Here is a 67215-nt window from a genome sequence, read left to right on the forward strand (position 1 = left end):
GTTAAGGACGAGGGAGTTTTTCAGGATAAAAAATAAAAGGAATGGGCCTCCTGAGTGGCTCAGCGGTGTAAGGCACTTCATCACAGTGCTTGAGGCGTCACTACAGACCCAGCTTTGATCCCAGGCTGTGTCACAACCGGCCATGACAGGGAGTCTCATAGGGCGCGCACAATTGGCCCAGTGTCGTCCGGGTTAGGGGAGGGTTTGGCTTTACTTGGGGGGCTTTACTTGGCTCATCGCTCTCTAGTGACTCCTTGTGGCGGGCCGGGCACCTGCAGGCTGACCCCAGTCATCAGTTGAACAGTGTTTCCTACGACACATTGGTGCGGCTGGCTTCTGGGTCAAGCAGGTGGGTGTTAAGAAGCGTGGTTTGGCGGGTCATGTTTTGGAGGACTCATGACTTGACCTTCGCCTCTCCTGAGCCCGTTGGGGAGTTGCAGCTATGAGAGAAAATCGCAATTGGATATTGCAGCGCGTGTGTGTGTGTGTGTGTGTGTGTGTAATCTCTCCCATCCACTGCCTTATCTTTTTAAAAAACAGAGCAACAGAGAAGCCTTGACTGCTTTCAGCGTTCATGAGCTTGGCCATTGTGAGTGTTGTTGAAAGCATCTTGTCCCTGAGTCACCTATCTATTCTGTACTCAGGCTGTCATCAGAGCACCACTCTCCCCAGTCATAACTTATATATCTGGTCAGGTAGTCATCAGAGCACCACTCTCCCCAGTCATAACAGATATATCTGGTCAGGTAGTCATCAGAGCACCACTCTCCCCAGTCATAACATATATATCTGGTCAGGTAGTCATCAGAGCACCACTCTCCCCAGTCATAACAGATATATCTGGTCAGGTAGTCATCAGAGCACCACTCTCCCCAGTCATAACTTATATATCTGGTCAGGTAGTCCTCAGAGCACCACTCTCCCCAGTCATAACAGATATATCTGGTCAGGTAGTCATCAGAGCACCACTCTCCCCAGTCATAACAGATATATCTGGTCAGGTAGTCCTCAGAGCACCACTCTCCCCAGTCTTAACAGATATATCTGGTCAGGTAGTCATCAGAGCACCACTCTCCCCAATCATAACAGATATATCTGGTCAGGTAGTCCTCAGAGCACCACTCTCCACAGTCATAACAGATATATCTGGTCAGGTAGTCATCAGAGCACCACTCTCCCCAGTCATAACAGATATATCTGGTCAGGTAGTCATCAGAGCACCACTCTCCCCAGTCATAACATATACATCTGGTCAGGTAGTCCTCAGAGCACCACTCTCCCCAGTCATAACAGATATATCTGGTCAGGTAGTCATCAGAGCACCACTCTCCCCAGTCATAACAGATATATCTGGACAGGTAGTCCTCAGAGCACCACTCTCCCCAGTCATAACATATATATCTGGTCAGGTAGTCATCAGAGCCCCACTCTCCCCAGTCATAACAGATATATCTGGTCAGGTAGTCATCAGAGCACCACTCTCCCCAGTCATAACTTATATATCTGGTCAGGTAGTCCTTAGAGCACCACTCTCCCCAGTCATAACAGATATATCTGGTCAGGTAGTCCTCAGAGCACCACTCTCCCCAGTCATAACAGATATATCTGGTCAGGTAGTCATCAGAGCACCACTCTCCCCAGTCATAACAGATATATCTGGTCAGGTAGTCATCAGAGCACCACTCTCCCCAGTCATAACAGATATATCTGGTCAGGTAGTCCTCAGAGCACCACTCTCCCCAGTCTTAACAGATATATCTGGTCAGGTAGTCATCAGAGCACCACTCTCCCCAATCATAACAGATATATCTGGTCAGGTAGTCCTCAGAGCACCACTCTCCACAGTCATAACAGATATATCTGGTCAGGTAGTCATCAGAGCACCACTCTCCCCAGTCATAACAGATATATCTGGAGACGAACAAATGCTGTGATAGATCAAATCAGATCACGAGCGCACACACAACACACACACACACACAAAAGGAGGAAACAGCTGAAACTAGTGGTCTACTGTTAGTCAAGGTAAACAAGTCATATCCTCAACCTCAGCTATAATAGTGGTCTACTGTTAGTCAAGGTAAACAAGCCGTATCCTCAGCTATACTAGTGGTCTACTGTTAGTTAAGGTAAACAAGCCGTATCCTCAGCTATAATAGTGGTCTACTGTTAGTCAAGGTAAACAAGTCATATCCTCAGCTATACTAGTGGTCTACTGTTAGTCAAGGTAAACACGCCGTATCCTCAGCTATACTAGTGGTCTACTGTTAGTCAAGGTAAACAAGCCCTCAGCTATACTAGTGGTCTACTGTTAGTCCAGGTAAACAAGTCATATCCTCAGCTATACTAGTGGTGAACTGTTAGTCAAGGTAAACAAGTCATATCCTCAGCTATACTAGTGGTCTACTGTTAGTCAAGGTAAACAAGTCATATCCTCAGCTATACTAGTGGTCTACTGTTAGTCAAGGTAAACAAGTCATATCCTCAGCTATACTAGTGGTCTACTCTTAGTCAAGGTAAACAAGTCATATCCTCAGCTATACTAGTGGTCTACTCTTAGTCAAGGTAAACAAGTCATATCCTCAGCTATACTAGTGGTCTACTGTTAGTCAAGGTAAACAAGCCGTTTCCTCAGCTATACTAGTGGTCTACTGTTAGTCAAAGTAAACAAGCCGTTTCCTCAGCTATACTAGTGGTCTACTGTTAGTCAAGGTAAACACGCCGTATCCTCAGCTATACTAGTGGTCTACTGTTAGTCAAGGTAAAGAAGTCATATCCTCAGCTATACTAGTGGTCTACTGTTAGTCAAGGTAAACAAGTCATATCCTCAGCTATATTAGTGGTCTACTGTTAGTAAAGGTAAACAAGTCATATCCTCAGCTATACTAGTGGTCTACTGTTAGTCAAGGTAAACAAGTCATATCCTCAGCTATACTAGTGGTCTACTGTTAGTCAAGGTAAACAAGCCATATCCTCAGCTATACTAGTGGTCTACTGTTAGTCAAGGTAAACAAGCCGTATCCTCAGCTATACTAGTGGTCTACTGTTAGTCAAGGTAAACAAGTCATATCCTCAGCTATACTAGTGGTCTACTGTTAGTCAAGGTAAACAAGTCATATCCTCAGCTATACTAGTGGTCTACTGTTAGTCAAGGTAAACACGCCGTATCCTCAGCTATACTAGTGGTCTACTGTTAGTCAAGGTAAACAAGCCGTATCCTCAGCTATACTAGTGGTCTACTGTTTGTCAAGGTAAACAAGCCGTATCCTCAGCTATACTAGTGGTCTACTGTTAGTCCAGGTAAACAAGCCATATCCTCAGCTATACTAGTGGTCTACTGTTAGTCAAGGTAAACAAGCCGTATCCTCAGCTGTACTAGTGGTCTACTGTTAGTCAAGGTAAACAAGTCATATCCTCAGCTATACTAGTGGTCTACTGTTAGTCAAGGTAAACAAGTCGTATCCTCAGCTATACTAGTGGTCTACTGTTAGTCAAGGTAAACAAGTCATATCCTCAGCTATACTAGTGGTCTACTGTTAGTCAAGGTAAACAAGCCATATCCTCAACCTCAGCTATACTAGTGGTCTACTGTTAGTCAAGGTAAACAAGTCATATCCTCAGCTATACTAGTGGTCTACTGTTAGTCAAGGTAAACACGCCGTATCCTCAGCTATACTAGTGGTCTATGTTAGTCAAGGTAAACAAGTCGTATCCTCAGCTATACTAGTGGTCTACTGTTAGTCAAGGTAAACAAGCCGTATCCTCAGCTATACTAGTGGTCTACTGTTAGTCAAGGTAAACAAGTCATATCCTCAGGCTATACTAGTGGTCTACTGTTAGTCAAGGTAACAAGTCATATCCTCAGCTATACTAGTGGGTCTACTGTTAGTCAGGTAAACACGCCGTATCCTCAAGCTAATACTAGTGGTCTACTGTTAGTCAAGGTAAACACGCCGTATCCTCAGCTATACTAGTGGTCTACTGTTAGTCAAGGTAAACAAGTCATATCCTCAGCTATACTAGTGGTCTACTGTTAGTCAAGGTAAACAAGTCATATCCTCAGCTATACTAGTGGTCTACTGTTAGTCAAGGTAAACAAGTCATATCCTCAGCTATACTAGTGGTCTACTGTTAGTCAAGGTAAACAAGTCATATCCTCAGCTATACTAGTGGTCTACTGTTAGTCAATGGTAAACAAGTCATATCCTCAGCTATACTAGTGGTCTACTGTTAGTCAAGGTAAACAAGCCGTATCCTCAGCTATACTAGTGGTCTACTGTTAGTCAAGGTAAACAAGCCGTATCCTCAGCTATACTAGTGGTCTACTGTTAGTCAAGGTAAACAAGTCCTATCCTCAGCTATACTAGTGGTCTACTGTTAGTCAAGGTAAACAAGCCGTATCCTCAGCTATACTAGTGGTCTACTGTTAGTCAAGGTAAACAAGTCATATCCTCAGCTATACTAGTGGTCTACTGTTAGTTAAGGTAAACAAGCCGTATCCTCAGCTATACTAGTGGTCTACTGTTAGTCAAGGTAAACAAGTCATATCCTCAGCTATACTAGTGGTCTACTGTTAGTCAAGGTAACAAGTCATATCCTCAGCTATACTAGTGGTCTACTGTTAGTCAAGGTAAACAAGTCATATCCTCAGCTATACTAGTGGTCTACTGTTAGTCAAGGTAAACAAGTCATATCCTCAGCTATACTAGTGGTCTACTGTTAGTCAAGGTAAACAAGCCGTTTCCTCAGCTATACTAGTGGTCTACTGTTAGTCAAGGTAAACAAGTCATATCCTCAGCTATACTAGTGGTCTACTGTTAGTCAAGGTAAACAAGTCATATCCTCAGCTATACTAGTGGTCTACTGTTAGTCAAGGTAAACAAGCCGTATCCTCAGCTATACTAGTGGTCTACTGTTAGTCAAGGTAAACAAGCCGTATCCTCAGCTATACTAGTGGTCTACTGTTAGTCAAGGTAAACAAGTCATATCCTCAGCTATACTAGTGGTCTACTGTTAGTCAAGGTAAACAAGCCGTATCCTCAGCTATACTAGTGGTCTACTGTTAGTCAAGGTAAACATGTCATATCCTCAGCTATTCTAGTGGTGAACTGTTAGTCAAGGTAAACAAGTCATATCCTCAGCTATACTAGTGGTCTACTGTTAGTCAAGGTAAACAAGTCATATCCTCAGCTATACTAGTGGTCTACTGTTAGTCAAGGTAAACAAGTCATATCCTCAGCTATACTCGCGGCTACGGAACCCTGACCTGTTCACCGGACGTGCGTGTTGCACCCTCGACAACTACAATGATTATTATTATTTGACCATGCTGGTCATTTATGAACATTTTAACATCTTGACCATGTTCTGTTATAATATCCACCCGGCACAGCCAGAAGAGGACTGGCCACCCCTCATAGCCTGGTTCCTCTCTAGGTTTCTTCCTAGGTTTTTGGCCTTTCTAGGGAGTTTTTCCTAGGGAGTTTTTCCTAGCCACCGTGCTTCTTTCACATGCATTGCTTGCTGTTTGGGGTTTTAGGCTGGGTTTCTGTACAGCACTTTGAGATTTCAGCTGATGTACGAAGGGCTATATAAATAAATTTGATTTGATTTGATTTACTGTTAGTCAAGGTAAACAAGCCGTATCCTCAGCTATACTAGTGGTCTACTGTTAGTCAAGGTAAACAGGCTGTATGATGGTGTTGTTCATGTGACAGTTGATAATATGTTAACTGTAGTAGATGTTAACCAGTACATCAGTAGGACATGGTGTCTGTCTACGTACTCTCGTTACCTGTTGATTTTCACTAGTATCCATTTTCCATACACAACATTACATGTTGAAAATGCCTTCTATTGAACATCAAACCCAAGGCACATCGGCCAAACATATTGAATATGACTGACTAACATAGAACATCTCCTTTCATTCCTCCCAGGGTTTCTCTTTTCATAATGATCATGTCAGGGGAAAGCATTTCAAGGGTAATGTCTATTGGCTTTGATTTCTGAAACTCTCTCTATCTCCTCCCTCCCCCCCATCCCCCGTCCCTCCGTCCCCCCCTCCCTCCGTCCCCCCCCCTCCCTCCCTCCCTCCCCCCTCCCTTCCTTCCCTCCCTCCCCCCCCTCCCTGCCTCCCTCCCTCCCTCCCTCAGAGTGTTGACGTATCAATGACATCAAGACTGCAGCTTTGATTCAAACTGACAGTGTGTCTGATTCAACTAGTTTAGCTTCAGATCAACACACAAACACTCACACACGCCAGGCAAGCAGGCACACACACCGTTGCACTTGAATGAGAGAGCGAGCGAGCGCACACTCTCTATTGTAAAGCCCTGTTTCAAAAACTCTATTGTAAACCCCTGTTTCCACATCTCTATTGAAATTCTCTGTTTCCATAACTTTCTATTGTAAATCCCTGTTTCCACAACTCTCTATTGTAAAGCCCTGTTTCCACAACTTTCTAATGTAAAGCCCTATTTCCATAACTTTCTATTGTAAAGCCCTGTTTCCATAACTTTCTATTGTAAAGCCCTATTTCCATAACTTTCTATTGTAAAGCCCTGTTTCCATAACTTTCTATTGTAAAGCCCACTCATTCATTGTTGCTGTGACAGTTAGCTCAGTATGAGAGGCTAGAATGAGAGTTTGGCAGAAAAACTAAATATAATTCCTTATGCCCTCAGAAAGACAAATACATCAACATAAATAACTCACATGTAAAGAATACACACATACACAAATACACATGCAAACACACATATACACTCACACTAGAATACACACTGTTCACATACACATATAGACACACTGTACACACACATACACGTTCACCACCCTTTAGCAGCGCTAGGTCGATGGCACACTCACCTCCTCCAGCCATGCTGGTCGTCGAGGAATATCCACAACCCATCTCACATCCACACTGACCTGACAAGGTGAACAAGGGAGACACAGAGAGAGAAGGTGGAGAGAAGAGGTGGAGAGGAGGACAGTAGTAGTGGAGAGAAGAGGTGGAGAGGAGGACAGTAGTAGTGGAGAGAAGAGGTGGAGAGGAGGACAGTAGTAGTGGAGAGAAGAGGTGGAGAGGGGGACAGTAGTAGTGGAGAGAAGAGGTGGAGAGGGGGACAGTAGTAGTGGAGAGAAGAGGTGGAGAGGGGGACAGTAGTAGTGGAGAGAAGAGGTGGAGAGGAGGACAGTAGTAGTGGAGAGAAGAGGTGGAGAGGTAGACAGTAGTAGTGGAGAGAAGAGGTGGAGAGGTAGACAGTAGTAGTGGAGAGAAGAGGTGGAGAGGAGGACAGTAGTGCTGTCTGTGGTTTGCTGCTGCCGTCTCTCTCTGTGGTGCTCTCTGAGTGTCTCCACTGTGAGACTGAAGCAGCATGTTAAGTCAAGGAATGGGGGAGGAAACTTAAAGAGAGGGGAGGAGGAGAGAGCGAGAGAGGGAGGAAGAGAGAGGGTGACTGTTGTAACACTGTGTGTGTGTGTGTGTGTGTGTGTGTGTGTGTGTGTGTGTGTGTGTGTGAGAGAGAGAGAGGTGGCGATGGAGAAAAGGGGAGAGTGGGTATATTCCTCCCCTGGTGGGGTTGCCCAGGTAACAAGGAGTGGGCATGTCAGGGAGGGGGCTCAGCCAATGAGAGGGCTGTCTGTGTATGTATGTGTGTGTGTGTGTGTGTGTGTGTGTGTGTGTGTGTGTGTGTGTGTGTGTGTGTGTGTGTGTGTGTGTGTGTGCGTACGTGTTTCCTTGTTCTCTACTTCCGTCTTGAGACAACCAGCCCGTTGAAGCAACTTAATCAATCTATTTCAACCAAAAAGCTCAACACACCAAAAGCTCCGTTGCACAGAATAACTCTCTTCAAAGGACTACATCCCCATCTGTACAGGTCTGATGGCCATATAATCTTACTGAACCGTGCTACGTCGTCAATATAATCTTACTGAATCTTACTGAACAGTGCTACGTCGTCAATATAATCTTACTGAACCGTGCTACGTCGTCAATATAATCTTACTGAACCGTGCTACGTCGTCAATATAATCTTACTGAATCTTACTGAACCATGCTATATCATCAATATAATCTTACTGAACCATGCTACGTCGTCAGCATAATCTTACTGAACCGTGCTACATCATCAATATAATCTTACTGAACCATGCTACGTCGTCAATATAATCTTACTGAACCATGCTACGTCGTCAATATAATCTCAAATCAAATCAAATCTTATTTGTCACATGCACTGAATACAACAGGTGTAGACCTTACTGTGAAATGCTTACTTACAAGTCCTTTACAAACAATGCAGTTAAGAAAAATACCACAAAAAAATAAATAAAAGTAATAAATAATTAAAGAGCAGCAGTAAAATAACAATAGCGAGGCTATATACAGGGGTACCGGTACAGAGTCAATGTGCGGGGGCACCGGTTAGTCGAGGTAATTGAGGTAATATGTACATGTGGGTAGAGTTATTAAAGTGACTATGCATAGATAATATCAGAGAGTAGCAGCAGTGTAAAAGAGGGGGGGAGGGCAATGCAAATAGTCTGGGTAGACATTTGATTAGATGTTCTGGAGTCTTATGGCTGTAGAAGCTGTTTAGAAGCCTCTTGGACCTAGACTTGGCGCTCCGGTACTGCTTGCCCTGCAGTAGCACAGAAAACAGTCTACTAGGGTGGCTGGAGTCTGACAATTTTTACATCCTTCCTCTGGCCTGGTATAGAGGTCCTGGATGGCAGGAAGCTTGGCCCCAATGATGTATTGGGCCGTACGCATTACACTCTGTAGTGCCTTGCGGTCGGAGGCCGAGCAGTTGCCATACCAGGCAGTGATGCAACCCGTCAGGATGCTCTCGATGGTGCAGCTGTAGAACCTTTTGAGGATCTGAGGGCCCATGCTAAATCTTTTTAGTCTCCTGAGGGGGAATAGGTTTTGTCGTGCCCTCTCATGATGGTCTTGGTGTGCTTGGACCATGTTAGTTTGTTGGTGATGTGGACACCAAGGAACTTGAAGCTCTCAACCTGCTCCACTACAGCCCTGTCCATGAGAATGGGGGCGAACTCGGTCCTCCTTTTCTTGTAGTCCACAATCATCTCCTTTGTCTTGATCATGTTGAGGGAGAGGTTGTTGTCCTTACACCACACGGCCAGGTCTCTGACCTCCTCCCTATCGGCTGTCTCATTGTTGTCGGTGATCAGGCCTACCACTGTTGTGTTATTGGCAAACTTAATGATGGTATTGGAGTCATGCCTGGCCGTGCAGTCATGAGTGAACAGGGAGTACACGAGGGGACTGAGCACGCACCCCTGAGGGTCCCCAGTGTTGAGGATTAGCGTGGCAGACGTGTTGTTGCCTACCCTTATCACCTGGGGGCAGCCCGTCAGGAAGTCCAGGATCCAGTTGCAGAGGGAGGTGTTCAGTCCCAGGGTCCTTAGCTTACTGATGAGCTTTGAGGGCACTATGGTGTTGAACGCTGAGCTGTAGTCAACGAATAGCATTCTCACATTGGTGTTCTTTTTGTCCAGGTGGGAAAGGGCAGTGTGGAATGCAATAGAGATTGCATCATCAGCGGCCTCCCGAGTAGCGCAGTGGTCTAAGGCAATGCATCGCAGTGCTAGCTGTGCCACTAGAGATTCTGGGTTCGAGTCCAGGCTCTGTCGCATCTGGCCGCGACCGGGAGACCCATGGGGCGGCGCACAATTGGCCCAGCGTTGTCCAGGTTAGGGAGGGTTTGGGCAGGCAGGGATGTCCTTGTCCCATCGCACACTGGTGACTCCTGTGGCTGACAGGGCACAGTGCACGCTGACACGGTCGCCAGGTGCATGGTGTTTCCTCCGACACATTGGCGTCCGTACGGGACTTGCAGCGATGAGACAAGACTGTAACTACCAACTGGATACCAAAAAATAAAAAAATTGGGGTAAAAAAATGTTTTATAAGAAAAGATTGCATCATCTGTGGGGCGGTATGCAAATTGCGTGGGTCTGTGGTTTCTGGGATAATGGTGTTGATGTGAGCCATGACCAGCCTTTCAAGGCACTTCATGGCTACAGACATGAGTGCTACTTGTCAGTAGTCATTTAGGCAGGTTACCTTTGTGTTCTTGGGCACAGGGACTAATCTTAAACATAATGTGCTTTAAATGTTTGGGTCTCCAGCCCTCCCTGAGCATACCTTTCTGACACAGTTCACTGTTTATGAAGCACGTGCTGCTGATTGCGTCAGGGGAAGGTTGCGGGAAAGTTGAAGGAGGGTTGAGGGAAGGTTACTAGGGCATTAGCTACTGGATGCAGCCGTGGATGGGCCCTGAGTGTCGTCAAGATCGAAAGTTTAAAATGAAGTCCAGACATAATTGGAGAAAACATGTCAAGCACGAGCACGCACACACAACTGCTGTATTGTCTTCAATTAAGAGTCTTCCAGAAGATTCAAAGAAAAAAGTTCATTTCTAAGAAATCAGAAAGACGGATCTTCAGAAAACGTCATGCGTGTGACTAGATTCTGCATAACTAGATTCTGAATATACAGCCAAGAGGTGTGCTGTATTTTCACTCCGGTTGTCTATCATTAGTCTATTTCAGGAGCACATGGTAGTCATGCAGTCACGGCTGTTTGGTTGTTCATGTTATCCATTCTAACCAGTAATGGCTGTGACTCAGAGACATCCTGTGTGTGTGCTTTCACAGTACCCTGTTATCGAGGCTTTAGTACTTAATCTGACCAGGATGAAGACATCCCACTGGCACTGGAACAACCATGATGATAACAATTGGAGCTATTTGCCTCAGTTCATTAATGGCATATATATTTAACGGACCGGAACTCCATACTTTCAGACAATAACACTGTTATTTTCCACATTTTCTACAAAGGCCAAGACTAGCAGCAGAACAGCGATTATGACTTGTGTGTCCTTGCTTTAGCTCTTATAATGCTATATATATATATATATATATATCTCTGACCGTAACTCTACAATTTCACAAAACAAACAAAAACACTTGGAGGAATGAGTCATTCTTTGCAGTAGGGACAGAGACAGAGACATAAGCCCAATGTCCCCCCCTCACATTGGTCCTGTTAAAAAAAAAAATATATATATATATATATATATATATAAATAATAGTACTATTTTTTATAATAGTACTATTAGCCACTTAGCAATGTTACAAAGTTAGATTTAGCTAGCCCAAACAGGTTACCAATCTCCCAACCTCATAACTAGCTACCAAGAAGCCATTTCAGGCTATTAATCAAGTTAGAGTAGCTAGCTTGTCTAACTATCTTAGCTGCCATGCCTGCTGGCAAGGTTGGTAGACATTAGAAAACACATTTACTGATTAAGACTCAAAACCTTTCAATCTTTTACACAGATTTTAGCAGATGTGCAGAGAAGCATATTTAGTTTCTTTAAAAAAAGAACCAAGATGAATGCTTAGATATGTCGAAAAATACATTTTTTACATAGAATTAAGCATAATGATTATGGCTCCAGATTGCAGTAATAAGTTTTTGAGTTTCAGGTGTTTGAAAAATGCTAAATTATCAAATTTACAACGGGGGGCCTAGCCCCCATATGGACCACCCCCCAACCATCATGTACTTTATGCCCTGTCAGATTTTTAAGGTGTATGACGCCCCTGGTTGGGACTGCTTCCAGTCAAAGCTCGCATCCACTTTAAGACCCTGGGAAACTGCCTTTCTCTACCTACAGGCTATACTCAAACCCTACATCCCAACCCGAGCACTCCATTCTGCCATCTCTGGTCTACTGGCCCTCCCTACCCTACAGGGGTTTAACTACCAGACAGCCCAGTCAAAGCTCTTCTCTGTCCTGGCACCCCAATGGTGGAACAAGGTTCCCCTTACATCAGGACAGCGGAGTCCCTGCCCATCTTCCGTAACCCTACCTCTTTGAAGAGTATCTTAAATAAACTCTGCGTCGTCCCCCTGCAGTTGTACTTAACCACATATCACAGTTGTATTGTCTCAACTAGCTATCTTAAAGCGCCAATCAGCAGTTGAAACAATAAAAGTGAACTCCCTGCCACTGTTTTGCTAAAAAGCTGAGGGATAGGGCTAGAGAAATGTAACCCCTCTCAAATTCATAGACAGAGCCATGTCAAAAATGTATTTAGCTACCGCAGATAGCCCCTTTAAGATGAATGCACTAACTGTAGGGGAGAGTGGGGTACGTTTTTACATACAGCATCACTCCATCAAAGGAAATATACTATTCTTTCTAACAAGGGTATCTACATATATTTCACAATGTTGTGTGTCTCTGGAAATAATCAGAATTCATGTAAACATTACAGTTTAGAAAATTGCCCAAAATAAAGTGGGCTCTTGGCACAACTTACCCCGGGTATGGGGTTGAGCCGTGTTGAGCCGTGAGACAGGGTTAGTTGAGCCCGTGAGACAGGGTAAGTTGAGCCCGTGAGACAGGGTAAGTTGAGCCCGTGAGACAGGGTAAGTTGAGCCGTGAGACAGGGTAAGTTGAGCCCGTGAGACAGGGTTAGTTGAGCCCGTGAGACAGGGTTAGTTGAGCCCGTGAGACAGGGTTAGTTGAGCCCGTGAGACAGAGTAAGTTGAGCCCGTGAGACAGGGTAAGTTGAGCCCGTGAGACAGGGTAAGTTGAGCCCGTGAGACAGGGTAAGTTGAGCCGTGAGACAGGGTAAGTTGAGCCCGTGAGACAGGGTAAGTTGAGCCCGTGAGACAGGGTTAGTTGAGCCCGTGAGACAGGGTAAGTTGAGCCCGTGAGACAGGGTAAGTTGAGCCGTGAGACAGGGTAAGTTGAGCCCGTGAGACAGGGTAAGTTGAGCCCGTGAGACAGGGTAAGTTGAGCCCGTGAGACAGGGTTAGTTGAGCCCGTGAGACAGGGTAAGTTGAGCCGTGAGACAGGGTAAGTTGAGCCGTGAGACAGGGGTAAGTTGAGCCGTGAGACAGGTTAAGTTGCGCCCGTGCGACAGGGTAAGTTGAGCCCGTGAGACAGGGTAAGTTGAGCCCGTGAGACAGGGTAAGTTGAGCCGTGAGACAGGGTAAGTTGAGCCGTGAGACAGGGTAAGTTGAGCCGTGAGACAGGTTAAGTTGCGCCCGTGCGACAGGGTTAGTTGAGCCCGTGAGACAGGGTAAGTTGAGCCGTGAGACAGGGTAAGTTGAGCCCGTGAGACAGGGTAAGTTGAGCCGTGAGACAGGGTAAGTTGAGCCGTGAGACAGGTTAAGTTGCGCCCGTGCGACAGGGTAAGTTGAGCCCGTGCGACAGGGTAAGTTGCGCCCGTGCGACAGGGTAAGTTGAGCCCGTGAGACAGGGTAAGTTGAGCCGTGAGACAGGGTAAGTTGAGCCCTGTGCGACAGGGTTGGTTGAGCCCGTGCGACAGGGTAAGTTGAGCCGTGAGACAGGTTAAGTTGAGCCGTGAGACAGGGTAAGTTGAGCCGTGAGACAGGTTAAGTTGAGCCGTGAGACAGGGTAAGTTGAGCCGTGAGACAGGTTAAGTTGAGCCGTGAGACAGGGTAAGTTGAGCCCGTGAGACAGGGTAAGTTGAGCCCGTGCGACAGGGTTGGTTGAGCCCGTGCGACAGGGTAAGTTGAGCCGTGAGACAGGTTAAGTTGAGCCGTGAGACAGGGTTAGTTGAGCCGTGAGACAGGGTTAGTTGAGCCCGTGAGACAGGGTAAGTTGAGCCCGTGAGACAGGGTAATTTGAGCCCGTGAGACAGGTTAAGTTGAGCCGTGAGACAGGGTTAGTTGAGCCCGTGAGACAGGGTAAGTTGAGCCCGTGAGACAGGGTAAGTTGAGCCCGTGAGACAGGGTAAGTTGAGCCCGTGAGACAGGGTAAGTTGAGCCCGTGAGACAGGGTAAGTTGAGCCGTGAGACAGGGTAAGTTGAGCCGTGAGACAGGGTAAGTTGAGCCCGTGAGACAGGGTAAGTTGAGCCGTGAGACAGGTTAAGTTGAGCCGTGAGACAGGGTAAGTTGAGCCGTGAGACAGGGTAAGTTGAGCCCGTGAGACAGGGTAAGTTGAGCCCGTGAGACAGGGTAAGTTGAGCCGTGAGACAGGGTAAGTTGAGCCCGTGAGACAGGGTAAGTTGAGCCGTGAGACAGGGTAAGTTGAGCCGTGAGACAGGGTAAGTTGAGCCCGTGAGACAGGGTAAGTTGAGCCGTGAGACAGGGTAAGTTGAGCCGTGAGACAGGGTAAGTTGAGCCGTGAGACAGGGTAAGTTGAGCCGTGAGACAGGGTAAGTTGAGCCGTGAGACAGGGTAAGTTGAGCCCGTGAGACAGGGTAAGTTGAGCCGTGAGACAGGGTAAGTTGAGCCCGTGAGACAGGGGAAGTTGAGCCCGTGAGACAGGGTAAGTTGAGCCGTGAGACAGGGTAAGTTTAGCAGTGAGACAGGGTTATTTAAGCTGCCAACACATTTCTGTACTTAAGGAAATAGTACCACTACCTTTTTAAAAACAGGTCTCTATTTCCCAAAGACAATTCAACACAATCGTTTTCTTGTATTTTAATCATTTAAAACACTTAACATAGTCCAGGCTTTGTTGTTACCTCATTTCCCAGAGCCTGGGAAGAAAACCCTTTCATTTGCTCATGTAAAATGTTCTTGGAGTATGTATGTCCATGGCAGTGATTGTTGGTGGAGTTGTTATTCTACTTTTGACCATGTGAGGGCAGCATTGTAAAGCAACTACATCTACACCCACGCCAGACCTACTGAGAGAGACCCACACACAATCAGCTCTATGTCCTCCTGACCACCTGACATAAACCCCTCAGCTAAAATCAAATCACATTTCATTTGTCACGTCTCATAAAAAACAGGTAACTAACAGTGAAATACTTATTTACGAGACCTTTTCAACAATGCAGTTAAATAGATTAAAAATAATAATAGAAATAGCAACACAAGGAAAATATACACAGTAATAACATGGCTATATATACAGGGAGTACCAGGTAATAACATGGCTATATATACAGGGAGTACCAGGTAATAACATGGCTATATATACAGGGAGTACCAGGTAATAACATGGCTATATATACAGGGAGTACCAGGTAATAACATGGCTATATATATATATATATATATAGGGAGTACCAGGTAATAACATGGCTATATATATATATATATATATATATATAGGGAGTACCAGGTAATAGCATGGCTATATATACAGGGAGTACCAGGTAATAACATGGCTATATATACAGGGAGTACCAGGTAATAACATGGCTATATATACAGGGAGTACCAGGTAATAACATGGCTATATGCAGGGAGTACCAGGTAATAACATGGCTATATATACAGGGAGTACAAGGTAATAACATGGCTATATATACAGGGAGTACCAGGTAATAACATGGCTATAAATATATACAGGGAGTACCAGGTAATAACATGGCTATAAATATATACAGGGAGTACCAGGTAATAACATGGCTATATGCAGGGAGTACCAGGTAATAACATGGCTCTATATACAGGGAGTAACAGGTAATAACATGGCTATATATACAGGGAGTACCAGGTAATAACATGGCTATATATATATACAGGGAGTACCAGGTAATAACATGGCTATATGCAGGGAGTACCAGGTAATAACATGGCTATATATACAGGGAGTACCAGGTAATAACATGGCTATATATACAGGGAGTACCAGGTAATAACATGGCTATATATACAGGGAGTACCAGGTAATAACATGGCTATATGCAGGGAGTACCAGGTAATAACATGGCTATATATACAGGGAGTACCAGGTAATAACATGGCTATATATACAGGGAGTACCAGGTACTAACATGGCTATATGCAGGGAGTACCAGGTAATAACATGGCTATATATACAGGGAGTACAAGGTAATAACATGGCTATATATACAGGGAGTACCAGGTAATAACATGGCTATAAATATATACAGGGAGTACCAGGTAATAACATGGCTATAAATATATACAGGGAGTACCAGGTAATAACATGGCTATATGCAGGGAGTACCAGGTAATAACATGGCTCTATATACAGGGAGTAACAGGTAATAACATGGCTATATATACAGGGAGTACCAGGTAATAACATGGCTATATATATATACAGGGAGTACCAGGTAATAACATGGCTATATGCAGGGAGTACCAGGTAATAACATGGCTATATATACAGGGAGTACCAGGTAATAACATGGCTATATATACAGGGAGTACCAGGTAATAACATGGCTATATATACAGGGAGTACCAGGTAATAACATGGCTATATGCAGGGAGTACCAGGTAATAACATGGCTATATATACAGGGAGTACCAGGTAATAACATGGCTACATACAGGGAGTACCAGGTAATAACTTGGCTATATATATATATATATATATAAGGAGTACCAGGTAATAACATGGCTATATATACAGGGAGTACCAGGTAATAACATGGCTATATACAGGTAGTACCAGGTAATAACATGGCTATATATACAGGGAGTACCAGGTAATAACATGGCTATATATATAGGGAGTACCAGGTAATAACATGGCTATATGCAGGGAGTACCAGGTAATAACATGGCTATATATACAGGGAGTACCAGGTAATAACATGGTGTCATGACGTTGGCCTCTTTGGGTACAGGAAGGACAGTTGACCCCCTCCCCTTTGTACCATCACCCAACCTACCTTCCCCCCCAACCCAGGGTTGTAAAAATTCCAAGAGGAGAATCTACTACAACATGTTTCATAGAGAGACAAAGGAAATTCTTCCAACTCATAGAATTGGAGAACCTAGCGACATGTGTGTTCTGGAGAAGATATGGAAGATTGATGAAGACTCCAGCTACGAACTGATCCGCTTGGTACAATTTTGTGATACTCAGAAGAGACAATATAGCCATATTACCCTAAAACGGTCTACATGATAGCCTCAGCGATGAGACTGAATCCACATGGGTGTATACAATGTATTATTAAGGATAAAGCTATTTGTAATACATTGAGATGCTATGTACTGATGTTAATGTGATAGAATTATATTTCTGTAACCAAGTCTAGCTCAGTCATAGGCACGCCCCCAGGGACACATACAGGACCAGGCGTCATTTGACAAGCCTGTTCTCTGGGTACTATAAAAGACCCCCTGATTTACATTTATACAGACCAGGCCTACACTCCATTGCGAGTTGGCTCATAGGTTTGACCATCCAAGTACTCTACTGAAAGTGAACTATACCACGTGGTTAACTTTTACTATCGAGACCGACAGAATAAGAACAAGTCTTTGATATTAATTATTAGTCTGCAGCTAAGTAAATTATATCATCGAACGCGAAGACCAACCACATCCATTCTATGACGACATTCATGAATGTCGCTCTGACAGATCCATTCTAACCGAGAGAGAGAGAGAACGCTGACAATCTCTCCATCAGAACAAAACTGTCCAACAAGAATCCCGACGACACATAAGCGTAAATATATATTGATTGCAAAGGTTCCCGAATGAGTGAGCCTTCAATTGGCAATTGTTAATATTAATGAACTCTGTGTAACTTCTCAGCTTACCGTTTCATGACCCATAGTCTAACAGACCAGCCATGCTTGTTAGCCAGTAGGGCACATTCCTATACCCATCATTGGTGACGATAATTACTGTTTGTATGTTTTCTGTTAATTACTTAGTGTAGTAAATAAATGATTTTAAGACAATTGATGTATGGATGATTTTAGTAAAGACTGGGTTCGTGCAGATAACCAAGAATTACAACTTTCATGATGAGACTGAAACAACATACGGGTTAAGATTGACTGCTATCGATGTAAAATATTACTAAGTATTTTAAGAGTTTATTCAGAGGATAACAGCTCTATAAACGTTCTTCTGTGGTGCCCCGACTTTCTAGTTAATTACATTTACATGATTAGCTTAATCAGGTAATATTAATTACAGAGAAATAATTTTATAAGTTAGCATGTCATATCACTTAATCAGGCATAGCCAAAGACACGACAATGGCTATATATACAGGGAGTACCAGGTAATAACATGGCTATATGCAGGGAGTACCAGGTAATAACATGGCTATATATACAGGGAGTACCAGGTAATAACATGGCTATATATATATATATATATATATATATATATATATATATATATATATATATATATATAGGGAGTACCAGGTAATAACATGACTATATACAGGTAGTACCAGGTAATAACATGGCTATATATACAGGGAGTACAAGGTAATAACATGGCTATATATATATATATATATATATATATATATATATATATATATAGGGAGTACCAGGTAATAACATGGCTATATATAAATATATATAGGGAGTACCAGGTAATAACATGGCTATATGCAGGGAGTACCAGGTAATAACATGGCTATATATACAGGGAGTACCAGGTAATAACATGGCTATATATACAGGGAGTACCAGGTAATAACATGGCTATATATACAGGGAGTACCAGGTAATAACATGGCTATATGCAGGGAGTACCAGGTAATAACATGGCTATATATAAAGGGAGTACCATGTAATAACATGGCTATATATATAGGGAGTACCAGGTAATAACATGGCTATATACAGGGAGTACCAGGTAATAACATGGCTATATATACAGGGAGTACCAGGTAATAACATGGCTATATATACAGGGAGTATCAGGTAATTACATGGCTATATATACAGGGAGTACCAGGTAATAACATGGCTATATATACAAGGAGTACCAGGTAATAACATGGCTATATATACAGGGAGTACCAGGTAATAACATGGCTATATATATATAGGGAGTACCAGGTAATAACATGGCTATATTTTTATTTTTTTTATTTCACCTTTATTTAACCAGGTAGGCAAGTTGAGAACAAGTTCTCATTTACAATTGCGACCTGGCCAAGATAAAGCAAAGCAGTTCGACAACATACAAAAACACAGAGTTACACATGGAGTAAAATAACATACAATCAATGATGCAGTAGAAACAAAATAAGACTATATACAATGTGAACAAATGATGTGAGATAAGGGAGGTAAAGGTAAAAAAGGCCATGGTGGCAAAGTAAAAAAAGTATAGCAAGTAAAACACTGGAATGGTAGATTTGTAGTTTGAAGAAAGTTCAAAGTTAAAATATAAATAATATGGTGCAAAGGAGCAAAATAAATAAAATAAATAAATACAGTAGGGGAAGAGGTAATAGTTTGGGCTAAATTATAGATGGGCTATGTACAGGTGCAGTGATCTGGGAGCTGCTCTGATAGCTGGTGCTTAAATCTAGTGAGGGAGATAAGTGTTTCCAGTTTCAGAGATTTTTGTAGTTCGTTCCAGTCATTGGCAGCAGAGAACTGGAAGGAGAGACGACCAAAGGAGGAGTTGGCTTTAGGGGTGACCAGAGGGATATACCTGCTGGAGCGCGTGCTACAGGTGGGTGCTGCTATGGTGACCAGTGAGCGGAGATAAGTGGGGACTTTACCTAGCAGGGTCTTGTAGATGACCTGGAGCCAATGTGTTTGGCGACGATTATGAAGCGAAGGCCAGCCAACGAGAGCGTACAGGTCGCAGTGGTGGGTAGTGGTGGGTGACAAAACGGATGGCACTGTGATAGACTGCATCCAGCTTGTTGAGTAGGGTATTGGAGGCTATTTTGTAAATGACATCGCTGAAGTCGAGGATTGGTAGGATGGTCAGTTTTACGAGGGTATGTTTGGCAGCCTGAGTGAAGGATGCTTTGTTGCGAAATAGGAAGCCAATTCTAGATTTAACTTTGGATTGGAGATGATTGATGTGAGTCTGGAAGGAGAGTTTACAGTCTAACCAGACACCTAGGTATTTGTAGTTGTCCACAAATTCTAAGTTAGAACCGTCCAGAGTAGTGATGCTGGACAGGCGGGCAGGTGCAGGCAGCGATCGGTTGAAGAGCATGCATTTAGTTTTACTTGTGTTTAGGAGTAGTTGGAGACCACGGAAGGAGAGTTGAATGGCATTGAAGCTCGTCTGGAGGGTTGTTAACACAGTGTCCAAAGAAGGGCCAGAAGTATACAGAATGGTGTCGTCTGCGTAGAGGTGGATCAGAGATTCACCAGCAGCAAGAGCGACATCATTGATGTATACAGAGAAAAGAGTTGGCCCAAGAATTGAACCCTGTGGTACCCCCATAGAGACTGCCAGAGGTCCGGACAGCAGGCCCTCCGATTTGACACACTGAACTCTGTCAGAGAAGTAGTTGGTGAACCAGGCGACGCAATCGTTTGAGAAACCAAGGCTACTGAGTCTGCCGATGAGGATGTGGTGATTAACAGAGTCAAAAGCTTTGGCCAGGTCAATGAATACGGCAGCACAGTATTGTTTCTTATCGATGGCAGTTACAATGTCGTTTAGGACCTTGAGCGTGGCTGAGGTGCACCCATGACCAGCTCTGAAACCAGATTGCATAGCGGAGAGGGTACGGTGGGATTCGAAATGGTCGGTAATCTGTTTGTTGACTTGGCTTTCGAAGACCTTAGAAAGGCAGTGTAGGATGGATATAGGTCTGTAGCAATTTGGGTCAAGAGTGTCACCTCCTTTGAAGAGGGGGATGACAGCAGCTGCTTTCCAATCTATGGGAATCTCAGACGACACGAAAGTGAGATTGAACAGGCTAGTAATAGGGGTTGCAATAATTTCGGCAGATAATTTTAGAAAGAAAGGGTCCAGATTGTCAAGCCCAGCTGATTTGTAGGGGTCCAGATTTTGCAGCTCTTTCAGAACATCAGCTGAATGGATTTGGGAGAACGAGAAATGGGGGAGGCTTGGGTGAGTAGCTGTGGGGGGTGCATTGCTGTTGAATGCAGTAGGGGTAGTTAGGTGGAAAGCATGGCCAGCCGTAGAAAAATGCTTATTGAAATTCTCAATTATAGTGGGCTTATCGGTGGTGACAGAGTTTCCTATCCTCAGTGCAGTGGGCAGTTGGGAGGTGTTCTTATTCTCCATGGACTTTACAATGTCCCAGAACTTTTTAGAGTTTGAGTTGCAGGAAGCAAATTTCTGTTTGAAAAAGCTAGCCTTGGCGTTTCTAACTGCCTGTGTGTATTGGTTTCTAACTTCCCTGAAAAGTTGCATATCGCGGGGGCAGTTCGATGCTAATGCAGAACGCCACAGGATATTTTTGTGTTGGTTAAGGGCAGTCAGGTCTGGGGAGAACCAAGGGCTATATCTGTTCCTGGTTCTACATTTCTTGAAAGGGGCATGCTTATTTAAGATGGTGAGGAAGGCATTTAAAAAAAATAACCAGGCATCTTCTACTGACGGGATGAGGTCAATATCCTTCCAGCATACCAGGGCCAGGTCGATTAGAAAGGCTTGCTCGTTGAAATGTTTCAGGGAGCGTTTGACAGTGATGAGTGGAGGTCGTTTGACCGCTGACCCATTACGGGTGCAGGCAATGAGGCAGTGATCGCTGAGATCTTGGTTGAAAACAGCAGAGGTGTATTTAGAGGGCACGTTGGTTAGGATGATATCTATGAGGGTGCCAGTGTTTGCGGCTTTGGGGTTGTACCTGGTGGGTTCATTAATAATTTGTGTGAGATTGAGGGCATCAAGCTTGGATTGTAGGATGGCTGGGGTGTTAAGCATGTCCCAGTTTAGGTCACCTAGTAGCACGAGCTCTGAAGATAGATGGGGGGCAATCAGTTCACATATGGTGTCCAGAGCACAGCTGGGGGCCGAGGGTGGTCTATAGCAGGCGGCAACGGTGAGAGACTTGTTTTTGGAGAGGTGGAATTTTTAAAAGTAGAAGTTCAAATTGTTTGGGTACAGACCTGGATAGCAGGACAGAACTCTGCAGGCTATCTCTGCAGTAGATTGCAACACCGCCCCCTTTGGTCGTTCTATCTTGTCTGAAAACGTTGTAGATAAGGATGAAGATTTCAGAGTTTTTGGTGGACTTCCTAAGCCAAGATTCAGACACAGCTAGGACATCCGGGTTGGCAGAGTGTGCTAAAGCGGTGAATAAAACAAACTTAGGGAGGAGGCTTCTAATGTTAACATGCATGAAACCAAGGTTATTACGGTTACAGAAGTCATCAAAAGAGAGCGCCTGGGGAGTAGGAGTGGAGCCAGGCACTGCAGGGCCTGGATTCACCTCTACATCCCCAGAGGAGCAGAGAAGAATAAGTATGAGGGTACGGCTAAAAGCTATAAGAATTGGTCGTCTGTGACGTCCAGAATAGAGAGAAAAAGGAGCAGGTTTCTGGGGGCGATAAAATAGCTTCAAGGTATAATGTACAGACAAAGATATGGTGGGATGTGAGTACAGAGGAGGTAAACCTAGGCATTTAGTGATTATGAGAGAGATATTGTCTCTAGAAACATCATTGAAACCAGAAGATGTCATAGCATGTGAGGGTGGAGGAACTGAGAGGTTGGATAAGGTATAATGAGCAGGGCTAGACATGGCTATATATACAGGGAGTACCAGGTAATAACATGGCTATATGCAGGGAGTACCAGGTAATAACATGGCTATATATACAGGGAGTACCAGGTAATAACATGGCTATATATACAGGGAGTACCAGGTAATAACATGGCTATATATACAGGGAGTACCAGGTAATAACATGGCTATATACAGGTAGTACCAGGTAATAACATGGCTATATATACAGGGAGTACCAGGTAATAACATGGCTATATACAGGTAGTACCAGGTAATAACATGGCTATATATACAGGGAGTACCAGGTAATAACATGGCTATATATACAGGGAGTACCAGGTAATAACATGGCTATATACAGGTAGTACCAGGTAATAACATGGCTATATACAGGTAGTACCAGGTAATAACATGGCTATATATACAGGGAGTACCAGGTAATAACATGGCTATATATACAGGGAGTACTAGGTAATAACATGGCTATATATATATATATATATATATATATATATATATATATATATACAGGGAGTACCAGGTAATAACATGGCTATATATACAGGGAATACCAGGTAATAACATGGCTATATATACAGGGAGTACCAGGTAATAACATGGCTATATATACAGGGAATACCAGGTAATAACATGGCTATATATATATACTGCTCAAAAAAATAAAGGGAACACTTAAACAACACATCCTAGATCTGAATGAAAGAAATAATGTTATTAAATACTTTTTTCTTTACATAGTTGAATGTGCTGACAACAAAATCACACAAAAATAATCAATGGAAATCCAATTTATCAACCCATGGAGGTCTGGCAGATCCAACTTTGATGCAATGTCCTTAAAACAAGTCAAAATTAGGCTCAGTAATGTGTGTGGCCTCCACGTGCCTGTATGACCTCCCTACAATGCCTGGGCATGCTCCTGATGAGGTGGCGGATGGTCTCCTGAGGGATCTCCTCCCAGGCCAGGACTAAAGCATCCGCCAACTCCTGGACAGTCTGTGGTGCAACGTGGCGTTGGTGGATGGAGCGAGACATGATGTCACAGATGTGCTCAATTGGATTCAGGTCTGGGGAACGGGCGGGCCAGTCCATAGCATCAATGCCTTCCTCTTGCAGGAACTGCTGACACACTCCAGTCACATGAGGTCTAGCATTGTCTTGCATTAGGAGGAACCCAGGGCCAACCGCACCAGCATATGGTCTCACAAGGGGTCTGAGGATCTCATCTCGGTACCTAATGGCAGTCAGGCTACCTCTGACGAGCACATGGAGGGCTGTGCGGCCCCCCAAAGAAATGCCACCCCACACCATGACTGACCCACCGCCAAACCGGTCATGCTGGAGGATGTTGCAGGCAGCAGAACGTTCTCCACGGCATCTCCAGACTCTGTCACGTCTGTCACGTGCTCAGTGTGAACCTGCTTTCATCTGTGAAGAGTACAGGGCGCCAGTGGCGAATTTGCCAATTTTGGTGTTCTCTGGCAAATGCCAAACGTCCTACACGGTGTTGGGCTGTAAGCACAACCCCCACCTGTGGACGACAGGCCCTCATACCACCCTCATGGAGTCTGTTTCTGACCGTTTGAGCAGACACATGCACATTTGTGGCCTGCTGGAGGTCATTTTGCAGGGCTCTGGCAGTGCTTCTCCTGATCCTCCTTGCACAAAGGCGGAGGTAGCGGTCCTGCTGCTGGGTTGTTGCCCTCCTACGGCCTCCTCCACGTCTCCTGATGTACTGGCCTGTCTCCTGGTAGCGCCTCCATGCTCTGGACACTACGCTGATAGACACAGCAAACCTTCTTGCCACAGCTCGCATTGATGTGCCATCCTGGATGAGCTGCACTACCTGAGCCACTTGTGTGGGTTGTAGACTCCCTCTCATGCTACCACTAGAGTGAAAGCACCGCCAGCATTCAAAAGTGACCAAAACATCAGCCAGGAAGCATAGGAACTGAGAAGTGGTCTGTGGTCCCCACCTGCAGAACCACTCCTTTATTGGGGGTGTCTTGCTAATTGCCTATAATTCCCACCTGCTGTCTATTCCATTTGCACAACAGCATGTGAAATCTATTGTCAATCAGTGTTGCTTCCTAAGTGGACAGTTTGATTTCACAGAAGTGTGATTGACTTGGAGTTACATTGTGTTGTTTAAGTGTTCCCTTTATTTTTTTGAGCAGTGTATATAGGGAGTACCAGGTAATAACATGGCTATATATATATATATATATATATATATATATATAGGGAGTACCAGGTAATAACATGGCTATATATATATACAGGTAGTACCAGGTAATAACATGGCTATATATATAGGGAGTACCAGGTAATAACATGGCTATATATATAGGGAGTACCAGGTAATAACATGGCTATATATATAGGGAGTACCATGCGGCTTGGCTTCATCATAACAGCAGCACTGTGTGCATGGACACCTAGAGTCACGTGGACAGGACAAGTCATAAGACTGATAAGTATCTAATCAAATGGCTACCCACTGCTGTTTATTATCTCTCCTGTTACCTATTCACTTTACCCCTACCTATATGTCCATACTGTAGCTACCTTAATTACCTCGTACCCCTGCACATCATCTCGCTACTGGTACTCCCTATATATATAGCCATGTTATTACCTGGTACTCTCTCTGGCCATCTCCCATCAGATCAGTGTCCACCCCTCCCTCTGGCCATCTCCCATCAGATCAGTGTCCACGCCTCCCTCTGGCCATCTCCCATCAGATCAGTGTCCACCCCTCCCTCTGGCCATCTCCCATTAGATCAGTGTCCACCCCTCCCTCTGGCCATCTCCCATTAGATCAGTGTCCACCCCTCCCTCTGGCCATCTCCCATCAGATCAGTGTCCACCCCTCCCTCTGGCCATCTCCCATTAGATCAGTGTCCACCCCTCCCTCTGGCCATCTCCCATCAGATCAGTGTCCACCCCTCCCTCTGGCCATCTCCCATTAGATCAGTGTCCACCCCTCCCTCTGGCCATCTCCCATCAGATCAGTGTCCACCCCTCCCTCTGGCCATCTCCCATTAGATCAGTGTCCACCCCTCCCTCTGGCCATCTCCCATTAGATCAGTGTCCACCCCTCCCTCTGGCCATCTCCCATCAGATCAGTGTCCACCCCTCCCTCTGGCCATCTCCCATTAGATCAGTGTCCACACGTCTCTGGCAGGATAGAGTTTGGGAAACCTACTATAGTGTACTCTACTATACAGCAGGGGTCACCAACCTTTTTGAAACACAGCTACTTCATGGGTACTGAGTCATTCGAAGGGATACCAGTTTGATACGCTCTTCTGAAATAACACATTTGCTCAGTTTGCCTTTAGTTATGTTATTAATAATTATTAATGATACTCATCTATGTGAAGACACTGATCACGTTAATCATTTCTCACAATAATAATCAACAATGACAATAAGGTGGGAAACAGATATCAATATTCAGCACTTTAGTCTCAGTAATTGTTACATTTTCAGATGACATCACTACATTTCATAGGAAAAATGTCCCATTTTCACTAGCCACTGACAAACTCTTAACAAATCATGAACTATGCTGCACTGTTTCAAAAAGTTATCAATTATGTAATGTTAGAAAAATCAACTTATTTTTAAATAAATCTTGTCACATTTTGAACTAATGACCAAATCTGCTGCATTTTTTAACACACTTTTAAATTGAACACAAAACTTCAATATTTTAATTCAACTTTGCCATGGCACTGCCATGTTGCCACTGACAACATCTGGTATCTGTTTCTTTGTTGGTGGGAAGACTGGCATTGCATGCTGTTCACCAGTGTATTGTAATCTGGTGTGTAACTTGACACTGCAATTGTGAGTGAGTCTTTCAGATGTGCATCAGTGAGGTGTGTTCTGTGTTTGTTCTTGATGAAGTTCATGTCAGAAAACGCTGATTCACAGAGATAGGTTCAACCTAACAGGCTAGCAACCTTCATAGCTGCTGTGCATACTCCACTGTACTTCTCTGTGTCAACAAGGCACCAAAGGTTTGGTGCAGCCTGGTAGGCTTTGAGGTGGAGGTCATTTTGCAATGTTATGATTTCAATCTCCACCTGTCCAGCATCCAAGTTGAACGTTGCACTTAGTTGCTCAGCAAAGAATGTTGTGTCCACATTCATGAAAGGATTGGAAATGAATGACACACATGGCTCAAGCTGATGAAGGTCACAAAACCTACTCTCAAACTCTTGCCCAAGTCTGTTTATGACTTCACAGTACTTTTCTGCAACTTTGTCAAATGTCTCAAATGCAGAAGCATTGTCTTTCAGCACCAACTGCACAGAGGGAAAGTGCAGTACCTTTTTTTCCCTGTAAATCCACAGAGAAAATGTTCATCTTGGTTTTAAGCACTTATCAGATCAACAACAGTCTTACCTTTGCCTTGCAGCTTGCAGTTCAAGTCGTTTAGTTTCCCAGTAATGTCCGTCAAAAATGCAAGGTCAAGTGTCCACTCTGTCCTCTAGCAGTGAGACATCTTCGCCTTTGGAGTGCTTGAACTCTTTGATTTCACCCAAAAGTGACAAAAAACGAAGTAAAACTCGTCCTCTGCTGAGCCATCAGATTTCTGTGTCTAGCAGCAGGTCACCATATTCAGCTGACATCTCCTCCAATAGCACCTTGAAAATCCTGTGCTGTTTTGCTTTGGAGTGGATGTTGTTTATGATTTTTACAACGGGAGTCATCACGTGCTCAACGCCGATCACTTTTGCACATAACGCCTGCTGGTGAATGATGCAGTGGTAATGCAGAATTTTGGGAAGTCTGGGTCACCTTTACAGTGTCTGGGTCACTTTTACAGTGTCTGGGTTACTTTTAGTGTCTGGGTCACTTTTACAGTGAGCGATGAAACCTGTATGTCGGCCGATCATAGCAGGAGCTCCGTCTGTAGTCACCGCTACCAGCTTTTCCAATGGTACCTTTTTCTGCACGAAAAACTCCTTCACCGTGTTATAAATGTCAACTCCCCTCGTAGTTGTCTTTAAGGGCAGTAGTGCCAGGAGTTCTTCTCTTGTGGAGAAATCTTCAAACACCATCCGGATAAAAACTAACAGCTGCGCTATACTGCTGCTGTCCACGGACTCGTCGCACTGGATGCTAAACCAGCTGCACTTCGCCAGATCCCGGTCCAGCTGATCGGCCAAGTTACCAGACATAGCTGACACTCGTCTAACCATCGTAGATGCACCCAGTTGGACGTCGGAGAGAGTGGAGATTAGATCGGTCTTTAAGTACAGTGTTAGCAATTATCATCATTGCTTCTTTGATAACTTCTCCGTCTGAAAATGCCGCCTTCTTCTTGATCAGAAAATGTGTAGTTCTAAACGAGGCTTCGGTTGCTTTTTGTGACTTTTTCGCCGTCCTCGTGAAAAAAGACTGTTGCTTACCCAAAGCTGTCTTTAGCTCACGGGCTGTTTCTGCCCGTAGTGCACTTCCCGGTGGGTAGTTAGCATGGTAGCTTTTGTGACACGTAGTGAAGTGTCTCTCCACATTGTGCCGTTTTGCCGTCGCCCCGCAAATGAGAAACACGCAGGTTTCTTTCACAGTCGTAAAAAATCATTCCTCCTCCCAATCGTTGTGAAAGTGATACGTTTTCTTCCTTGTTTCTGCCATGTTTTTGGGGCAAGAAACTGCATTCAGCTACCATCTTCGCTGCGCCCGCTAGCTTACTCTCCACGAGCACTCGTTTTTTCACGTGCACAATACTGACCTTTGAACTAGAGTAGGTCAGAGTTCACCTAAACTTATCTAAACTCATGTATAATGAACATATTTTTAAGATAGTCATTTTTAAATATATATAAATGCAAGTGTGATTAAAAAGAATAGTAACAGAATACAATTACATTTCAGAAGCAGCACACTAGTGAGTTGTGCTATTTTTAGACCAGGCCTGAGGGCGACCGCGGGCACCGTGTTGGTGACTCCTGCTGTACAGTAACATTGATGCAGTGTGTGTGGGCTTCGATACACCCTCTGCTACGAGGGGCTTGTTAACGAGACAAGAACCCAAAAGCTTTCATAGTTTTTTATTTAATTTTAGCAGAGCCGTTAGTGCTCTGGGCTAACGAGGATGTCTTTACAGAGCTCTTGCCCAAACTGTTAGGAGGTTCTCTCAACAGAATACCAGTGTTTACACTCAAATATACAGAACAGACTGGAATACATTCAGGACAACGTCTTCTGAACAGACTGTATTGTATAGCAAAGGGTTCTGTATGTGGTGTTGAACAGACTGTATTGTATAGCAAATGGTTCTGTATGTGGTGTTGAACAGACTGTATTGTATAGCAAAGGGTTGTGTATGTGGTGTTGAACAGACTGGATTGTATAGCAAAGGGTTGTGTATGTGGTGTTGAACAGACTGGATTGTATAGCAAAGGGTTGTGTATGTGGTGTTGAACAGACTGGATTGTATAGCAAAGGGTTGTGTATGTGGTGTTGAACAGACTGGATTGTATAGCAAAGGGTTGTGTATGTGGTGTTGAACAGACTGGATTGTATAGCAAAGGGTTGTGTATGTGGTGTTGAACAGACTGGATTGTATAGCAAAGGGTTGTGTATGTGGTGTTGAACAGACTGGATTGTATAGCAAAGGGTTGTGTGTGTGGTGTTGAACAGACTGGATTGTATAGCAAAGGGTTGTGTATGTGGTGTTGAACAGACTGGATTGTATAGCAAAGGGTTGTGTATGTGGTGTTGAACAGACTGGATTGTATAGCAAAGGGTTGTGTATGTGGTGTTGAACAGACTGTATTGTATAGCAAAGGGTTGTGTGTGTGGTGTTGAACAGACTGGATTGTATAGCAAAGGGTTGTGTATGTGGTGTTGAACAGACTGGATTGTATAGCAAAGGGTTGTGTATGTGGTGTTGAACAGACTGGATTGTATAGCAAAGGGTTGTGTATGTGGTGTTGAACAGACTGGATTGTATAGCAAAGGGTTGTGTATGTGGTGTTGAACAGACTGGATTGTATAGCAAAGGGTTGTGTATGTGGTGTTGAACAGACTGGATTGTATAGCAAAGGGTTGTGTATGTGGTGTTGAACAGACTGGATTGTATAGCAAAGGGTTGTGTATGTGGTGTTGAACAGACTGGATTGTATAGCAAAGGGTTGTGTATGTGGTGTTGAAAAGACTGGATTGTATAGCAAAGGGTTGTGTATGTTGGGGCTTTAAGAGATGTAGAGGAATGGAAGAATGGCCTGGCAGTTGGACCAGTGTTGGCCAGAGTTCAGTCAGTCATGGCTGAGATTGCAGAGGAGAGGAGCCCCAGACCAGACCTGGAAGGGGCTGGGGTATCAGGCTGGCATTCTCTAAATGTGTTGCCCACTTCTCCTCTGCTAGGCAGGGCAGGGCAGGGCAGGGCAGGGCTGGGCAGGGCAGGGCAGGGCAGGGCAGGGCTGGGCAGGGCAGGGCAGGGCAGGGCAGGGCAGGGCAGGGCAGGGCTGGGGCATTTGGTTAGAAGTCTAGTTTCCACACAGCCAGCAGATTCACTAACGTGGGCAGTCGGACATGTCGCCACTCTTCATGCCAACCCAGTCCAGGCCAGTCAGGACACCAACAGGCTTAACAGACAGAGGAGGAATCAGATCTGTCTCAGTCAGAAGAGTTCACACAGACCTGCTCAGCAGCATGGTGACAAACATTGCTCGGAACTACACACGGAAGGACGCACGCACGCACGCACGCACACACACACACGCACACACACACACACACACACACACACACAGACTAGCTGATCTGTTGAATAAAATGAGTCTGGATCAACATTCTCTGACTACAAAACACTCATGTTGAGTGTGGGTGGCTTCATAAAGCACTCCACCAACCTCTCCTTTCTGAACCATTAAGAAATGCAGAGTATTGGGTTTGTCCTCATTGGAATTTATTAAACAGTTGTTGCTACAACCCATCTGCAGCCCAACAAAGCTTTCATCTGTAGTCCAAAACACACTGTTAGGATGTAGGGAGGAAAACACTGGTCCGCTGTGTTCAGTCAGTCAACACACACATCACTTACCAATTACAGTGTTGACCGTGTCATGGTTTTACCCATTACAGTGTTGACCGTGTCATGGTTTTACCCATTACAGTGTTGACCGTGTCATGGTTTTACCCATTACAGTGTTGACCGGGTCATGGTTTTACCCATTACAGTGCTGACCGGGTCATGGTTTTACCCATTACAGTGTTGACCGTGTCATGGTTTTACCCATTACAGTGTTGACCGTGTCATGGTTTTACCCATTACAGTGCTGACCGGGTCATGGTTTTACCCATTACAGTGCTGACAGGGTCATGGTTTTGTCCATTACAGTGCTGACCGGGTCATGGTTTTACCCATTACAGTGTTGACCGTGTCATGGTTTTACCCATTACAGTGCTGACAGGGTCATGGTTTTACCCATTACAGTGTTGACCGTGTCATGGTTTTACCCATTACAGTGCTGACAGGGTCATGGTTTTACCCATTACAGTGTTGACCGTGTCATGGTTTTACCCATTACAGTGTTGACCGGGTCATGGTTTTACCCATTACAGTGCTGACCGGGTCATGGTTTTACCCATTACAGTGTTGACCGTGTCATGGTTTTACCCATTACAGTGTTGACCGTGTCATGGTTTTACCCATTACAGTGCTGACCGGGTCATGGTTTTACCCATTACAGTGCTGACAGGGTCATGGTTTTGTCCATTACAGTGCTGACCGGGTCATGGTTTTACCCATTACAGTGTTGACAGGGTCATGGTTTTACCCATTACAGTGTTGACCGTGTCATGGTTTTACCCATTACAGTGCTGACAGGGTCATGGTTTTACCCATTACAGTGTTGACCGTGTCATGGTTTTACCCATTACAGTGCTGACAGGGTCATGGTTTTACCCATTACAGTGTTGACCGGGTCATGGTTTTACCCATTACAGTGTTGACAGGGTCATGGTTTTACCCATTACAGTGTTGACAGGGTCATGGTTTTACCCATTACATTGCTGACAGGGTCATGGTTTTACCCATTACAGTGTTGACAGGGTCATGGTTTTACCCATTACAGTGTTGACAGGGTCATGGTTTTACCCATTACAGTGTTGACGGGGTCATGGTTTTACCCATTACAGTGTTGACGGTGTCATGGTTTTACCCATTACAGTGTTGACGGTGTCATGGTTTTACCCATTACAGTGTTGACAGGGTCATGGTTTTACCCATTACAGTGTTGACAGGGTCATGTAATGGTTTTACCCATTACAGTGTTGACCGTGTCATGGTTTTACCCATTACAGTGCTGACCGGGTCATGGTTTTGTCCATTACAGTGCTGACCGGGTCATGGTTTTACCCATTACAGTGCTGACAGGGTCATGGTTTTACCCATTACCGTGCTGACAGGGTCGTGGTTTTACCCATTACAGTGCTGACAGGGTGGGTCATGATTTTACCCATTACAGTGTTGACCGTGTCATGGTTTTACCCATTACAGTGCTGACAGGGTGGGTCATGATTTTACCCATTACAGTGCTGACCGTGTCATGGTTTTACCCATTACAGTGCTGACAGGGTCATGGTTTTACCCATTACAGTGTTGACAGGGTCATGGTTTTACCCATTACAGTGTTGACAGGGTCATGGTTTTACCCATTACAGTGTTGACAGGGTCATGGTTTTACCCATTACAGTGCTGACAGGGTCAAGGTTTTACCCATTACAGTGTTGACAGGGTCATGGTTTTACCCATTACAGTGCTGACCGTGTCATGGTTTTACCCATTACAGTGTTGACAGGGTCATGGTTTTACCCATTACAGTGTTGACAGGGTCATGGTTTTACCCATTAGTGTTGACCGTGTCATGGTTTTACTATTAGGTTGTGTCCCAAATGACACCCTATTCCCTACATTGTACTCTACTTTTGACCATTTTCACAAATGTAGGGAACAGGGTACCATTTGACGGACACCCTAATTCTCTGATAATAAATCAAATAAGCATATCTTCCCTTTTCTCCTCCCATCATCACTACCTTTTTATTATTACCACCAATTCTCTATTCATTAAGAGAATTAAAGCTCTGCAATAGACTGTCAGCATGAGAGCGAGACAAAATGAGGAGAGAACGAGTGAGGAGAGAGAGAACGAGAGATGAGAGAGAGAACGAGAGAGAACGAGAGAGAGCGAGAACGAGAGGAGAGAGGAGCGAGAGAGAACGAGAGAGGAGCGAGAGAGAACGAGAGAGGAGCGAGAACGAGAGAGGAGCGAGAACGAGAGAGGAGCGAGAACGAGAGAGGAGCGAGAACGAGAGAGGAGCGAGAACGAGAGAGGAGAGAGGAGCGAGAACGAGAGAGGAGCGAGAACGAGAGAGGAGAGAGAACGAGAGAGGAGCGAGAACGAGAGAGGAGAGAGAACGAGAGAGGAGCGAGAACGAGAGAGGAGAGAGAACGAGAGAGGAGAGAGGAGCGAGAACGAGAGAGGAGAGAGAACGAGAGAGGAGCGAGAACGAGAGAGGAGAGAGAACGAGAGAGGAGAGAGAAGCGAGAACGAGAGAGGAGAGAGAACGAGAGGAGAGAGAACGAGAGAGAGAGGAGAGAGAGAGAGAATGAGAGAGGAGAGAGAACGAGAGAGGAGAGAGAACGAGAGAGGAGAGAGGAGCGAGAGAGGAGAGAGAACGAGAGAGGAGAGAGGAAAGAGAACGAGAGAGGAGCGAGAACGAGAGAGGAGAGAGAACGAGAGAGGAGAGAGGAGAGAGAACGAGAGAGGAGAGAGGAGAGAGAACGAGAGGAGAGAGAACGAGAGAGAGAGGAGAGAGAACGAGAGAGGAGAGAGGAGAGAGAATGAGAGAGGAGAGAGAATGAGAGAGGAGAGAGAACGAGAGAGGAGAGAGAACGAGAGAGGAGAGAGAACGAGAGAGGAGAGAGGAGCGAGAGAGGAGAGAGGAGCGAGAACGAGAGAGGAGAGAGAACGAGAGAGGAGAGAGGAAAGAGAACGAGAGAGGAGAGAGGAGCGAGAACGAGAGAGGAGAGAGAACGAGAGAGGAGAGAGGAGAGAGAACGAGAGAGGAGAGAGAACGAGAGAGGAGAGAGAACGAGAGAGGAGAGAGAACGAGAGAGGAGAGAGAACGAGAGAGGAGAGAGGAGCGAGAACGAGAGAGGAGAGAGGAGAGAGAATGAGAGAGACATACATAAGAGAAGAGTGAGAAAGAACCATGGAGAACAAGAGAGAAAGTGACAAAGAAAATGAAAAAGAGAATGCATAAATGAGTCGGTCCGTGATGACTTGTGCAGTCTGGTTGTAATTAGAGATCAAAGGAGTTCCCCTGCTGTGTCCGTCTGTCTGGCTGGTGTGGGTCCTCTAGAGTGGGCAGAGACTGGGTATGTGACTGGCAGCCATAGCAACACCAGACAGTCTGCTGATGCCATCTACCCCCTAGGCACACTATTCCCTATATAGGGCACTACTTTTTTATTTTTTTACCAGGGCCCTATAGGGAATAGGGTGCCGTTTGAGACGTATTCTCAGTCATAGCCACCTGCTATGGTAACCGAGGGGTTCTGAGACTAATCACAACTTGAGGAAATTCTCACAATTCCCTCTCAATTCCTGTTAATATTCATGACAGAGTTGTGCAAGTGTCTGAGTTAGGTGCTAAGTCATATCCCATATTAGGATTGGTCCTCATTCATCCAAGTGTCTGAGTTAGGTGCTAAGTCATATCCCATATTAGGATTGGTCCTCATTCATCCAAGTGTCTGAGTTAGGTGCTAAGTCATATCCCATATTAGGATTAGTCCTCATTCATCCAAGTGTCTGAGTTAGGTGCTAAGTCATATCCCATATTAGGATTGGTCCTCATTCATCCAAGTGTCTGAGTTAGGTGCTAAGTCATATCCCATATTAGGATTGATCCTCATTCATCCAAGTGTCTGAGTTAGGTGCAAAGTCATATCCCATATTAGGATTAGTCCTCATTCACCCATATAGCTGGCAAGCAAGGAGAACCCAGCATCCTCAGATGAAATGAGACTAATCCTGTAGTTGAGGAAATACTTGAATTTCAATTCAAAAGACGCATTAATATTTATCAGAGAGTTGCACAAGTGTCCCCATTTGACCCTATGAGTGGTGAACGCAGTAAGGAGCAACCTAACAATGCTCAGATGAACTCAGACACACTTAGGTAGCGCCCCAAATACCACTATTGCCTTTATAGTGCACTTTTTTGGGGGCTCCGCTGGCCCTGGTCAAAGGTAGCGCACATATAAGGAACATTTTGGATGCACATTAAATACATCACCAGGTCAATATGTGAGGATATATGCAGCATCACATCATGTACCATAGAGAAATTCTATTCATCTACCCTCCTATAGCTTCAGGATGACAACACATCATATACCATAGAGAAATTCTATTCATCTACCCCCCTATAGCTTCAGGATGACAACACATCATGTACCATATAGAAATTCTATTCATCTACCCTCCTATAGCTTCAGGATGACAACACATCATGTACCATAGAGAAATTCTATTCATCTACCCACCTATAGCTTCAGGATGACAACACATCATCTACCATATAGAAATTCTATTAATCTACCCCCCCTTATAGCTTCAGGATGACAACACATCATGTACCATAGAGAAATTCTATTCATCTACCCCCCTATAGCTTCAGGATGACAACACATCATGTACCATAGAGAAATTCTATTCATCTACCCCCTATAGCTTCAGGATGACAACACATCATGTACCATAGAGAAATTCTATTCATCTACCCCCCTATAGCTTCAGGATGACAACACATCATGTACCATAGAGAAATTCTATCCATCTACCCCCCCTTATAGCTTCAGGATGATAACACATCATGTACCATAGAGAAATTCTATCCATCTACCCCCCCCCTTATAGCTTCAGGATGACAACACATCAACACATTGATTTAGTATTAAAATATATTTGAGGAGTGATTCAAAATGATGAAGCAGTTGCATAGCAGATAAAACAAACGAGCTGATGACGACGTGAAAACTATTTGGCAAATGATTTAAGGATGATGTTTGAAATCCATTGAAATGGTTTCAGAAGAATTGACAGTTGTGACAGGGATCACTAGAGAAAGGCAGTACCTGTACTGTAGACCAGCTCCACAAGTCATGGTGGTTCACAGCTCAATGATTTACAAAAGTACCATTCAATTATATACATATGTAATGATCATTTTAGCATTTCTCTTTTCAATATCTAGTCTCATGTTTCACACACAGGCAATGGTCTACAATGACAATAAGAGCCATTTTGAAATAAACTGTTTAAAAAAATTATACAGAAAAACAATGATGGCATAACACATACCAGCAAACATTATATACTATCAGCATTGAGCTAAAGTGGTTACATTTCAGATTAACAGAACCCTGATTCATCTATCCACATATGTACTATTTCTGGACTCACGATGGAAAAATTAAGGCAAATGATTTATTTCTTGTATAAAAATGAGAAGATGTTCAACTTCAGCTCTACTGTGTATTGGCACTTAGTCAAGCCAAAGCCTAACAGGTGACAGCTCTAACTTGGTCCACCAGTTAGTTTCAGTGAGACGTTGATGTCAATGGTACAGTATGCATGTGCTTCATCTTTTAGTCTAATACAAATCATGACAAAAACAAAGTTCGGACATTTTTAGAACAACATGATTAACCAGTCATAACTAGCCAATGGCAATGCAGATTACACAGTAAGCAACCAATCAATCAAACACAGGATATGACATCATGGAACACCCTGCTTCTTCGCTTCTAGAAACTTTTTAAAAACACAAATTAACAAACATATTGTGCCCATCCATCCTTTTAAAAAATAATTTCATCTTGCTATGTAAAGCGTCTTTTGCATAAAGCCTGTGCCATAAAAATATATTTACATACAACACTACTCTCCTAACTCTGGTCTACTCTGGAGCACATTAAACATCTGATTATCTGTACAAGCTGTAAGTCATCAACACCAGGTTGTATATCATGAGACTGACAGGTATAGTTGCTATGGTTGGTCAGTGGTGGTGTACCGTATATCCTCTGTAGGCTGGGTTTACAGTCTGCTAGCTCACTCAGGGACTATACTGTAGGCTGGGTTTACAGTCTGCTAGCTCACTCAGGGACTATACTGAAGGCTGGGTTTACAGTCTGCTAGCTCACTCAGGGACTATACTGTAGGCTGGGTTTACAGTCTGCTAGCTCACTCAGGGACTATACTGTAGGCTGGGTTTACAGTCTGCTAGCTCACTCAGGGACTATACTGTAGGCTGGGTTTACAGTCTGCTAGCTCACTCAGGGACTATACTGTAGGCTGGGTTTACAGTCTGCTAGCTCACTCAGGGACTATACTGTAGGCTGGGTTTACAGTCTGCTAGCTCACTCAGGGACTATACTGTAGGCTGGGTTTACAGTCTGCTAGCTCACTCAGGGACTATACTGTAGGCTGGGTTTACAGTCTGCTAGCTCACTCAGGGACTATACTGTAGGCCCTTGCTCATGCAGTCTATATGATCCATAGAGTCAGAGAGAAAGAGGGAGACAGATAGATTAGGGATCATCCAGTCCCACTTTGGCCCAGTAGCTCTGCTCCTTCACAAGTATTTTCCCCAAAACGCAATAGTTTCCCACAGTTTCTCATGTCTCTAAGGGGAAGAGATATGTGTAACTCTTCATGGTTGATGCTGTAATAGTCTGAAGTCTGCCTCAGTCTCTGGTCCCCCTCATCTTGGTCTACAGAGTGGTCCCATAGCTCCTCCCCCCTCTCTCTTGGGGTCAGAGGTTAAAGGTCGGTGACTTTGTTCTCGAGGGCGGCGGCTATCTGCTGCAGCCGCAGGGTCAGCTGTTTACTCTGGGCGGCTGGGTCCTCATCTAAAGACTGGATGATCTGGAGGGAGGGAGGGGAAAAATGAGAGAGGACACAGAAGAGACAGTGGTAAACAGATTTTCCTGCGACAGCAAGTGACATTAATTTGTCTAATTTCCTACAGGACATAGAGACAATGCAGAGGTAGTCAACCAAGAGGATAAGGCCTTCAAACCACCAAACAAGGAAGTGAGTCCTAAGGTTCTTAACCAAGTGGATAGGGCCTTCAAACCACCAGACAAGGAAGTGAGTCCTAAGGTTCTTAACCAAGTGGATAGGGCCTTCAAACCACCAGACAAGGAAGTGAGTCCTAAGGTTCTTAACCAAGTGGATAGGGCCTTCAAACCACCAGACAAGGAAGTGAGTCCTAAGGTTTTTACCCCGTCATAGTATTTGCTGGCATACTGGTAGAGCTGGTGCAAGGCTGCCTGGGTATTCAGCGTGTCTGTGTGTTCCTGGAGAGCACAAAGAAGGAAGGATGAAGCTTATTGTTGTATTCTGAGGATGCAATAGAAGACTGCCCACACACAAGCAGATGTGAGGTCACTTGGTACGTACCCTGGACACCTCAGCCAGGTGTGTGTTCATGTCCTGATCACTGACTGGGACCATCTGCTTGATTCCCTTGTAGTAACTGAGGAGAGACAGAATGATAGAGAGATGAGATGTCTGATTGGCTGCCAGGTCCTACCAACCTATCCCCTGTGTTGTTTCTGATGCACTAGAAGAGACAGTAGTACTCCTGGTGTGTTCTGACCGCAACCTATTCTCTATATTGGCCAAGAGTACTGCAGTATCGGCTCATTTGATAGGCAGTCAATCATGAAAAGGGATGAATATGAGAGAACTCACTCGTCCACCATCTTCTTATAGGTGGAGATCTCCTTTGCATAGAGCAGCTTGTTGCTGGGAGATTCCCGGCTCAGTTTGTGTTCCGTCTTGGTGCAGGCGTCCATGAAGGTCTGAGCGATGACGGACAGCGACGCGTCCACCACCTCCGTCACGTGCACGTCAAAGATGAAGTGAGGGTTCTTCAGGATGTTCACCCAGAAACGCATGGGCAGGCTGGGGATAGAGAACACACACATTAGTATACACACCAACACACACACACACACACCGCACAGAGCAACCCAGCATGAGAGCAAGGTGAAACAGTTGCAGGTTGTCCAAACTAAAAGCCAACTCCTTCCATTCTAATTTAACAAGATAACAGATCCCTTTTCCTTCTACCTCACAGACAAGCTGAGTCACTCAAACCCAGACATCTTAAGTCAACCCAGGAAAGCACAACTAACCAGGTGTGAGTAAGGCTGAATAAAGCCTTATAAAGCAGCCTCAGTCCTAAAATAAATCCTGGTACAGTGATGTGATCCTAATCCTTTGAGAAGGACTAGAGCTGTGTTATTAAAACGCTGACTGGAGGAGCCTACAGGGGTCATCTGATCTCCATCTACCTCTGAATCAGCCTTGGTCCAGTGAATTCCTAATGACTCTACGGTCTGTCTGTGTGTGTGAGAGAGAGATAGAGTGTCTTATCCTCCAGGTCACATCGAGCTACAGCCTCATTAACAATTTATATTTGTTCGCTGGATGCTCACTCTCCCGCTCAAGGTCTTAGGAGAGAGAGAGAGAGAGAGAGAGAGAGAGAGGTGTGTGAAACAGGAGAGAGACTTCTAGGGAGGGACTGAGAATTGAGAGAGGAGAGAAGAGAAACAGGGGAAGAAAGAGTAAGTGAGTGAAAGGGGAGACGATGGATAGTGAGAGACGTCTCTAGAGTCTAATGAATTCAGTCTTTCATCTCCTCATCCTGACTACAGCTCTTACTCTGCCACTCATCCCCACCTGTCAATCCAATATACATCACAAGCAGTATCTATATTTAATAGTTCCCATCAACAGGAGTTCAACAATTCACTCTGATAACGTCCAGGGGTTTCAGGGGAGTTAGGACAGTCAGACCCTAGGACTAGAACACGGTGAGGAGGAGTCTGACCCTAGGCCTAGAACACGGTAAGAAAGAGTCTGACCCTAGGCCTAGAACACGGTAAGAAAGAGTCAGACCCTAGGACTAGAACACGGTAAGAAGGAGTCAGACCCTAGGCCTAGAACACGGTAACAAGGAGTCAGACCCTAGGACTACAACACGGTGAGGAGTCAGACCCTAGGCCTACAACACGGTGAGGAGGAGTCAGACCCTAGGACTACAACACGGTGAGGAGGAGTCAGACCCTAGGCCTACAACACGGTGAGGAGGAGTCAGACCCTAGGACTACAACACGGTAAGGAGTCAGACCCTAGGACTACAACACGGTGAGGAGTCAGACCATAGGACTACAACACGGTGAGGAGTCAGACCATAGGACTACAACACGGTGAGGAGTCAGACCATAGGACTACAACACGGTGAGGAGGAGTCAGACCCTAGGACTACAACACGGTAAGGAGTCAGACCCTAGGACTACAACATGGTGAGGAGTCAGACCCTAGGACTACAACATGGTGAGGAGTCAGACCCTAGGACTACAACACGGTGAGGAGTCAGACCCTAGGACTACAACACGGTAAGGAGAAGTCAGACCCTAGGACTACAACACGGTAAGAAGGAGTCAGACCCTAGGACTACAACACGGTGAGGAGGAGTCAGACCCTAGGACTACAACACGGTAAGAAGGAGTCAGACCCTAGGCCTAGAACACGGTAAGGAGGAGTCAGACCCTAGGCCTACAACACGGTGAGGAGGAGTCAGACCCTAGGACTACAACACGGTAAGAAGGAGTCAGACCCTAGGCCTACAACACGGTAAGGAGTCAGACCCTAGGACTACAACACGGTGAGGAGTCAGACCCTAGGACTACAACATGGTGAGGAGTCAGACCATAGGACTACAACACGGTGAGGAGTCAGACCCTAGGCCTACAACACGGTGAGGAGGAGTCAGACCCTAGGACTACAACACGGTAAGGAGTCAGACCCTAGGACTACAACACGGTGAGGAGGAGTCAGACCCTAGGACTACAACACGGTAAGGAGAAGTCAGACCCTAGGACTACAACACGGTAAGAAGGAGTCAGACCCTAGGACTACAACATGGTGAGGAGGAGTCAGACCCTAGGACTACAACACGGTAAGGAGGAGTCAGACCCTAGGACTACAACACAGTAAGGAAGAGTCAGACCCTAGGACTACAACACGGTGAGGAGGAGTCAGACCCTAGGACTACAACACGGTAAGAAGGAGTCAGACCCTAGGCCTAGAACACGGTAAGGAGGAGTCAGACCCTAGGCCTACAACACGGTGAGGAGGAGTCAGACCCTAGGCCTACAACACGGTGAGGAGGAGTCAGACCCTAGGCCTACAACACGGTGAGGAGGAGTCAGACCCTAGGCCTACAACACGGTGAGGAGGAGTCAGACCCTAGGACTACAACACGGTAAGGAGTCAGACCCTAGGACTACAACATGGTGAGGAGTCAGACCCTAGGACTACAACACGGTGAGGAGTCAGACCCTAGGCCTACAACACGGTGAGGAGGAGTCAGACCCTAGGACTACAACACGGTGAGGAGGAGTCAGACCCTAGGACTACAACACGGTGAGGAGTCAGACCCTAGGACTACAACACGGTGAGAACAGACAGACCCTAGGACTACAACACGGTGAGGAGGAGTCAGACCCTAGGACTACAACACGGTAAGAAGGAGTCAGACCCTAGGACTACAACACGGTGAGGAGGAGTCAGACCCTAGGACTACAACACGGTGAGGAGTCAGACCCTAGGACTACAACACGGTGAGAAAGAGTCAGACACTAGGACTACAACACGGTAAGGAGTCAGGCCCTAGGACTACAACACGGTGAGGAGGAGTCAGACCCTAGGACTACAACACAATGAGGAGGAGTCAGACCCTAGGACTACAACACAATGAGGAGGAGTCAGACCCTAGGACTACAACACGGTGAGGAGGAGTCAGACCCTAGGACTACAACACGGTAAGGAGTCAGACCCTAGGACTACAACACGGTGAGGAGTCAGACCATAGGACTACAACACGGTGAGGAGGAGACAGACCCTAGGACTACAACACGGTAAGGAGTCAGACCATAGGACTACAACACGGTGAGGAGTCAGACCATAGGACTACAACACGGTGAGGAGGAGACAGACCCTAGGACTACAACACGGTAAGGAGTCAGACCATAGGACTACAACACGGTGAGGAGTCAGACCATAGGACTACAACACGGTGAGGAGGAGACAGACCCTAGGACTACAACACGGTAAGGAGTCAGACCATAGGACTACAACACGGTAAGGAGTCAGACCATAGGACTACAACACGGTGAGAAGCAGTCAAGTGTAGAAGAAGGTTGGAGGTAGTGAACTATTGTGTGTATACAGTGTGCACATCTGTGCGTGTGGTTACGTGCATGCATATGTGTGTGTGTGTAGTGCTCATATGCGTGTGTGTTTTTGTGTCCGTGTGTGTGTGTACCTGTTGGTCTTCCAGATATGGACGGTCTCCTCCTCAACGTTGTCGTGTTTAAGAGCCTGCTCATCCAGGAAGTCAAAGAAGTATTTAACAGCAGGAGGAACCACCGCTCCAGAACACAACACACTGCGGAAGAAATCATCCACAAACTGCTGCAGAGTACCCTGCAACACACCGAGGACACACGGACACACACACATTAGGACACACACAGTATGACATATCCAGAGCGACTTCATCTTAAGATAGCTAGGTGGGACAACCACATATCATATGAGGTAGACAGTATCTGACAGACACGGATAAAACATCAGCTCACATTAAGTACACCCACCCACCCAATCAGTGTGTCTCCTGTCCCCCCACCCAATCAGTGTGTCTCCTGTCCACCCACCCAATCAGTGTGTCTCCTGTCCCCCCACCCAATCAGTGTGTCTCCTGTCCCCCCACCCAATCAGTGTGTCTCCTGTCCATCCACCCAATCAGTGTGTCTCCTGTCCCCCCACCCAATCAGTGTGTCTCCTGTCCCCCCACCCAATCAGTGTGTCTCCTGTCCACCCACCCAATCAGTGTGTCTCCTGTCCACCCACCCAATCAGTGCTACATCTTCTACATGTTCCGGGTCAAATCAGTAATGTAGGAGTAATTCTGCACTGTGCTAAAGGTGTTATAACCCTATTATAACTGCTATATGTAGTACTATAACTGTTAGTAGTGCTATACGTAGTGCTATAACAGCTGTAGGTAGTGTAGTTATCAGACTGACCTTGACAGAGAGCAGTCGTGTCAGGTAGATCTCAGCGATGGCTTTAGTCGTGGCCTTGGCCTTCAAACTTCCTCTCTTAGATTTGACCTCATCCAGCTCGTCTGCTGGCCGCACCAGGTGGAACACCTTGTCATCTTCCAACAGGGCGTTTTCTACAGGGACACCATGGACATGTTCAGTGGGCATCAAACAGAAGATAACAGACTCAAACAGGGTGGGACTACCTCAACTCTTTTTTGTTTCCTCTTGCAAAATGTTTGGCCATAATGAACACGACCCAAAGTTGAGAAGTTTTTCCAAGATGCTGATATCAGGTCAGTAGCGCATTACCCACCCTGATAAATAAGGTTAGGATTGGAGGACAGGTAGGCTGATCCTAGATCTGTGCCTAGGGATAACATACTGAGGATATAATAAAATCGGACTCACTTTCTTCATGGCTGTCCTGGTTCTGGTAGAACTGGCGATGGGTGTAAAGCACTCTGGACAGCACCAGCGTGGCATTGTCTCTCACCTGAAACACACAGTACCACATATAGTTAACACAGTACAGTACCACATATAGTTAACACCGTACCACAGTACCACATATAGTTAACACAGTACCACATATAGTTAACACAGTACCACATATAGTTAACACAGTACCACATATAGTTAACACAGTACCACATATAGTTAACACAGTACCACATATAGTTAACACAGTACCACATATAGTTAACACCGTACCACATATAGTTAACACCGTACCACATATAGTTAACACCGTACCACATATAGTTAACACCGTACCACATATAGTTAACACAGTACCACACATAGTTAACACAGTACAGTACCACATATAGTTAACACAGTACCACATATAGTTAACACAGTACCACATATAGTTAACACAGTACCACACATAGTTAACACAGTACCACATATAGTTAACACAGTACAGTACCACATATAGTTAACACAGTACCACATATAGTTAACACAGTACCACATACAGTTAACACAGTACCGTACCACATATAGTTAACACAGTACCACACATAGTTAACACAGTACAGTACCACATATAGGTAACACAGTACCACATATAGTTAACACAGTACCACATATAGTTAACACAGTACCACATACAGTTAACACAGTACCGTACCACACATAGTTAACACAGTACAGTACCACATACAGTTAACACAGTACAGTACCACATATAGTTAACACCGTACCACATATAGTTAACACAGTACCACATATAGTTAACACAGTACCACATATAGTTAACACAGTACAGTACCACATATAGTTAACACCGTACCACATATAGTTAACATCGTACCACATATAGTTAACACCGTACCACATATAGTTAACACAGTACCACATATAGTTAACACAGTACAGTACCACATATAGTTAACACAGTACCACATATAGTTAACACAGTACCACATATAGTTAACACAGTACAGTACCACATACAGTTAACACAGTACAGTACCACATACAGTTAACACAGTACAGTACCACATATAGTTAACACCGTACCACATATAGTTAACACCGTACCACATATAGTTAACACCGTACCACATATAGTTAACACCGTACCACATATAGTTAACACCGTACCACATATAGTTAACACAGTACCACATACAGTTAACACAGTACAGTACCACATACAGTTAACACAGTACAGTACCACATACAGTTAACACAGTACAGTACCACATATAGTTAACACCGTACCACATATAGTTAACACCGTACCACATATAGTTAACACCGTACCACATATAGTTAACACAGTACCACATATAGTTAACACAGTACCACATATAGTTAACACAGTACCACATATAGTTAACACAGTACAGTACCACATATAGTTAACACCGTACCACATATAGTTAACACAGTACCACATATAGTTAACCTGTTTGGTATAGGGGGCAGTATTGAGAATTTTGGAAAAAATATGTTCCCATTTTTAACTGCCTCCTACACCAACTCAGAAGCTAGAATATGCATATTATTGTTCAGGTTTGGATAGAAAACACTCTGAATTTTCTAAAACTGTTTGAATGGTGTCTGTGAGTATAACAGAACTCCTATGGCAGGCAAAAACCTGACAAGGTTTCAAGCAGGAAGTACCCTGTCTGACAAGGAGTCGTGCGTCTTACCTCTTTTTATTGAAAAGTAAGGATCTTAGCTGTAACGTGACAATTCCCAGGGCTCCAATAGGCTCTCAGAGCCCGCGAAATAACTGAAGGTTTACGAGGGAACCTCAGGTTGAAACATATTATCGCCTTTTGTAAGTGGATGCTCGGAGGACCTTTCAATGATGCGCGTGCATGAGTCGCTTCTGAGGAGAAATTTTATTCGGCTGTTTAGGCTCAATGCATACTCCCGGTCGGAATATTATCACTTCTCTACGACATAAATGGCATAAAAATTGGTTTTAAACAGCGGTTGACATGCTTCGAAGTACGGTAATGGAATATTTAGACATTTTTGACACGCCAATGCGCCATGCGCGACACCGCGAAAAGGCATTCTAGAACTCACGAACAAAACGTCGCTGTTTGGATATAACGATGGATTATTTGGGACCAAACCAACATTTGTTATTGAAGTAGAAGTCCTGGCAGTGTATTCTGATGAAGAACAAGCAAGGTAAGAACATCTTTCTTATAGGAAATGTGATTTTGGTGGATGCTGACCTGGGTGGGTATCTAAATAGCTAGCCCTGTAATGCCGGGCTATGTACTTAGATTATTGCAAAATGTGCTTCATCCGAAAAGCTATTTTAAAATCGGACATATCGAGTGCATAGAGGGGTAATGTATCTATAATTCTTAAAATAATTGTTATGCTTTTTGTGAACGTTTATCGTGAGTAATTTAGCAAACTGTTAGTAAATTCACCGGAAGTTTGCGGTGGTTATGCTTTTTCTGAACGTCACATGCTAATGTAAAAAGCTGGTTTTTGATATAAATATGAACTTGATTGAACAGACATGCATGTATTGTATAACACAATGTCCTAGGTGTGTCATCTGATGAAGATTATAAAAGGTTAGTGCTGCATTTAGCTGTGGTTTGGGTTTATGTGACATGATATGCTAGCTTGAAAAATGGGTGTCTGATTTTTTCTGGCTGGGTACTCTGCTGACATAATCTAATGTTTTGCTTTCGTTGTAAAGCCTTTTTGAAATCGGACAGTGGGGTTAGATTAACGAGATTCTTGTCTTTAAATAGCTGTGAAATAGTCATATGTTTGAGAAATTGAAGTTATAGCATTTCTAACGATTCAAAAATCGCGCCACTGGATTTCAGTGGCTGTTACGTAGGTGGGACGAGTTCGTCCCACATGTACTAGAGAGGTTAACACAGTACAGTACCACATATAGTTAACACCGTACCACATATAGTTAACACAGTACCACATATAGTTAACACAGTACCACATATAGTTAACACAGTACCACATATAGTTAACACAGTACCACATATAGTTAACACAGTACCACATATAGTTAACACAGTACAGTACCACATACAGTTAACACAGTACAGTACCACATATAGTTAACACAGTACCACATATAGTTAACACAGTACCACATATAGTTAACACAGTACCACATATAGTTAGCACAGTACCGTGCCACATATAAACTCAGCAAAAAAATAAACGTCCCTTTTTCAGGACCCTGTTTTTCAAAGATCATTCGTAAAAATCTAAATAACTTCACAGATCTTCATTGTAAAGGGTTTAAACACAGTTTCCCACGCTTGTTCAATGAACCATAAACAATTAATGAACATGCTCCTGTGGAACGGATGCTAAGACATTAACAGCTTAGACGGTAGGCAATTAAGGTCACAGTTCTGAAAACTAAGGACACTGACTACTGTCATGACGTTGGCCTGGGGTAAGGTTTATGACCCCCCCAAAAATACCTTTCTCCCGTCCCCTCTCTTTCTGACCCTACTGAAGGACTTGAATAGCCTGTGTTAAATATAGAGAGGCTGGGAACATCAAACAAATGGGGAAAAGGAACCATATTTTGGTACTAAAACCAGTTGGAAATATGCTTGGGAACGTAATGAGTATGGATGTCAGTTCGGTTGTCATCTGAGACATTATGACTGATGACAGGATGACATAAACTGTACCTGAGAAAGTATACACCCTCTAGTTATCAGAGTAACATGGAATTGTTATGCAATTGAAATGTTTGATATTGAAATTGTTTGTTAGGAGATTAAATGTAATTTTAGCTTCCAAATGAGAGAATTGGGTTTTCATAAGGAAAGTGCCCTGCTTGATCAGTGGCCCACCCCTGTGAAGAGACAGGGGTTATAAACGATGAAACACATCCTTCCCCCTCTCCACTATATAAGCCTTTGACGAAAAGATAACCACGTGTTCCAGTACGTGAGGTCTGCAGCCTCTACGTTAGAAGGACACACGTCAAGTACAGAACTAAGCCAACCTCGGCGTGAGCTTTGGTGGCGAATGGTATGAACTTTGAGCTGAGCTTATTCACTACAGAAGTGATACTTCCTAGCCGTTGAGTTAGCAGCAGCCGCTGTAGACGTGGGCTAGGAAAGGACGGACAACGGATCCAGTCTAACAAACAGACGAAGATACCACCACGTATCCAATTTACCACCAGAGACATTCTTCCGGGGACAGGAAGATCTGTTGGCCAACCCGGGCAACATCTACGACCAACCTACCGAAGCGCAGCTCAGAGTAAATATTTATTGCATTTTCCTTTTCCAAATGGGCGGTAATTTAGAATGCATAAGATAATGTATTTACGATAGCATAGCTGCTGTTTGTGGTTCCTAAGTCTTCCCATCTCTTTCATTCAAGCCCAACCCCCTTTCCTTTGTGTAACCAGCCATCATACAGGTTCCGTCCACCGGGACGTTTTCTGTATGACATCATTTGTATTCTGTGTATTTGTAATTCTGTGTGATTAGTTTAGGTATTTAGTAAATAAATAATTAAACCCAATTTTGTATTGCTGATTCAACTTGTTAGCCAGGGTTTGTGAAGATAGCCAAGAATTTACAACTTTCATTATGAGACTGAAAATAAGATAAGGGTTAATATTGACTGATATCGATGTAAAATATTACTAAGTATTTTAAGAGTTTATTCGGAAGATAACAGCTCTATAAACATTCTTCCGTGGTGCCCCGACTTTCTAGTTAATTACATTTACATGATTAGCTTAATCAGGTAATATTAATTACAGAGAAAGAATTTTATAGGTTAGCATGTCATATCACTTAATCCGGCATAGCCAAAGACACGACATTTGGCGCCCCGTGTGAGGCCTCTAAAACTAAGACGCACGTTGGGTCAATTTGCTAATAACATTTGGAGCCCCCGTGCGAGGAATCTAAAATAGGATGACGCTTTCATTTTGATTCAGCCTATATAAAATTGAAAAGCAGATTACATAATATACCAAGTTTGTTATATACATTATGGGAATTGTAGAACGGAATTATTGGTGCGTGTGTGTTCCGGAGAATCGCCTCCGTGTTGTGCTCTGACGTAGTCAGTGTGTAGCATAAACTATACAGTTCTGTATGAGGGCTGATAAAGCTATCTGAGAAATAGCGTGTTTGGCCAAATGCTGGGCTATTTCTGCCTCGCGCGTTTGAGACGCGTGTTGGCTAGGTCATTATTAATTTCTCGAGCGAGGACAAAGAGCCAGCCAATTGAAATTTAGGAGAGATTAGCTTGACCAGCGAAGTATCTCTCTGTCTCTCTCGCGTTTCGATGCGAGTAGACCACGGTGCATTTCGTTGTTTGCCGCGAGTTCCGCTTAAAACATCGTCAAATATTGCCGAAAAGGATTTGAACATAATATGTTATAAGTAAAACCTTTCCCTTACCAAGGGAATCCTATGTTGTGCATTTTTCAGGCATAAAGTAGCATTAGCTTGCTCGAGATGCTAAGCTAACAAAAGGGAAAACAGCCATTTTGTTATGTGCCACATTGTAAATCCTCCGCCTTGCTGAACGGAAGTCCCGCCCTGGGTACTTCCGCTTGATTTCAGCGTGTGCCAGCAGGGACCTCTGAAGAGTCACCAGTACTTTCCTTCAAGAAGAATTAGTCAGGTGACACTCAAGTCGTTACTCATGATATCCAGACGGATATCGATGTCTTATTCAATTGAACTAATAAGTGAAATTGCCAGATTTACATTCTCAAGTGGATCTTTTAAATAATATCCAAATTGATGAGTTTTCTAAATGAGACATTGTAATCTTTTTCCCACATTAACCTAGATGAATAAACCTCAGGTTAATTAAAGTTTAAATCCCAAATAGCCTATACAGGTTTGATTTATCATTAAAATTGATCAATCAGTAAAATTTGGTTTTTGCAAAACCCATTCAGTAATCCAGTACTGACAGAAGTCCAGCCCCCGCGGGAATCCCATGTGGCTTCGGCCCAAGGAAGAAGTGTACCATAGTGGGGAGTGTTCCCAACATTTGATCGACTGTTTACACTTATGAAATCCAATCAATGGAGATTGTATGGATTATCGTGTCATTCAATTTAATAAGTTAAATTGTTGAACATACCTTAATGTTCTTCCAATCAAATGAGACACTTTTAAAACTTCTCATACTAACCTGGATGAAGCAACCTCTCAGGTTAATTCAAGTTTAATACCCAGATAGCCTACCCAGGTAGGATTAATCATTGGCATTGATTAATTAATTCAATTTGCTTTTGCAAATTCATTCACGTCCAACTTCCACATTACTGGTACAGTACTGATGGTTCGTCAACATCTATAAATAGATTAAACTTGTCTTTGCAGCTTCCAATGAATTCCAAACCCAAACATTGAAAAAAAAATAGGAACATTTTTCCTCTAAATTTTTCTAATAATGTGCAAGCTACCAAAGGAGGTGGTCACCACTCCTCCGCTAATTAGTGAACCTCCACCCATAAAAGGATTGATCTCTGACCTCAGCAGGGATACCAACCCTAATTATGACATTAGCGAAAACACAGCCGAAATTGCGAACGCTCTCCAAAATCAACCATCAAACACAGGCTTTGTGACGGTTCTCTCCACTTTAGCACTTATGTATCGCCATCAAAGGTTGGCATCGATCCAATACCACAGTGCACAGCTGAAGCACGTGCAAGACATGGCTAACATGAGGGCAAAGGTGGAGAGAACTGAGCAACTATTGACAAAAGCAGGAAATGAAAACATTCTGCTAGCCGAGGAACTGCGTTTGAAATTGGAAGAATTAAAAGTAATTGCAAATACTTATGACGATGAACGAGCACAAACTCTCGAACAAAATCGTCATCTGCAGGAACAACTCGATTTAGCCAAAACTAAATACGATGTAGTCCACTCCAAACTCGAGTTATCTATAAACAGGAGCGCACAATTTGATAACATGCAGGCAGTTTTGTTGAACGTTACTCAAGGTAACAATGTTCTACTCCAAATTCTGCAGACCAAAGACGATCAGTTGATGACCACAATGACAAAGTTGGATGACAAATCAGCAGAACTTATTGAAGTCGCTGACCAAATGAATGATGAGAGAACTCAGGTGATGAGGATGGAAATATTGATTTCTAAGCAAGCAGAGGAAATCTCATCACTGAATCTCTCGCTCCGTACTCGAGACCTCTATCTGCAAACCATGACAGATAAGTTTGAGCCCGAAAGGAGCAGATGTGACACTCACGTGTCCAAAATTGGTACTCTAAGCGCTCAAGTGGACTCTGCAATGCAACAGAAGACCACCCTTAGGTACCATCTGGAGGAAGTCCAGAATGGTCACGCTCTACAGCATGACTACCCATCCAAGCAACCGGAGTCCGGTACTCAAAGGAGTGAAGACGATAGGTTTCAGACATTGCATCCATCATGTGTCCCTCAGTCTTCTCCTCTTGGCCATTCGGCACTGAGTAATATGGAGCCTCTTGGCCAACAAAGCCAAAGCACGGCTTCTCCTCTTGGCCTGTCGGTCCCAATTTCTCCACAGGATGAAGCCAACCCTCTCCGGCCGCTTGACGCGGAATACCTTGACAAACTCGTCAAGAATTTCCCCACCTTTGACCCCGTTCCAGGTCAGCCAAACGATACTGAGACGTTCCTAGCTGACATAGAGGACGCGTTGGGTGGCTACCCGAATGCTACGGGTTCTGACAGGGTTTACCTGTTGAAGCAAACGTCGAATAGACACGTGACGAGGTTCATTCGCCTACAACAGCAACACGTGCTAAATGACTACGCTAAACTTGCCACAGCTTTGAAATTAGAATTCAGTGGTTCTGCGACTCGCAAACACGATAGCTCACTGGCTAACACGGTCAAACAAGCTCGGAACGAACACCCACAAGCTTTCTATCATAGGCTTCGTTCAGCTTACTTTGGCCTACTCACGGAAACAGGAATGGAAGAGCTGTTACCATTCAAACAAATGTTTCTGTCGAACATGTATCCCACCTTCATTACCTACTTGGGCCCTGCAGCCCACGTTGGCTTGCCTATCTTACAACTCAGAGAGCTTGCAAGCACAGCTTTTGAGGCATCAAAACGTAGACCAATGTTCTCCAGAAGTCCCACTACGGGAAGAACTTAAGCGAGAACAATTTGAGAAAAGGGTACAAGATAAGTCACAAGGACTAGACGGGGAATTACCGGACACCAGGTCCGCAGGAATTAACACCCATAGCATGGACGTTAAAGTTCAAATTTCTCCCGCTCTCATTCAAGACCCTATCCAGGGCCGGCTTGATCAAGAAACAAGCCCCCGGGCTTTGTCTATAGACTCCGATACAAAAGTTGCGAAGATAAAGGTCAAACGCTTAGTTAACCTGTTTGGGCTAGGGGGCAGTATTGAGAATTTTGGAAAAAATATGTGCCCATTTTTAACTGCCTCCTACACCAACTCAGAAGCTAGAATATGCACATTATTGTTCAGGTTTGGATAGAAAACACCCTAAAGTTTCTAAAACTGTTTGAATGGTGTCTGTGAGTATAACAGAACTCCTATGGCAGGCAAAAACCTGACAAGGTTTCATGCAGGAAGTGGCCTGTCTGACAAGGAGTCGTGCGTCTTGCATCTGTTTATTGAAAAGTAAGGATCTTAGCTGTAACGTGACAATTCCTAGGGCTCCAATAGGCTCTCAGAACCCGGGAAAACCCTGAAGGATGACGAGGCGGCCTCTGGCTGAAACAGATTATCGCCTTTGGTAAGTGGCCGATCAGAGGACCATTGAATGAGGCGCGTGCACGATTCGCCCCCGTGGAGAAATTTCATTCGGCTGTTTAGGCTCATTGCAGATTCCCGGTCGGAATATTATCACTTTTCTACGAGATAAATGGCATAAAAATTGGTTTTAAACAGCGGTTGACATGCTTCGAAGTACGGTAATGGAATATTTAGACATTTTTTGTCACGCCATGCGCCATGCTAGTGACCGTGATGTAGCATTCTGATAGTGTCTAGAACTCACGAACAAAACGTCGCTGTTTGGATATAACGATGGATTATTTGGGACCAAACCTACATTTGTTATTGAAGAAGAAGTCCTGGGACTGCATTCTGAGGAAGAACAAGAAAGGTAAGAACATTTTTCTTATAGGAAATGTGATTTTGGTGAAGGCTGAACTGGGTGGGTGTCTAAATAGCTAACCCGTGATGCCGGGCTATGTACTTAGAATATTGCAAAATGTGCTTCATCCGAAAAGCTATTTTAAAATCGGACATATCGAGTGCATAGAGGAGTTCTGTATCTATAATTCTTAAAATAATTGTTATGCTTTTTGTGAACGTTTATCGTGAGTAATTTAGCAAACTGTTAGTAAATTCCCCGGAAGTTTGCGGGGGTATGCTTTTTCTGAACGTCACATGCTAATGTAAAAAGCTGGTTTTTGATATAAATATGAACTTGATTGAACAGACATGCATGTATTGTATAACATAATGTCCTAGGTGTGTCATCTGATGAAGATCATAAAAGGTTAGTGCTGCATTTAGCTGTGGTTTGGGTTTATGTGACATGATATGCTAGCTTGAAAAATGGGTGTCTGATTATTTCTGGCTGGGCACTCTCCTGACATAATCTAATGTTTTGCTTTCGTTGTAAAGCCTTTTTGAAATCGGACAGTGTGGTTAGATTAACGAGATTCTTGTCTTTAAATAGCTGTAAAATAGTCATATGTTTGAGAAATTGAAGTAATAGTATTTCAAACGATTCAAAAATCGCGCCACTGGATTGAAGTGGCTGTTACGTAGGTGGGACGAAATCGTCCCACATGCACCAGAGAGGTTAAAGCCAAGCCCACTCAAAATCGGAAAAGTCAATCTGCTTCCATCTTGAACAGACATGGCACATCACGTCGTTGCGAACGACCACTCCACTTTGTGGGGAATATGTCCACTAACCACGAATCTAAACGGCCATACCTGGAAACAGTCCTGGAGGACTGCTTAACTTGTCATGCGCTAATTGATTCGGGTGCGACAATATCACTCATCTCTCAAACATTGTTTGATGATCTCAAAAGGGCTTTGAAGCCAACTAAACGTTGGTTAAAAGTGGAACGATGCGAAACTACACTTCGAGGGGTCACTCAGACTACCTCGCCTCTCACATTGAGAGTCATGCTGAAACTACACTTCCAGGACGTATCGCTCGTTCACCCTGTGTATGTTACCAGCCTCGAAACTGTACCCCTGCTACTTGGAGCAGACTTGATGGATCGATTACTCCCATTGATGGATTGGAAAACCAACCAGGTATGGTCACAGGCCACAGTGCCTTCTCCACTGACCACACTGTCTTCCCCTAACGCTAGCTGCAACGCAGTCATTCACGAGGGGTATCTGTCGAAAGCACCCCTTGGGAAAAAGACGTTTAGAAACCTCTTGGTGCAGAATCCGATCCAAGGAGATATTACGATATCTCGACACATTCCATCAGCCAATCTGATTGACCATTCTTTTCATGATTTCGAGCCAGCTGTCTCTGTGAATGAGCAACTTCCCTCCTCCTTGCAGTCGTGCAATACGGTAGTTGAGATGAACTTCTCTTGCCCTTCAGACACTTCCGCAAGCACTGCGGCCGTCTCAGCAAGAAAAATATTGATGCGCAGAGTACACTCTGCTTCCGATGATACACCTTCTGCTTTGTTGGGGACTGCCACCCCTTACAATGACACTAATGGCGTCAGTCCAGCAACTGACCCGATGACTCCCACTGGTGAAACACTTTGCGATATCACAGACCGATATCCTCGTCTCAGTTTGCAGGTACTGAAGAGGTTGCCACACGCGGACGCGGTGGTGACTGACAGACCGACAGCCACTGAGGGTGTTGACGCACAAACACCAGGAGATTTGGTTGAAAGGTTACAGCCATTCTCATAATAACGCGGCCACTGACAACTCGTACATAGGGTCCGAGCTTTTCGTTTGCGCCTCGGACACCAACACCACCCGCTGGTGGGGGGGTCCCGAGACACAAAGGGGGGGAATAGTAGCCCAGACCCATGATGAGCCTCATCGAGGCCGGTGGGGGGGGGGGGGGGGGGGTCGAGGCTACGGACAACACCATACGAGGCCGCCAGAGCATAAATCAAATCTAGTTGTAAACTCCCCTATGAGAACAGTGAGGAGCAGACAGGCCCCTAGACGGGGATTATCTTAGAACACATCTAAGATAGTACTGAGGTGTACCACACTGGTCGTAAAGGAAGTCCAATGGACTTGTCCACCTCCAAAACAAATGGCAACAATAATCATTCCTTGCCATGTGTAGGTTCAACTACAATACAACTAGTAATATGCTCCAATCATGTGTTCCGGTAGATAATATTTCAGAATAAATCGGTAGGACAACTGGACCCCTTGAATACCAGTACCAATACCACAGTCAGTCCAGCAACACTCAGTAAGAGGATTAGTAACCTCACAAGTTAAATTGCTATTGATAATAGCGACATAGGAGTCACTCAGAGTGCAACACGGGGGAAGGGAATCTCCATTGCACTCTTCCAATGGTTAACACATGCCACTAATAAATAGAACCCTCCGTTCAGGAGAAAAGTTATTAGAAGTCATGAACCATGATCACACCACGTATGACTGGTCCAATACTTAAAGAGTACTTCCGTCGTGAGGTTAGCTCCTCCGTGGATAACATAGCTATGAAATAGACTTCATACCTACCTTCATACCTACCTTAGTAAAGTTGAACATTTACTTCTAGGCCTTTGACTCTACAGCACTCACCAGTTTTCTAACCAGAAGTCCATAGGTCATCCCTGTAGACTGCCCAAAACTAGTGCCTTACACTAGTTTTGGCGAGTTGGCCAGTAGGTTTGACCATCCAATTCCTATACTGAAAGTGAACTACACCACGTGGTTAACTTTTAGACTATCGAGACCGACAGAATAAGAACAAGTCTTTGATATTAATTAATAGTCTGCAGCTAGAAATTATATAATTGAACGCAAAGACCGACGAAACATCCATTCTATGACGACATTAATGAATGTCGCTCTGAAAGATCCATTCTAACCGAGAGAGAGAGAGAGAGAGAGAGAGAGAACGCGGACAAAACTCTCCAACAGAACGGAACTCTCCAACAAGGATCCCGATGACACACAGAGCGTAAATATATATTGATTGCAATTGTTCCCGAATGAGTGAGCGTTCATGTGCAAAGGATTAGCATATCAATTGCTAATATTAATGAACTCTGTGGGCCACAGCTGACCTTTTATGATCCATTGTTCAACAGGCCGACCTGCCTGTTTAGCCCACAAGGGCACATTCCTCTACCAATCCTTTGTGATGATAATTACTGTTTGTATGTTTTCTGTTAATTACTTAGTGTAGTAAATAAATGATTTTAAGACAATTGATGTATGGATGATTTTAGTAAAGACTGGGTTCGTGCAGATACAACAATTTACGACGTTTGGAATGAGACTGGACGCGAGGTAAAATACACCATTTAAACCAGAAGGTAATCGGCCTATACTATAATAATATAGGAAAGTTATATTAGGAAAATTATAACTTTGTAATCTGAATATTTTCCTTGGTGCCCCGATCTCCTAGTTAATTACAATTAAACGATTAATCAGTTTAATCGCATGATAATAATTACAGGGAGTTAATTGATAAACATGTCTTCAGTTTAATGGTACCCCAAAGACACGACACATTCATGCCAAAGTGTTCAATCTTGGTTTCATCAGACCAGAGAATCTTGTTTCTCATGATCTGAGAGTCCTTTAGGTGTCTTTTGGCAAACTCCAAGTGGGCTGTCATGTGCCTTTTACTGAGGAGTGGGTCTGTCTGGCCAATCTACCATAAAGGCCTGATTGTCCTTCTGGAAGGTTCTCCCATCTCCACAGAGGAACTACGTAGCTCTGTCAGGCCCTTCTCCCCGATCGCTCAGTTTGGCCAATGTGTTCTTGGGGACCTTCAATGCTGCATATTTTTTTTTCCTGGTACCCTTCCTAAGATCTGTGCCTCGACACAATCCTGTCTCGGAGCTCTATAGACAATTTCTTAGACCTCATGGCTTATTTTTTGCTCTGACATGCACTATCAACTGTGGGACCTTATATAAACAAGAGTGTGCCTTTCCAAATCGTGTCTAATCAATTGGACTTACCACAGGTGGACTCCAATCAAGTTGTAGAAACATCTCAAGGATGATCAATGGAAACAGGATGCACCAGAGCTCAATTTCGAGACTCATAGCAAAGGGTCTGAATACTTATGTAAATAAGGTATTCAAATAAATATAAACTTTACACACACACACACACACACACACACACACACACACACACACACAGACACAGACACAGACACAGAGATATATATATATATATATATATATATATATATATATATATATATATATATATATATATATATATAAATACAAATGTGCAAAAATGTTTTTTAAAAACTGTTTACGCTTTGTCATTACGGGATATTGTGTGTAGATTGCTTGGGGTATTTTTGCATTTTTTTTATTATTTAAACAATTTTAGAATAAGTCAAGGGGTCTGAATACGTTCTGTATAGTTAACACAGTACATAAACATATAGTTGGAGTTTCACATAGTTTCATTAAAACTGTGAAATAGCAAAAAGCCAACATTTCAATGGAATATCTGGCATGCTCAACTTTACACATCTGAAGCCCAGGAACAATTCAGCGTTAATGAATAAAGCCAGCCAGCCCTGATATATATTCACATTAACTACACAGTATGCTGAGAAGCTATTCAGAGAGAACACAAATACAAGGCTGAAGTCCTCAGACAACCACTCACGTTGTAATGTGCCAGGGTGTTGAGTCTCTTCCACCTGCCCTCCTTCTGTGACGTCAGGTCCATGTCTGACAGGATCTGCCCTGTAGAGCCAGGACGCCATTCTGTGGACGGGGTGGGAAGTGCACCTTAACATTACAATATTACTGAAACCTACAGTTCACGTCAGAAGTTTACATACACCTTAGCTAAATACATTTAAACTCAGTTTTTCACAATTCCTGACATATAATCCTAGTAAAAATTCCCTGTCTTAGGTCAGTTAGGATCACCACTTTATTTTAAGAATGTGAAATGTCCTTGCTGAGCAGCCTTTCAGGTTATGTCGATATAGGACTTGTTTTACTGTGGATATAGATACTTTTGTACCTGTTTCCTCCAGCATCTTCACAAGGTCTTGCTGTTGTTCTGGGATTGATTTGCACTTTTCACACTAAAGTACGTTCATCTCTAGGAGACAGAACGCGTCTCCTTCCTGAGCGGTATGATGGCTGTGTGGTCCCATGGTGTTTATACTTGCGTAATATTGTTTGTACAGATGAACGTGGTACCTTGCATTTGGAAATTGCTGCCAAGGATGAACCAGACTTGTGGAGGGCCACCATTTTTTTCTAAGGTCTTGGCTGATTTCTTTTGATTTTCCCATGATGTCAAGCAAAAAGGCACTGCAAAAAGGCAATTGACTCAAATGATGTCAATTAGCCTATCAGAAGCTTCTAAACCCATGACATAATTTTCTGGAATTTCCAAGCTGTTTAAAGGCACAGTCAACTTAGTGTATGTAAACTTCTGACCCACTGGAATTGTGATACAGTGAATTATAAGTGAAATAATCTGTCTGTAAACAATTGTTTGAAAAATTACTTGTGTCATGCACAAAGTAGATGTCCTAACCGACTTGCCAAAACTATAGTTTGTTAACAAGAGATCTGTGGAGTGGTTGAAAAAAGAGTTTTAATGACGCCAACCTAAGTGTATGTAAACTTCCGACTTCAACTGTGTGTAGACTAACGTACATGCAAAAACATGAAACTCATGGTTGTTCCCCCAACTCTTAGCACAGGATAACAGTAGTAGAACCGTGTGTTCTCACCCAGAGCAACACTGTCCACCTTGGGTCTCTGTGAGTAGGGCAGGTTGCGGTACACCTGTTCAATGATCTTCTCCTTCACCTGAGAGATGGTGTCACAGTTTAGCACCTTCACCGGCGTCACGTCTGGTCCCTCCCCGTGCACCAGCACCTGCAGGGTCTGGTTGGACACACACAGCTGTCAATCATCTATCATCCAGAGTCACACTGACCTCATGATTAGGCCACACCCATTTGTTTTGGTACGCTAGCAACATGTTGGGTACAGCTGTCTAAAACAGCATTCTGTAGATGAATTTGCCTTGTGTGTATTGATTATTGGACTAAAATAGGGTTTATTGCCTAAATGAATGAAAAACAGCATGGGGAGAGAAGACATGAAACATGATGTCTCTATCAGTTTTCCCATAAATCACTGAGCTGATTTCTCATCCAGATGATGATGCGCTGTTTTCACAGAAGTCAATTACGAGAGCCAATCATATTACAGGGTCCGTTACGAAACCCAATCATATTAGAGGGTCCATTATGAGAGCCAATCATATTAGAGGGTCCGTTACACCAACCTTTTCAGTGGAGTCTGATGGAAACATTTAACTCTAGCCTGTCTCTACTCCTTATTGAGCTCTCTCTCTCTCCGTCTCTCTCTCTCTCTCAACCTTATCAGTGGAGTCTGATGGAAACATTTACCTCTAGCCTGTCTCTGCTCCTTATTGAGCTCTCTCTCTCCGTCTCTCTCTCTCTCTCAACCTTATCAGTGGAGTCTGATGGAAACATCTAGCCTGTCTCTGCTCCTTATTGAACTCGCTCTCTCCCTCAACGCTCACTCTCGCTCATCGCTCTCGCTCATCTCTCACGCTCAACGCTCGCTCTCTCTCATCGCTCGCTCTCGCTCAACGCTCGCTCTCTCTCATCGCTCGCTCTCGCTCAACGCTCGCTCTCTCTCATCGCTCGCTCTCGCTCAACGCTCGCTCTCTCTCATCGCTCGCTCTCGCTCAACGCTCGCTCTCGCTCAACGCTCGCTCTCTCTCAACGCTCGCTCTCTCTCATCGCTCGCTCTCTCTCATCGCTCGCTCTCTCTCAACGCTCGCTCTCGCTCAACGCTCGCTCTCTCTCAACGCTCGCTCTCGCTCAACGCTCGCTCTCTCTCAACGCTCGCTCTCTCTCTCATCGCTCTCTCTCTCATCGCTCGCTCTCTCAACGCTCGCTCTCTCAACGCTCGCTCTCTCTCAACGCTCGCTCTCTCTCAACGCTCGCTCTCTCTCAACGCTCGCTCTCGCTCAACGCTCGCTCTCGCTCAACGCTCGCTCTCGCTCAACGCTCGCTCTCGCTCAACGCTCGCTCTCTCTCATCGCTCGCTCTCTCTCATCGCTCAACGCTCGCTCTCTCTCTCGCTCAACGCTCGCTCTCTCTCATCGCTCGCTCTCTCTCATCGCTCGCTCTCTCTCATCGCTCGCTCTCGCTCAACGCTCGCTCTCTCTCATCGCTCTCGCTCAACGCTCGCTCTCTCTCATCGCTCTCGCTCAACGCTCGCTCTCTCTCTCGCTCAACGCTCGCTCTCTCTCTCGCTCAACGCTCGCTCTCTCTCTCGCTCAACGCTCGCTCTCTCTCTCGCTCTCTCGCTCTCTCTCTCGCTCTCGCGCTCTCTCGCTCAACGCTCGCTCTCTCTCGCTCTCTCGCTCTCTCGCTCAACGCTCGCTCGCTCAACGCTCGCTCGCTCAACGCTCGCTCTCGCTCAACGCTCGCTCTCTCTCATCGCTCTCGCTCAACGCTCGCTCTCTCTCATCGCTCTCTCTCATCGCTCGCTCTCGCTCTCCGCTCGCTCTCGCTCTCCGCTCGCTCTCGCTCTCCGCTCGCTCATCGCTCATCGCTCGCTCTCGCTCATCGCTCGCTCATCGCTCTCCGCTCGCTCATCGCTCATCGCTCGCTCTCGCTCATCGCTCGCTCATCGCTCGCTCTCGCTCATCGCTCGCTCATCGCTCGCTCTCGCTCATCGCTCGCTCATCGCTCGCTCTCGCTCATCGCTCGCTCATCGCTCGCTCTCGCTCATCGCTCGCTCATCGCTCGCTCTCGCTCATCGCTCGCTCAGTCGCTCGCCTTCGCCTCACGCTTCGCTCTCCTCGCTCTCGCTCATCGCTCGCTCATCGCTCGCTCATCGCTCATCGCCGCTCATCGCTCGCTCTCGCTCATCGCTCGCTCATCGCTCGCTCATCGTCGCTCATCGCCGCCTACGCTCATACGCTCGCTCATCGCTCGCTCATCGCTCGCTCATCGCTCGCTCTCGCTATCGCTGCTCTCGCTCATCGCTCGCTCATCGCTCGTCTCGATCTCGCTCGCATCGCTCGCTCTCGCTCGCTCTCGCTCATCGCTCGCTCATCGCTCGTCTCGCTCCTCGATCGCTCATCGCTCGCTCGCTCGCTCATCGCTCGCTCTCGCTCATCGTCGCTCCGCTCATCGCTCGCTCATCGCTCGCTCATCGCTCGCTCTCGCTCATCGCTCGCTCTCGCTCATCGCTCGCTCGCTCGCTTCGCTCGCATCGCTCTCGCTCGCTCTCGCTCATCGCTCGCTCCGCTCATCGCTCGCTCATCGCTCGCTCTCGCTCGCTCATCGCTCGCGCTCGATCGCCGCCGCTCGATCATCGCTCGCTCTCGCTCATCGCTCGCTCTCGCGCTCTCGCTCGCTCTCGCTCATCGCTCGCTCATCGCTGCTCGCTCATCGCTCGCTCATCGCTGCTCGCTCTCGCTCATCGATCATCGCTCGCGCTCATCGCTCGCTCATCGCTCGCTCTCGTCATCGCTGCTCGCTCTCGCTCATCGCTCATCGCTCGCTCATCGCTCGCTCATCGCTCGCTCAATCGCTCGCTCATCGCTCGCTCATCGCTCGCTCATCGCTCGCTTCATCGCATCGCTCGCTCATCGCTCGCTCGTCGCTCGCCTCATCGCTCGCTCATCGCTCGCCTCATCGCTCGCTCTCGCATCGCTCGCCTCATCGCTCGCTCCGCTCATCGCTCGCTCTTCGCTCGCTGCTCGCTCTTCGCTCGCTCATCGCTCGCTCTCGCTCGCTCATCGCTCGCTCTCGCTCATCGCTCATCGCTCGCTCATCGCTCGCTCTCGCTCGCTCATCGCTCGCTCATCGCTCTCGCTCATCGCTCATCGCTCGCTCATCGCTCGCTCTCGCTCATCGCTCGCTCATCGCTCGCTCATCGCTCGCTCATCGCTCATCGCTCGCTCATCGCTCATCGCTCGCTCATCGCTCGCTCATCGCATCGCTTCGCTCATCGCTCGCTCATCGCTCGCTCATCGCTCGCTCATCGCTCGCTCTCGCTCATCCGCTCGATCTCGCTCATCGCTCGTAATCGCTCGCTATAGCTCATCGCTCGTCCATCGCTCATCGGCTCACCTAGCTATCGCTCGCTCATCGATAATCGCTCATCGCTCATCGACTCATCGCTCGCTCCGCTCACGCTCATCAGCCGCTTCGCTCATCGCTCGACTCTCGCTCATCGCTCGCTCGCGCTCTCGTCATCGCTCATCGCTCGCTCTCGCTCTCGCTCATCGCTCTCATCGCTCGCTCATTCGCCGATCATCGATCATCGCTCGCTCTCGCTCATCGCTCGATCTCGCTTCATCGCTCGCTCTCGACCATGCTCGCTCTCGTCATACGCTCGCTCTCGCTCATCAGCGCCGCTCTCGCTCTCGCTCATTCGCTCTAGCTCACGTATCGTCGCCTCGCTCATCGCTCTCGCTCATCGCTCATAGCTCGTCTCATCGCTCGCTCCGACTCATCGCTCTCGACGCTCTCGCTCATCGATCGGCTAGCGTCATCGCTCGCGCTCGGCTCACGCTCGCGCTCGCTTCGCTCTCGCTCATCGCTCGCGCTCGCTCTCGCTCTCGCTCATCGCTCGCTCTCTCTCTCGCTCATCGCTCGCGCTCGCTCTCGCTCTCGATCATCGCTCGCTCTCGCTCTCGCTCATCGCTCGCTCTCGCTCATCGCTCGCTCATCGCTCGCTCTCGCTCTCGCTCCGCTCATCGCTCGCTCATCGCTCGCTCATCGCTCGCTCTTCGCATCATCGCTCGCTCTCGCTCGCTCATCGCTCGCTCCGCTCATCGCTCGCTCTCGCTCATCGCTCGCTCTCGCTCATCGCTCGCTCTCGCTCATCGCTCGCTCTCGCTCATCGCTCGCTCTCGCTCTCGCTCGCTCTCGCTCTCGCTCATCGCTCATCGCTCGCTCTCGCTCATCGCTCATCGCTCGCTCTCGCTCATCGCTCGCTCTCGCTCATCGCTCGCTCTCGCTCTCGCTCATCGCTCATCGCTCATCGCTCGCTCTCGCTCATCGCTCATCGCTCATCGCTCGCTCTCGCTCGCTCTCGCTCTCGCTCATCGCTCATCGCTCGCTCGCTCATCGCTCGCTCTCGCTCATCGCTCATCGCTCATCGCTCGCTCTCGCTCATCGCTCGCTCTCGCTCATCGCTCGCTCATCGCTCGCTCAACGCTCGCTCAACGCTCGCTCTCTCTCTCTCGCTCAACGCTCGCTCTCTCTCTCTCGCTCAACGCTCGCTCTCTCTCTCGCTCGACGCTCGCTCTCTCTCTCTCTCGCTCGACGCTCTCTCTCTCTCTCTCGCTCGACGCTCTCTCTCTCGCTCGACGCTCTCTCTCTCTCTCTCTCTCGCTCGACACTCTCTCTCTCTCTCGCTCGACGCTCACTCTCTCTCTCTCTCGCTCGACGCTCACTCTCTCTCTCTCTCGCTCGACGCTCTCTCTCTCTCTCTCGCTCGACGCTCGCTCGCTCTCTCGCTCGACGCTCGCTCTCTCTCGCTCAACGCTCGCTCTCTCTCTCTCGCTCAACGCTCGCTCTCTCTCTCGCTCAACGCTCGCTCTCTCTCTCGCTCAACGCTCGCTCTCCTCTCTCGCTCAACGCTCGCTCTCTCTCTCGCTCAACGCGTCGTCTCTCTCTCTCGCTCAACGCTCGCTCTCTCTCTCTCGCTCAACGCTCGCTCTCTCTCTCTCGCTCCAACGCTCGCTCTCTCTCTCTCTCTCTCTCTCGCTCAACGCTCGCTCTCTCTCTCTCTCTCTCGCTCAACGCTCGCTCTCTCTCTCTCTCTCTCAACGCTCGCTCTCTCTCTCTCTCTCTCGCTCAACGCTCGCTCTCTCTCTCTCGCTCAACGCTCGCTCTCTCTCTCTCTCGCTCGACGCTCTCTCTCTCTCTCTCTCGCTCGCGCTCGACCTCTCTCTCTCTCGCTCGACCTCTCTCTCTCTCGCTCGACGCTCACTCTCTCTCTCTCTCGCTCGACGCTCACTCTCTCTCTCTCTCTCTCTCGCTCGCTCTCTCTCTCTCTCTCAACGCTCGCTCTCTCTCTCTCGCTCAACGCTCGCTCTCTCTCTGCTCGCTTCAACGCTCGCTCTCTCTCTCCGCTCAACGCTCTCTCTCTCTCTCGCTCAACGCTCGCTCTCTCTCGCTCAACGCTCGCTCTCTCTCTCTCTCTCTCTCTCGCTCGCTCTCTCTCTCTCTCGCTCAACGCTCGCTCTCTCTCTCTCTCGCTCATCTCCGGCCTCTCTCTCTCTCTCGCTCAACGCTCGCTCTCTCTCTCTCTCTCTCGCTCAACGCTCGCTCTCTCTCTCTCTCTCGCCTCAACGCTCGCTCTCTCTCTCTCTCTCTCTCGCTCAACGCTCGCTCAACGCTCGCTCGTTAGAAGCCGATTTGGACATATTTGTATAAAAGACAGAACATTCAGGAGCTCCATGTATATTTGTGTAAATATGAATGTATATGATGAAATATTAGGTACGTACCTTTATGATTTATATTTACCTGATTGAGATGTATTCACTTGTTGTTAGTGTAACTTAGTTTTTGTTCCCCCTCTTGCCCATTCATTGTACTGCAGTAAGTGTATTAGGATAAAAGCAGGAAGTTGGGCCTTTGGGGGGAGGAGTCCTTGCTAGACGCGGGAGCGGTATAGTTTTTTGACCAGACATACAGACAGACAGACAGACATACAGACATACAGACATACAGACATACAGACAGGTCATATTGTGTATTTTCCATATCAAGTAACCTATGTTTTAAGTTGATTGGATATTCATTTTCCTGTTAGATATAAGAAGAATAAACATTTTTGTTGCACCATATCCCTGGATCACATTGAATGTTTGGCTTTTTGGAAACCTTGAGTGTGGACTGTATGCGTACCAAACAACCCCGCTTCAGGCTTGGGCAGTGGCTATGGTAAAGAGGAAAGGAAGCCACTACAATCAAGTCAAAAAAACTCCGTGAAGGATTGCTATCGGAAGGAAATCTCCGGTTTCGGACACATACTGGATATTGTTCTATTTGTAATTACATTCGTACCATAAGGACAGCTCGCTTGGAAGGACTTGAACTCCTAGAATTCGCCAGCCGTGAGTAACCACTGCGAATGAATGAGCTGCCCTGTTCAATGCGATCGTTTGATCATGCATATTATGGAAGCGCAAATGTGCTTATAATTGGAATGTTTGATAAACTTGGGAATGGAATTCAAAACACAGCGCTGTGAAAACAATTAAGAAGTTTAAGTTTGGGAAACACTGAGATCCTATGCACAATGTAACCTAATCATATGTCTAATATTTGGCCTAACGTGGAAATGCAATGCATCCACGCAACGAATGATACTGCGTGTTCAAACTTCATTAAAGGGACAAAACGTATAAATGGATGAAATGTTTAAAACGCAACTAAAATGCCGAACTTGCACATGTTCAATTCAAAATGGGTCAATATGCTGAAATGGATGACTGTGTTTTAAAGCATTAAAGGAGGTCTAACGGGGCATTATGTTTAACAATCAAACCAACAACTGTGTCATTGTAAATTGAGTGAACTAAAAGTGAATGATGGAGGATGAGATCCCAAATAAGACTCCACTGGAGAGGGCAGAGGAGCATCTAAATTCACTTTATGCAGCCCGGAGAGGCAAACTTGGAGTGTGTACACGCAAAATGAATGAAATAAAAGTCCTTCTTGTTGATGGAGGAAACATTGAAACTGTGAATGAGAGTCTTGAAGCATTTAATGCTGTTCTCAATGACTTTAAGAATGCTCATGAATCTGTGCTAGAGCTGGTCACAGAGGAGGAACAGGACCAGGAGAGCATGAACTATTATCAACCAAGAATGAGAACTTATGAACATTTCCTGAAAGAGGTTGGTGAAATATGGAAAAAGCTGAAGTTGAGCCACAACGCTCATTGAACCACACGACAGCATTTCCAATGTGTCAAAAACATCAAGTAAAACAAAGTGTTCTAAGACGGCTTCCTCAGTGTCCTCTGCACGCCTAAAAGCTGAGGCAGAACGAGCAGCTCTACTAGCTCGCCAAGCATCATTACAGGACAAGCATGCACTGGAACTGGAGAAAGCTCAACTGGAACAACAGAAAGCTCAACTGGAACAACAGAAAGCTCAACTGGAACAACAGAAAGCTCAACTGAATGTTAGGATGGAGAAAATAGCACTGGAAACGGACATAGCAGCATATAATGCCAAACTGAAGGTCCTGGAGAGTGTTGAGTCTACTTCTCAATCCCATGCTGTGGCAGCCCATTTACTAAGCCAAGAAGATGGAATGAACTCTTATTTTGAGAACCAGGAACCCGAGGTCTATGTGGAACCTGAACCATACCTGTTGAGTTTGCTGCATTAGGTGCAGTTCAAAGACCCCACTACAAAGGGTTTTACAACAACCGACAACAAAGCCATCAAAACCTATCAGAGGGACAGTCATGAACCACACCCTTCAGCAGCCAACAGCAAGGTCTAGCAATCAACACAGAATCAACACTGCGGGTATCAGCGATAATACCAGCCATGATAACCTCTCTACTGTCATGCAAAGGCAGAATGAAATTGCCGACCTCCTTGTACTACAGCACAAACAGGCCACACTCCCTGTTAGGGAGATACCTATGTTTGACGGTGATCCTCTGAACTTTAGGCCATTCATGCGTTCATTTGAACATGGTATAGAAGATAAGACGAGCAGTCACCAGGATAGGCTCTATTACCTGGAACAGTACACCACTGGTCAGCCCAAGGATCTGGTACGTAGTTGTCTGCATATTGAAGCCAGAAGAGGCTATGCAGAGGCTAAGAGGTGTTAAAGGAACACTTTGGCAATGAAATCAAAGTCACCACTGCTTACATGGAAAAAGCTTGGAACTGGACAAACATCAAACAGGATGATGGAAAGGGACTGGGTGGCTATGCACTCTATCTTAGAGGTTGCTGTAACGCTATGCAAGACCTACAGAACATGGAAGAGCTTAATCTTCCCTCCAACATAAAGTTGATCATGTCAAAACTTCCCTACAAACTAAGGGAAAAAAATGGAGGTCTACGGCATGTGATATTTTAGAGAGAAGACACCTGAGGGCCCAGTTCAGTGACCTTGTGACGTTCATGGAAAAACAGGCCAAAATACTGCAGGATCCGTTGTATGGAGATATTCAAGATCCCCTGTCCAACAAAAAGTTTTTTAAAAAACCAGAACAGAAGCTGACTTAAACAGCAGGTTCAAGTCCAAGAGTAGGGGAAGCAGCTTTGCCACTGCAGTAGCGTAGTGGCAGATTGTGACTCTGAAAAACCTCTAAAGAACAAACATTAAAAGTAAAGAGTACCAGGCACTACCCCTTCTGACGCTCCCAGTACCTCATGCCGTATTTTGTGCTGGAGAGATTATTGGTCGACTGCCAACAGGTGAAGGCACAGCCACACGAATCCAAGGTTGAGTTCTGAGATCAAAAGGCCTTTGTTTGGCTGTTTGATGAGAGGACACTAAGCAAAGAATGTAAAAGAAGGATGACCTGTCAGAGCTGTCAAAGAAAGCACCCCACTATCCTGCACATTGAAGGAAGAGAGAGATTTAGATCTCAAAAGGCAGATATGAGTGGTGTAGCAGTAAAGCGGGAGGAGACTGTCAGCAGTGCTCTTGTTTCACTGGAAGCTGGTGAAGATACCGGGGCCGGTACAGATTGTGCACTTGCAATTGTGCCAGTTCAAGTAAAGGTGGCAAATGGAAGCAAGT

The 67215-nt window shown here is 45.4% G+C and overlaps 1 protein-coding gene across 1 annotated transcript; it reads right to left on the minus strand.

The window, feature by feature from the left end:
• Window positions 1–35453: 35453 nt before the first annotated feature.
• Window positions 35454–59016, minus strand: LOC115187812 (plexin-B2). The gene is made up of 9 exons (XM_029746861.1): window positions 58153–59016; window positions 57063–57163; window positions 43104–43188; window positions 42675–42826; window positions 41912–42072; window positions 38269–38481; window positions 37975–38050; window positions 37797–37871; window positions 35454–37437 (listed from the first exon to the last, which is right to left on the minus strand). Exons 2-9 carry the CDS (start codon window positions 57123–57125, stop codon window positions 37333–37335), a joined length of 930 nt encoding a protein of 309 aa, XP_029602721.1. The 5' UTR covers window positions 57126–57163; window positions 58153–59016; the 3' UTR covers window positions 35454–37332.
• Between the last annotated feature and the right edge of the window lie 8199 nt (window positions 59017–67215).

The sequence above is a fragment of the Salmo trutta genome, unplaced genomic scaffold (genome assembly GCF_901001165.1).
Source record: "Salmo trutta unplaced genomic scaffold, fSalTru1.1, whole genome shotgun sequence".
NCBI classification, from domain to species: domain Eukaryota; kingdom Metazoa; phylum Chordata; class Actinopteri; order Salmoniformes; family Salmonidae; genus Salmo; species Salmo trutta.

Coding starts and splice junctions, on each gene's coding strand:
- LOC115187812 (XM_029746861.1), bottom strand. CDS start 57,125: ATGGACCTGACGTCACAGAAGGAGGGCAGGTGGAAGAGACTCAACACC. Junction 38,482..41,911: donor CATATCTGGAAGACCAACAG/GTACACACACAC, acceptor CTCTATCCCCAG/CCTGCCCATGCGTTTCTGGG. Junction 37,872..37,974: donor ACCTGGCTGAGGTGTCCAGG/GTACGTACCAAG, acceptor TGTGCTCTCCAG/GAACACACAGACACGCTGAA.